We start from the raw sequence: 70,797 nt of genomic DNA on the forward strand, positions 1-70,797 counted from the left end.
ATGAGTGCAATTTGATTCATGTTCTATTACATAGTTGGTGGATTGATTCTGGTGTAACGGTTTATATTGAAAACTTTTTGCAGGCATTTCTAAACAAAAGGGAACCAATAGAGCATGAAAGAAGCATCTTCTTAGGAAATAAAATGTATTTGCATGTCAAGAATGTTGAGACTTGCAGGGTTGTGTTGGAATCAAGATTCATTTTGGATTTGGTTGATATATTTTATATTCCATCCTATAGTCAGAACCTGATTTTAATTTCGAAACTTGATAAGTTTGGTTTTATTTTTAAATTTGAAAACTCCAATCTTATTATTATTAAAAATTCTATTAATGTAAGTTTTGCATACGTGTGTGATGGTTTATATCGGTTAAAAACCAAATTTCAAATTCAGGAATCTCACTGTGTTGAGAACATAATGATTGGCAATAAACGTGCTTTAAAAGAAGATTAATCCTATTTGCTTTGGCATCGAAGGTTAGTACACATCTCAAAAGAAAGAGTCCAAAGACTTGTGAAAGAAGGAATTCTTGGATTCCTCGATTTCACGAATATAGAACCATGTGTTGATTGTATTAAGGCTAAGTAGTCTAACACGTATAAGAAAGATGCTAAACGGAATAATAGAAAGTTGAAGATAGTGCATATGGATGTTGGCGGCCTTTTTTCACCGTGTTATACGGGTAAAAAATATTTTGTCACCTTTATAGATAATTACTCACGATATATGTATCTCTACTTATTATTTGAAAAGTCAGAAGTCTTTCAGGCTTTTAAAGACTTCAAGAAAGAAGTAAAGAAACAAACCGATGAAGTTATTAAGGTGGTTAGGTCTGATAGAGATGACAAATATTATGATCATTTCATAGAGATGAGACAAAATAAAAGATCATTAGTGTGGTTTCTAAAATAAGAAGGTATTGTACCTCAATATACCATGTCTGGTAGTGCTTACTAGAATGGTACAACTGAAAGAAGAAATCGTATGCTTAAAGAAATGGTTTGAGCAATGTTGAATTACTCAAACATTTCCTTGACTTTGTAGGTTGAAGCTCTTAGAACAATAATGCATATTTTGAATAAGGTTCCTATGAAGGTTGTTCAAAAGACTCTTTATGAGTTCTGGATTGGGAGAAAACCTTATTTATCATATATGCGCATATGGGGATGTCCAGCAAAAGCTAAACGGTATAACCCACATATAAAAGCCTTTGATCTTGGGATGACTAGTGGAATTTTCATTGGTTATCCAGAAAGATCAAAGGGCTTTAGGTTTTATTGTCCATCTCATACACCATAGATAGTGGAAACAAATAAAACAAGATTTCTTGAAAATGATTCTATTAGGATAGATGCATCTCAAAGTATTAAATTTGAGGAAATACAAGATTCAGGTTCCATACCTGTGAAGGATAAAGACCTAGTTTTTCTATTATTGTTCCTTTAGATAATGTCAGGGAATGTTCGGTCAATAAACATCAATATTAAATAGAGCAAGTTGTTGATGAAGACATACAATAACAACAGGATACAAAAGTTCATTTTGAACCACCTGTGTGGAGGTCTACGAGGACCAAAAATTGCTATCCATCCGAACTATGTGGTGTATATGTAAGAGTCTAATAATTTCATAGATATTGATGATGATCCTTTCACCTTTGTAGAAGCCATTGAAAGTAAAAAAGATCAATACATTGGATCAATGCCATGAAGAAAGAGCTCGACTCTATGACAAAGAATCAAGTGTGAGATCTTGTACCTCGACCTGATGGAGTTAGACCTGTTGGTTATAAGTGGGTATTTAAGAGCAAGACATACTCTAAAGGTCAAGTGAAGAGGTACAAGACCAGGCTTATTGCAAAAGATTTTATACAGATAGATGACATTGATTATATTGAGACTTTTTCTCCAGTCTCAACTAAGGAATCGTTGAGGATAATCATGGCCCTCGTAGTTCATTTTGATTTAGAGCTACATCAAATGGATGTGAAAACTGCTTTCCTGAATAAGGATCTGAAAGAAAAGGTATATATACAACAACCTCCTGATTTCAGTGTAGATGATTCAAATCATTTAGTTTGAAAATTTAAGAAGTTAATTTATGGACTTAAACAAGCCTCCCGCCAATAGTATAAAAAGTTCAATCAGGTAATTATGAACTTTGGATTCAGTGAAAACATTGTTGATCAGTGTATATACCTTAAGATTAGTGGAAGTAAGTTCATAATTTTGGTTTTATATGTTGATGACATTCTTCTCGCAAATAATAATTTGAGTCTACTACATGAGACAAAAGATTTTCTTTCCTCTCATTTTAATATCAAGGACATGGGTGAGGCCACATATGTCATTAGAATTGAGATTTGTCGAGACAGAACTAAGGTTGTCCTTGGCCTTTCATAGAAATCCAATATCCTTAAGGTTTTTAAAAGATATGAGATGGAGAATTGTTCTCTTGATTTGTCACCTATAGTGAAAGAGGATAAATTGAGCTTAAAAGATTGTCCTCAGGATGATAATGAAAAGGCTCAAATAGCAATTATTCCATATGCTTCAGCAGTTAGGAGTTTGCAGCATGCGCAAACCTGCACACGACTTCATATCACATTTGTTGTAGGAATGTTTGGTAGATATCAGTCAAATTCAGACATTGTACACTGAAAGGCAACGAAGAAGGTCATGCACTATTTGCAAGGAATGAAGGATAGAAAAGTTGACCACCTAGAGATCATTGGATAGTCTGATGCAGACTTAGGAGGATGTCGCGACAGTACAAAGTCTACTACTAGATACATTTTCCTACTAGCAGATGGTGACATCTCATGGAGAAGTAGAAAGTAGTCTATAACTGTTGCTCATACCATGGAGGCAAGATTTATTTCTCTATATGAGACTTCGTCTCAGGTCATTTGGATAAAAAACTTTATTATGGGTCTTGGAATTGTGGACTCTATTGAGAGACCACTAAAGATCTTTTGTGATAATGAAGCAGTCATGTCCTTCTCAAATAACAACAAGAGCTCAACCTCATGTCGATATGTAGTTTACTTTATTGTTAAAGAAAAGACTAAGAATCATCTAGTATGCATTGATACAACTGGTATGAAGAAAATGATTGTGGATCCCCTTACTAAAGGCTAGTACCAAGATTGTATTTCCAACATGTAAAGATGATGGGTCTGTTTGATTCTTTCTGACATATGACAATACATTATGTGATCATATTTGTGAAAATAAATTAATTCTCTATGACTTTTTGTATTATTGATTTTGTATAAAAGATCTCTCATTTGGTTAGAGAGAATAGCAAAATAACAATATTAAAAGGACCAATAGAATGGATTAGAGACCAAGCTATTCATAAAGGTAATCTTAACATGTTAAAGTGTTGAAAATGAATTGTATTATAGTATATAAAAATATGACATCGCCATGACTCATATGATTCATTTTTGTGATATAAGATAGCATGTGAACTCACATGAAAAATTAAATCGAGATAACAATGTAAACCTCGATTTAATATCCTTTTAGTGTCAATGGGTCAAGTGAGAGAATGCTAGATATTTGGCTTGGGTCCAACCCATAGTGTGACCCGATTTGACACTAATGAGGGGTTAGTGGGCTGTTAGTGGGCAATTAGTGGGATTTAGTATGATAGGGGTTACAAGAATGTAAAGGGATTAACATTTTGATCCCCCCTATCCTCCACTATTAATATGAGGCTTCGCTGCATGATGAGAGCAGCTGAAGCCTGTTGCCTGTCCTCATAATTTTCATTTGGGTTCAGGGTCCTGCTTACCATCGACTTGAAGGCTTGAGCTCATCGTGGGCATCGATAGGTTGAGGAGAATGTTGAGCACCCACACGTCACACAAACCAGTCTACCATTATGTGTTGAATTAGCATTTTGGTTTTAATTTTGAAGCATACACCATCAATGGTTACCAATAACGTGCACCACTTGGCAGCCAAACCTTGTGTTTATATATGTCAGCTTAGTATAACCATTGAACCACCTTTCTCCATGACATTATATAAATAAATAAATAAATAATATATATATATAGATATAGATATAGATATAGATATCATCAAATGCTTGATCACGCGTGCTGAAACAGTGATGCTTTGTTATTTTTTTGTGTGCACTTACAAGATTTAGCAGCGGTCTTGACCACCGCTAAATCTTTGGGCGAAAAAATGAGAATTAGCAGTGATTCAAAACCACCGCTAATTCTCATTTTTTTTTTAAAAAAAAAGAGTGTGCAGCATTACACTACATGTTCGACCGAGTTCAAAGGAAAACCCGTTCAAACATAAGAGTTTTCCTATATATATATATGTATATATATATATATATGTATATATATATATATATATAAGTAATACGCTCATTCTGCCCCCATTAGGCTCATTAAAAAATCATAGTTTTTGATATTTTTTCTCACACCTAACACCGTATATGTGATCTATAAGTTTTGTTTAGTGGGAACCAACTTTTGTATCACTGGAATCTAACCGGTTTTTTCGGTGATCTAGGCATCAATTTTTTGCCCCTCATTAAAATATATTTTTTTGTCGAGCATGCTAAACACATCTAACGCAGTTCAGATCTATCATAAAACACTTCAAGCTATGGGGCCTACCGAGAAAAAAATGCCTAATATGTTCAGTTCTCTCTCTCTCTCTCTCTCTCTCTCTCTCTCTCTCTCTATATATATATATATATATATATATATATATATATATATATATATCGTGATCTGTTACTCCTAACGATAGAGGGGTGTAGGCAGTCTTAATTTTAACTTTGGTTTTGTTTTAGAATCTAACCTTATAGATGTGTTTTAGTAGTTAATAGGCTTATAACATGTAAGGGAACATTTTTTATAAATTTGTACTCACAAAATCTTATTTTTCATTGAAAGAACATGATCCAACGACTGGTCCCTAACAAGTGGAAGATGTTGGACACATTTATAAGGACAGCCTCAAACATCAAAATCCAACATTGTTCACACTTTATGTACAGTTAGGAGGAACTAATTTTCACACACACAAACACAGATATTTGATGACGCATAACCCTCACCCAGAACCAAGTCACTTAATGGGCTCTCCTACGAGATAAACTCAGGCTATGGTAATAGACACAAGACCTTACGAAGTCGCTATACCCTGTGAGAATCGAACATGAGATGAAGGGTTCAACAGCTTCTCCCGAGACCCACATGGACATCTGATATATATTATCTTGTCAACTCTTTGGCTCGTTTGGCTTAGCTCATTTTTATCCATTTATTGGCCTAATCTAATAAATAAAGTTAAAAACCCAACAAATCAGATAAAATTTGGAGAGTCAAATTAAGTTTTTGTTATATATATATATATATATATATATATATAAACACACAAAAGGACGTAACGTCAGATGCCGTTCTATCGAACAAACATCAGATGTGCTGGTCACGCTCGATTGTTTGATATAAAGGCTTTTAGCAGCAGTCTTTGAACCGTGAAATATCTTTTAGCGATGGCACCACTAAAAGCCAACATGTGTATATATATAGTCACTAGAATATAAGAGCTACTGTGTGAACCGTGATTTTCATGGAATTTGTGTTCTTTTCACTTAAATCTAACTGTAAGGATGGGATCTCCATGCTTGGTTTTTGAAACTTTAAAATCAATGGCTCATGATTTTCATAAATATTCAAGCATTCAAAAATCACATTTTTCATTAAAAATACACTATCCAACAAATTCACCATAGGAGACACATCCACATGGGTGGATTTGCAAAAAAAGTGTTGGAAATGCCCATATTTCTAGTTCTCATATTCTAGTGACTATATATATAGAGAGAGAGAGGTGGGCATAACATTGAACACCCGAACTAAATCAGACACATGCACGCATGTTCAGTGCAAAAAAGGCCTTTGTTGGCATCCGAAATGCATCAAAAAAGGTCTTGTGGCTTTAGCAATGCTTTAAGAACATCACTAAAGGGTTTTCTTTTTAACTACAACAAGAAGGCATGCGTTGTGCATGCATCCAACCTATGTTTGATGCATTGAATATATATATATATATATATGGGTATAGTGTTAAATGAAAACATGCTATTGGATTTTCGTTGTTTTTTTTAGATTTTAATCATACATATGTGATCTATATGCTTGTTTTTATAGAAATCAGTACTTGAAGCATTTGATTATGATGCATGAATAAGTTTATATAAGATTTCAAAATTAAGTGGCCTACAATTTTCATAAATTTTCAAGGCTCCAAATACCATATTTTTCATCCAAAATGCATTATCAAAGCGCCAATTTTTAGTAAATCAATTTTGTTGAGTACATCTATGTAATTGAAATTTCAAAAAAATACCAAAAATCCATTAGCATGTGTTTCATTTAGCATTGTGCCCATTGATCCCATGTTTATATATCTAACCTTTTAATCATTGAGTTTTTAAACACAACTTGACACTTCTATGGTTCTTTCTTTTCTGTTTGAACTTTTCATTGTTATCTTCTTCTTCTTCTTCTTCTTCTTCTTCTTCTTCTTCTTCCGTGAAATACTGTAAAACTCTCTCTCTCTCTCTCTCTCTCTCTCTCTCTCTCTCTCTCTCTCTAGAGAAGAAATTAAGGAAGGCAAAGAGCCGACGATCCGATAGTGATCATCATCCTCTTTCTGCTAGCAGTGGTCGTAATACTGTCCTCGTCCAGCGGACAACCGACTGCGGCGGCCCCTCCTCCGCCTTCGAGAGACACCTACAACAGAATCTTCCTCCAATACACCTACAACGGAGTCTTTCAAAGTATAATTCGTCTACCCTCTACGTCGGCAATACTTCCGATCAGGGTTATGCCTTCCAGGCCACCTTGATGTTGCTCAACACGGGCGTCAGGAATGGCACGTTCCTCTCCGGCCTTCCCATCACAGACCTCAAGACTGCCATTGGGATGGCTGGCAACTATAGCCTGATCACGACGAAGATTGTGCTCAAGGGAGCGGTGTTCAGCATTGCAATTTACGGAAATCGCGTAGCGCAAAAAAATGGCAAATTACAAAATCGAGTAGCGATTTATCAAAATTGCGTAGCAAAAAAAATAAATGGCAAATCGCTATGTGATTTTCGTAAATCGCTATATTCAGTAGCGATTTAGGAAAATTGCATAGCGAAAAAAATGTCAAATCGCTAAATCGATTAGCGATTTACGAAAATCACGTAGCGAAAAAAAATAGAAAATCGCTAAATCGATTAGCGATTTACGAAAATTGCGTAGCAAAAAAAGAAAAAAAAATCGCATAAAAGGGTGTTACAAAAACCTCAAGCAAGAAACAATCGAAGGAAATATATGAGCGTCACAATCAAACAAAAGAATTTATTGATCTTTTTCGATAGTTACAAGAGGGAAAGAAAAAAAAAGAATTTATACAAGGCCCAAAATTTTTTTTTTGTTCTGGGGTGTGTTGCCCCCCAGAAACCTCCTGTCAGGGGCGGCCCCCCACGTCGAGGGGAGCCCCTGGACCCCCCTCCTGTAAGGGCAAAAACTATGAATCAGGCTCCACAACTCATCAAGTTGAACCATGCTACAATTAGTGTGCAGGTCAGCCGGTACTTGATGGAGCAGTGTAGGATCGTTTGCTGGATGTGCACGGAGGCAAAAAGAGAAGGGGGAGAGAGAGAGGGTTGATGTTCATGGCCTTCTTCAGGAGAGATTCCTTTCTCGAATAATCCTGCAGTGCAGAGATTGAGTCTTAAATAACCATCTTTGAGGTACTTAAGTCTTTGCAACCGCTCCTTTTCTAGAATCGTCATTTTTATGACACCCATGGAGGAAAGGGTACTTAAGTCTTTGCAACCGCACAAGACTCCGACACTAATTGATGCTAACAAACATGAGAATACGAGCCCCACGTGCTTACATATGTGGTGCTCATTGGGCCCCCCAAACACGAGATGTAGCTAACGACCATCTTCAAGGGGGGGGACATATAACCTGCTTCGCATTAATGGGGATTCATGCATAGGGTCTTAAGCAATGTTGTCAGTATCGTATCCGCCCTGAATTATTTGGCCAATGATTCAGCTGTATCAGCCGATACTGATACTCAAATGATAAAAAGAACATTATTTATCAATCAAAACTATACGTGTTAAAATAATATTAAAATTTCCCTTTTTAGTATATTTTATATTTATTAAAAAATAACTCATTCAGGGGTAATGCATATCGATTTTTCGCTGACAATACGATACGAATCGGGAAATAGAGGCTAATACTCACCTATACTGAACATTAAGGAAGCTGAAGGTAACAACCCAAATTCCGAGCTCTTTCCTGTAATTGTAGTCAATTTCTCGGAAAACAATGTGACAGCGTAGAAATGGGGAAGGAAAGTGAAAACGAGGGCTTGAAAAGAAGGAACAGGGTAGGGTGGACCTTTTGAAAGGGTGGTGGAATTCAGAGGGCAGGCAGGCAAGTAACCCGTATTGGAGATAACAAGAGAACGTCGGGGCTGGGGCCCACGAGTTGGGTCCCACTCTTCAATGTCATCCCCCATCTTAAATCTTATGAAGCCAAGTTGTTTTCATAAACTCTGAAGAGGTTTGGTGTAGTGGGATGAGACCTTAGCCGCTATGCAAGTGGTATAAGTACAAATTACATAGATAGATTTAGTATGCTCGATTTAATAAAAAATGACCCTTGGATCATAATTTTTTATGAAAAAAGTGTTTTTTTAAATAATAAAATTTTGTTTTTTTTAAACCTTAATTTTTTGAATCATCAAATTGTCCTGCACAATGTTGTCAGTATCGGTGTGTGCCCTGAATGGGTGATATTGATACTCAAAGTAAATCATTCTGTATTGGCCAAAAATAATAAAAAAAATATTGTGTCAATCATAATAATGTAACACGTATTAGAATCATTAAAATAATAAAAAAATATTTTCAGTATTTTTATTTATTTAAAAAATAACTGGTTCAGGGTGAAGCATATCGATTTTCTGAGGATAAGATACTTGTGGGCCGATATGCACCAATGCTGATAACATTGGTCATGCACATAAGTTGGATACACTAAATGAAATGAATGATGTACATTAGGGGTGTCAACGGGTCAGGTTTGGTTCGGACCTAAGTGAAACCAGACTTTAACCTGATTTTTGGGTATGATATCGGGTCTAGATTCAGGTCTAATCATGCATGTCCACTATAAGAGAAACCATAGCCGGACCCGATAAGAACTACATAACCAGACCTGGCTCATACACGGTAAAATGATATTTTTTATCATTTTTATAATAAAAACTTACTGGTCTTAATCGAAACTCCGTCGAGCTGGGTCTGGTATAAAATTTCACAAGCTATACTCGTATCTATGTATTAATCAGACCTTCCAGTCTGAACTCGGGTCTTCTTATTTATCATCAAACCCGGACCCTATAGGGTTTGGTCGGGGTGAGGTCCGGGTAAACCAGACCCATTGATTTTAACCAGACCCATTGAAGACGGGCCGGGAAAAGGCATAAGTTCATCTCCGCCTTCATTCCTGCACAGGTTTTGATTTTAACCTTCATTCCTGCCTTTATCCCCGATCCATGACCTCCATCCTGGATCCAAATGAGGTAAGGCGGGGCGGGGCCCCTTTTTCCATCGGTCCACTGCCATCCCTACGCCCACTTACTGCAGGACAGACTATAGGGTCTGCTTGTTTTAGTGTGACACTGACTCTTTTGCCAAAACTGGGTCGGCAAATGTGACCCGGAGTGAGTCATGTCAGTTCGTTCCAAGTTGGTGAGAGGAGTAAAGATAGAGGCAGGTAAGTGAAAAGAACGATGGAAATGGATCATCTGACATGGAACCATGGGCACAAAAACTCTAGTATTTGTCGTGATCCGAATGGAAATCATTCCTTCCGTCCTTCCCCTTTGCACTGTTCCTTATTTTCCCCTTCCCGGCTTTTTTTTTTCTTTTTTCTTTTTCTAAGTGCGGATCAGGTCAGGGGTTACTCTGACGGTATTAACCATAGTTGTCGGGGACAAGCAAACTGTTCGGATTTGGATCGGATGTGGCCAATACCATAATTGACATCCGAATCTGAATCAAAGTTTGCGAAATGGATTTGAATTCCAAATCAGATTCCGACGGTGACAAGCTCATACCAGATCCGCTTTTTTACATGTAAATTGATTCAGATATCCGTCAAATTAGAATATTTTCCCACAATAGATAGCTAAAAATAAAAATCATGTCTGAATCTGATTATAATCGGATATTGTTTTAGCTTACCAAATGAAACTAAAAAGGAGTCGAATTCTATGAGATATTGGATAAAATCTGGTTCATTGACATCCCTAATAGTTTTATATAGCGGCCAGTTTTTTAAAATATGGGGAAATGATATAATCCTTAAAAAAGTGTGATATTTTCAAAACATCACTTATTTTAGTATATCAAGTTTTATTGTGATATTATTATGATAATAATGTGATATTTATATTTATTACATATTTTATATTTTTAATGTTTCATTTTATATTTTTATGTATTTGATTATATATCTTTAAATTTTAAATAGACCACTATCTTATCAAAAAAAATTCAAGATATTGCAAGGTTTTCCTTTGTAAAGAAAATTCTAATATCTAGATTTGTTACTAAACATCAGTACTTCTTCATATGTTGTTTGCTGGATCCAGTGTGGCCATAACGGTCTCTCAGCTAGAATTCCAAGAGCCACAATATAGTGGACACGTAAGTCATGAGAATGGAGGTGGGGGTGGAGGATAAAATCTTGAGGTGGGGCGGGGATGGAGACCTTGTCCCCCGCCCCGCCCCACTGCCATCCCTAGAGCCCGACATCGGAAGGGCTTGTCTGCTGGACAACTATGTATGACGGTTCTTGCTGCCAATTTGAGGCGGTGGAAAAAAATCAAAAGAGAGAGGGGCAAAGGAGAACCCCTCTACGGCAACGTCGTTGTCGGCGTTAGTACCAAAGTAGACCCCCGAAGATGACATCGTTGACGAAGTCAGTACCGACTGAGCCCTCATGATCACTCCAGCCTTCCTTGTCGCTGGCAATTGCCCATGGCACGTTGATCGCAACCTCGCTGAAAACATCTCTGTTGGTCCCTGTTGAGTAATGAGGGTAACAAAAATTCGTGCGAAAGTAATATAAGATTTAACAAAAGCACAATCAAATCACAACACAAGGGTTTATGTGGTTCGGTCAACATGACCTACATCCATGGGGGACAGAGAGAATAATCCACTATAATAAGAGTAGATAGTACAACATAGAGAGTACAACGTCCAATAGCTTGCCCAAAGCTAAAGAGAATAACAACAAAGAAATCACAGAAAGAAAGGGATACAAGATTACCTCTCGGATGCACAACCTGGGTTAAAACTCACACTACAACCAACACCTCTCTCTGAAGATCAACATGTGGTGACGAACCTTCTACCTTGGACACGTTGTGGGGTGTGGCGTACTGCGTATGGATGGGCAGAAGAAAAGGGTCATCCAGAAATGGGTTCCGCCAAGCAAAGTGCTAGAATTACGGTCATTCCTTGGTTTGGCAAACTATTATCAGCATTTTATCAAAGGTTATTCCCTCATTGTTGTGCCCCTCACAGATTTGTTAAAGAAGAATCGAGTATAGCTCTGGATAGGAGCATGTCAAGATGCCTTCGACGGCTTGAAGAAAGCCTTGGTAAAGGAGCCAGTGTTGCGACTGCTTGATCACTCAAAACCCTTTAAGGTCCACACAGACGCCTCAGACTTTGCTATCGGTAACGTTATTATGCAAAAGGGTCATCCGATTGTATATGAGAGTCACAAGCTGAAGGATGCAGAGAAGCGTTACACGGTGCATGAACTTGAGATGACCGCCATTGTGTATTGCCTCAGGACCTAGCGACACTACCTCTTGGGTGTCCAGTTTAGCGTCAAGATGGACAATGTGGCTATGAGCTATTTTCAGACACAAGAAACTGACGCCTAAGCAAGCCCGGTGACAGATATTTTTGGTTGAATTCGACTTTGCCTTGGAGTAGAAGGTTGGAAAGACCAATGTTGTTGCGAATGCCCTGAGCCGCATGGCTGAACTAGCAGCTGTATGTGTGGAGCCTTCTGAAGTGCATTTGGAGGGCACATTGTTGAGCCGCATACATGAAGGGATGCAACAGGATCCGACAACACAACACTTTATTTCTCTGACGCAGGCAGGGAGGACTCGACGATTTTGGCTACAGGATGGCCTCCTCGTGACAAATAGGGGATGCATCTTCGTGCCATGGTGGGGAAGCCTTCGTCGAGAATTGCTTAAGGAGTGACATGATACACTATGGGCTAACCATCCTGGTCAGGAGCAGACCTTAGAACTCCCTCTTCTTCTCTCTACTCTCTCTCACTTCTTCTCTCTCTACATGATGCACACAGCCACTCTGCTCTTCTCCCCAGCACTCTACCTCTGCACCCCTATTTATAGATGGTATAGAGCCTTCTAGACTCATTTCAGAAATTGAAGGGGTTTTGACCCTTTAACTTTCTGCATTAATGGGAAGTGGGTGGCTATTCCACTTCCCCACATCATTAATGGAGAGATAGGGTTGTCCCTTCAACTTCTCCTGCATTAATGGAAAGTAGTGGGTGTCTATTCCACTTCCCCACACCATTAATGAGGGATAGGGATGGACCCAATAGTCCCATGAACATTGTCACGTTCAACCAAAAGTTGGAGAAGAAGCCGAAGGAGAAAGCTCCAAAGGGCAGTGGAGCTACAAGCATCAGGTGGCATTGAGGATGCCATTGTCAATGACGTCGAAGCCGACCTTCTCGTTGGTGAAGTCAGTGATTGATGAAAACAGAGGTCCTTGGGACATAGCTGGAGGCTTGGAAGAGGGCAAAGCTTGTGGAGGAGGGCAAGAGACTGGTGGTTAGAGATGGCAGTGGACCGAGGGAAAGCAGGGCCCACCTCGCCTCGCCCCATTTGGACTGGGGATGGAGGGCATGAAACGAGGATGGAGGCGGGGATAAAGGTTAAAATTCATCCCCGTGCGGGGATGGACCGACACTTTCCCCCGCCCCATATTACTAAAAGACCCTGAATAAAAAAATAAACCCTAACCCTATGTTTTATCCATCAAAGCCATCGTTGTCGCCTCTTTCCCTTCCCCATCTGCATTCTCGCTAGAGTTGGGCTGTCGTCGACCACCGTTGGCCGACGCCATCTCTCCCTCCTTCCTTCCTTCCTTCTTCCCTCACTCCATCTTTGTCGACGTAGAGCAAGATCTCGTCGGTGAAGTCATGCTTGGGGAAGACGATGGACTTGAGGTTTTTGCGGTTGCGGTCAATAACGAATCTGAGGGGATTCGCGAAGTCGAGGATGATCTGGGTCGTTCTCTGGGGGAAGAACCTGCGGAAGAGGCACTCCCATGCGTAGAGGTCGAGCGAGGTCCAACAGAGAGGGTTGAGGGATGCGGCACTCCAGGGTCGACAAACCAGCGGCATGCTCAGCAACAGGTCCTCGACGTCGAGCTTCTGGAAGATGCCAAACAACAATGGAGCGGGGGCGGGGCTGACCCCCACGCCATCGCCCAGAACATAAGCTCTGCCATCGCCGAAATGGACTACAAGGGCCTTGTCTCCATCTCCGCTTACGGAGACACCAATCGCATCCCCGCCGCCGTCCAGCACCGGCATCGCCTTCAACCACGTACCCGCAGGTATCATTTTCTCTCTTCCTCGATTCTGATCGACGTCGTTGGTTTCCTTTGTTATTTCTATTTACTCTGCTCCCACTTTTGGTTCCTCTATTATCTTACTGATTGATCGGTCAAAACACCGAAAAACCCCAAACTAATGTTGCTTGGTTTTGCTTCACCCGCTTTTGTTCCATTCTTTGCGGATTAGATGCGCGAAGCCATGGTGTCTGGTGCATGGTCATTCTTGCGTGGGTAAAATTGCGGGGGACGAGGCAGAGGTGGGGCGGGGATGAGGATTAGTATTTTGAGACAGGGTGTGGAGGTCCAAAGTCTCCGCCGCCACGGGGGTGGACCGGGGATGAAAGTTAAATTTTAAAGATGGGGTGGGGTGGAGACCTTGTCCTCTGCCCCGCTCCGGTCTACTGCCATCCCTACTAGTGGTGGAGGTCGAGACATAGAGGCAGAAGACGAGAGGTTGGAACTGTTGTTGACAGGTGGTGGTTCTCGAAGGAGGAAGCACGACGATGGTGTCTCTCATTATGAGGCAGTTGAGCGCTGGCAAGCAGTGGTGCTATAGAGGGCAGAGGAGGTGGTGGAGACCCCTCCATTGAATGGGCATGCATTGCATCTGTCGAGCGATTGCCAGAACCCGTGGTGATAGAAATGGCAGAGGAAAAGGCGGCAGCTACCACCCACTCCCTCTTCACTATCGTAAAAGGGGGAAACCCTAATCGGGGCCCCTATTACGAGTGAAAGGGAAAGAAGATGGGTTGAGAAACCCTAATTTGTTTTGAGTAATTTTACAGTACTACCCTTGTTCTTCCCTGCTTATTACGCTTATGCCTTTCTGTTTTTTGAAATAAGGGCTTTGTTTATGGAAAATTTTAGAAACAAGTCTACTTTCTAAAAAATACCTAAGACAGGGTTGTAGTCTGTGGGTTTTTTTTCAAAACAAAGTCCTAATCTTTTAAAAATATTAGAAAACTCCCTGAGCTTTTCTCTTTAACTCAGTAAGTTCTAAAAATTTTCTTTTAGCATTTTGATTTATTGTTTTTTGCCCAGAAGTTTCCTAACTTTTCAGATTTTACAAAAAAGTTATTTTGATTTGTTGAAAACCTTTGGATATTTTATTTTCACATAAAAATTGGTTTGGATCTAGTTATTATCTGAATTGAGGTTTCTTAAGGAAGGTAAGTTTATATCTAAATTAGCATAATAGGATCCATAATTTATTTATATTGGCAGAAATTGATCAACATATATGTTTAATGCATGTGTGCATTGTAAGGTCTCTCTTTAGATCCTTTGATTATATGGATTCAATTTTGATCCACCTTTTATGATAGATCTAGATAATATCAAACTGGATATTTAGACCTAATAATATGTTTTTTTGGTATGTATCTAGTTTTTTACCCAATTTTATGGTGGATTCGGATAGTAGCATACTAAATATGTTTTGGATAAATATGGATAGACCTTTGTTTTTTTGGTGTGGTCATATTTTGGTCCTATTAATATATAGATCATGTAAGGCATAACATTGGTCCAAATTGGGCAAGATTGGATCTAGATCAATCAATTTGGATTGGATCAAGTTTTATCGTATATGATGATTGGATCAATAAAGTTGATATAAGAGTTGGTTGGATCAAAGTTGAATCAGGTTAAATGCTAAAAGATTTGGTTGGGTCCGATAAAACTATATTAGATCTGGTTGAACCTAAATGAATCTAAATAGATCCAGCTGAATTTTTTTTATCAAAACATTTTGAGGTTATTTAAATGTTGAGCAAATAACTCAACATGGATCAAGTATGGAGATCGAGTTTTGGAATTGGATTTTACTCAAAATTCATGGTGTGATATAAACCTAGTTAGAGTTCAAATAAAATTTGTATAGGTGAGTTGGGATCCAAATGAGATTTAAGAATGTTTTATGTGATTGCATATTGCTTTATTGCATGTGTTTATGAATAACCTTTGTTTGGTTCAATTATAGATCTATTTGGATTCTAAATTAGTATTATGGCATCCAAGTTTTTATAACATGGTTATGTGGGACTATACATGCTATTTATGCATGTATGTTTTGAGTAGTTCCTTGTTGAGTTCTCTTATTATATGAAACATGAGATGGACCTGGGAAAATATAATGTTAGATATATGGTTATTGATCCATTTTAATTTGGAACCTAAGAATGTGGATTTGGACCTTGGTCAAATTCTGTGACCCATGGTTTCACTTGAGCAATCTAAGCTTGCATGGAGATCCATTTTTCAATATGGATCATGTTGGATTTGATGATAGTATCTCAAGTCAGTTTTGGATATGAGCTTGTCATGTTTCACATATCTAAATAGTGATGAGACATGAAAAGGATAATTTTTGTTGATTATGGATATGTTACACATCCAAATTAAATAAAAATATGAGGATTTAAGCTTTATTTATAATGCATATTGTTTCTGGTTTGTGATATCTTAATATGCATATATTACTTAATTGCAATGCATTAGACAAGTGGGAGCTGAATTATAATTTTATACATCTTTGTGAATATTTATTTGCATATGGTCATAAAAAATTATCATAAATCATACGCTTTATAATTTGCTTATATGAATTGAATGAATGTTTTTCATTTTTTAGAAGCTTTATACATGATATGCAACATGATGTTATTCATATTTGTAAGTATAGTTATAAATATTTGGATATAGATATATGAATCCAAATTATTATATGATAATAAACATAATGAGAGAATTTAAGCATGTTGCATGTGATGATAATGCACATAAATAGTGAAAGTGTTAATTATGGTGAACTTTTGAATAATGAGAGTATTTGCTACACTTGGCAAATCATGATTTTACATAAAACCATAAATTAATAAAATTTATGGTATTTTTCTAGTATGCATATAGACATGATGTTCTATGATATGATTCTAAAAGAGCCATAAGAACCCTATGAATAACTAAGAAAGTGAAACCCAAATTATGATATATTAGAATAAATATAACATTGTATATTAAGGGTTATGGTTTAAATTTTAACATGATGAGAAACACATACAATCATGTGAAATGAGCGCATGAAAATGAATGCATGAAAGGATCATGATGAAAAATCAACCTAGTTTCTTAGTATCCTTATGATAAGGATATACCATGAAGAAAAAATTTAACTAGAGTATGTAAAACCTCAAGAAGTCGTGACTAAACCCATACGTGGAAAGAACCATAGTTCATATAATGGTGAAAAATCTACATGACTATGTGGGAAATACCCCATAACAAGTGTAAAGACCTCATACTTATTAATGATGAAAAAATTCACATGATTATGAGAAAAAATAACTCATAACATGTGAGAAAAATGTCAATGATATAACTGAAGAAATTATGCAAGTTTATTTGGTGCATGTTTTGTCATGAAGTGCTATATATGATACATGACACATTGATTATGATATAATATGGTTATTCACATGTATGCCAAGTGAAAGATGTTGGATCTTAGTATTGAATCCAGTGTGGCCATAATAGTCTCATAATTAAAATCCCAAGAGCCACAATATGGTGGACATGTAACTCATGAGAAACACATTAATGTATGTATTGAAAATGCATTATATAATATTTAATTCAGAATGTAAACGGCTACACCAAAGAAGGTTAAATTCATCCCTGCACATACGCTCTGGAAGAGAGACTTAGTATGAACGATCCCCTTGATGCAAGCCGTTTACGAGATCCCGCAATCTACGCACCCCCTGTCTGAATTCCAACATTGTTCAGCCCATGAATGAGTTGCTTATGTCAAGTATTATAAAAAAAAGAGTTGCTTATGTCGAGGATGGGTCCCACAAATTTCTTTTTGGACCCCTTCATGCTCTAAAACAATGCAGTGATTAGATACCACTCATTATATGGATGAACAATATCTGAGAGGACTTAATCAACCTCAGGAGTAACCCTAACTTGATCTGCACTCCTTTTTTCTTTGAGATGGGATCAAGTCAGAGTGTGATATCCCATCACTTCTGGATGTCGTTGATCTCAAGATGAACGACATCCAAAACCTGTACGAATGAGCTGCCTATCACTTCTATCAGTTGTTTGTGTTTCAGATGGATGGCATCATAATGGTTTAAATGAATCGCTCACAATGAGTTTACTCATTGTTCTGATGGGTGTAACGTGATACTCTCTTTTTCTTTTCTTTTCTGTTGGACTGAAATATACAAAATAGAGAAGAGGGCATCTTATACCATCAGGAGTCCCTGCTCTATTGTTTATCCATGGCCATGAATGCCATCCAACTACCACGACAACTCTTTTTGTTTTAGATGAGCCCCACAAATTTTTTGCAGCAGGTAATGCTTGTTATGAATACATCTACGGAACAACAAATAAATGAACGAGAACAAAAGCAAAGGCCACATACGTGTCTGACCAAAATGGACGTGCGATGAGAGTCCATCGCAAACGTGATGGATATTCAGCGTGGTGCAGTGGTAAAAAAAACTTTTAACAACGCTTTTGAAGCGTCACTAAAGGTAAAATTTCTGCCCAGGCCTTTACCGGTGCTTCAAAAGCACCGCTAAATGTATTTTTTTTAACATGGGCACATGTTGAGCGATGGATGCTATCGGTCAAGCACCAAAGTCGTCCGACAACTACCACTTTATATATATATATATATATATATATATATATATATATATATATATATATATATATATATATGTGTGTGTGTGTGTGTGTGTGTGTGTGTGTGTGTGTGTGTGTGTGTCAAACGAGGTCGGATGCGCTCAGTGTATTTGTATATGTTTTTTTTCTGTTTTTTGACATTTAAGGGTTGTCTAGGAGGTCCTAGATCACAGTTAAAGGTCTGGGTGAAAACACAACCTTTCAGCACACATCTGTCTGATTTAGCATCAGACTATTTAGGAGTTTGATGACACACTCATCTATATATATATATATATATAGAGAGAGAGAGAGAGAGGTTATATGCCCCCCCCCCCAAAGACGGCCATTAGCCATAGTGCGTGTTCGGGGGTCCCAATGAGCGCCACGTATATAAGCTCATGGGGCTCGTATCCCTGTGTGTGTCTGCATTACTTAGCATCGTAATCCGATGCGATTGCAAAGACATAAGTACTCTTTCTCGCCAGTCTTGCCATGAAACGACGGTTCTAGAAGATGACAAAAATGTCCTCCATTTAAAAAAAGGGAAACGACGGTTCGAGATCGTCCATCTAGAAAAGTGAAACGTCGGTTCGAGAATGATGTTAACTCTTTATAGTCCAAACGTTCCGTTTTCGCCCTAAGCAGTAAACTTTTGCACCATCTGTTGTAACAGGAGCTCCCTTCGTCTCCTACCACCGAAGTAGCAGTTGTACCATCTTCTGCTACCATTGGAGCATAATTTGTTGTCATTTGTTGCCACTAGAGCACCATTTTCCATCGTCTGCTGTCGTCGGAGCATCCTTTGCATCGTATGCGTCTACCTTCTGGGTGTTTCTCCTCCACTGTCGGATTAACAAGGTTTCTTTATGCAAACAAATCAATTTGTAAATATGAATGCTAAATCTTACAACTGGTTTTACTATTCATGCTAAATAACACCTATTTTCATACTGAAACAAATCGATTTGTACCTATCCACCTTCTGGGCATCAAAAAATAGTTAGCACGATTTGTTCTTATGAAGGCCAAACATTTCAATGATGTGTACTTATGAAGGCTATATTTCTATAACAATTTGTATGTTCAATGCAACAACGATTTATATGTTTGAAACAGTAACAATTTAATGAAACTACCATGATTTGTACTTAAGTTTGATAAATCATACAACAATGTTTACGTATGAAGCCAAACATTATAACGATATATACTTATGAAGGTTGTGATTTATACAACGATTTATAAGTTTGAAGCAGCAATGATTTATACATTTAAAGCACTAAAGATGTGTATTTATGAAGTTACCTCGATTTGTACTTATGTTTGCTAAATCTTACAATGATGTTTACTTATGAAGCCAAATATTATGATGATTTGTAATGTTGGTGATTGTGTAATGAATGGGATAATTTGTATTATTATATACTTGGGGAGGCAGTTGTAACATATAATGATGTGATTAAATTTATGTGTTGTGCAGGTTAGCAATGTCTAAAGCTCCTCAGACAAGAAATCCCCTGGCGTTCTATGGGATGAATATTAGAGAAGTTATCCGTCAGTCCTATCTATATGAGCGTTATGAAAGGTACCAAAATATAATGAAGATTGAGAATGATAAAGACAGAGACAAAGCGTTGGAATTGTATTATGTGGAGGATTATCCATCAAATATTGAGGCTGAAGACCAAAGGAAGAATGAGGAAGAACTAAAAATAAAGAAAAAGAAGAAGAAGGATGACGAAGAGAAGGAAAAGCAAAGGAAGAAGGAGGAAGAGAACGAAAAGCAAAGGCAAAGGAAAAATTCGGAGGAGAGAGAAAGGCAAAGGAAGAAGAAGGAGGAGGAGAATGAAAGGCAAAAAAAGAATAAGGAGGAGGAGAGAGAAAGGAAAAAAAGAATAAGGAGGAGAAGAGGGAAAGGCAATTGAAGAAGAAGAATGAGGAGAAAGAGAAGGAAAGGCAACTAATGAAGCAGGAATATTTTGAAAAGCAAAGGCGGATAAGGCAAATGAAGGAGGCGAAGGAGAGGGAAAGGCAAAAAAAGACTAAGGAGGAGGAGGAGAGGGAAAGACAATTGAAGAAGAAGAAGGCGGTGGAAGAGAAGGAAAGGCAAATGATGAAGATGGAAGAGGAAAGGCAAAGGAAGAAGCATCAGGATGAGGAAGAGAAGGAAAGGCAAAGGAAGGAGAAGGACGAGGAAGAGAAGGAAAGGCAAAGGAAGGAGAGGGAGGATAAGGAAGAGAAAGAAAGGCAAAGGAAGGAGAAGGGGGACGAGAAAAATAAGGAAAGAGAAAGGAAGAAGCAGGAGGCGGAAGAGAAGAAAAGAGAAAGGAAAAAGGAGGAAGAGAAAGAAAGGGAAAGAAAGAAAGAAATTGAGAAGCAGAGAAGGGAGGCGATGGAGTGAAGGACGTAAGAGATAGAAAAGCAATAGGAGGTGGCGGAGCAACAAAAAAGGCAGAAGATGGAGGGAGGGGATGAAGAGGAGAAAATTATGACCAAGGTACATAAATCGATCATGTCTGTCATGATTTACTATGATAGTGATTACTATGTATAGCGATTACTATGCATGATTTACTGTGATATGTATTACTATGTATAGTGATTACTGTGATATCAATTATTATGTATAGCGATTACTGTGATAGTGTGTGTGCAACGATTATTATTTATAGCGATTATTATCTACAGTAGGGTATAGAAGTACAAATGAGACTAATTTATAATTAATACAAATAATATGCTATTTTGTATTACAGGAAGGTCAAAAGAGAAGTAGAGCACCAAGTGAAAAGCTTGGAGGGCAGTGTCAGTGGCCTGTAGTTCTGTCATGGTATGGATAACTCAGTGAATATCAGAAGGACCGATTATGAAATATGCACTTCGACGGCCTTCTGGACCAGCATTATTTTGAAATATGCTGAAACACTATGACCCACCGGCTAAATAAGTGGAATCATTCAGACGAACACATTCCAGTTTGATTCTTTTGAGATCACCATGACCCTAGAAGATGTGGTGCGGATTACTGGCCTTAAGTGCCATGACAGTGTTGTCTTATTATGGTATTCAAACTATAATGCAAGGAAAAAGTGCACGGTCCTTCTAGGAATGTCGATGGATGATTAGAGGCAATGTATTTCTAGTGGAAGCAATTCTATATCGATGAAAGTTTCTTCTTTCTGTAATAAATGGTGTAATAAATGGGAAGGCCGGTCTGCTACATGTGCATCTTAAAGTGCTGACCAAGAGTTGTGTGACTTCCTTCTTTATTTTTTTAGTCTTACTTTATTTTCTGATTATTCTGGTTCGAGAATAAGTTACTTGTGGTTGCAGTTCCTAGAATACTTAGATGGAGTCAACAACTATGCATGGGGTGCTGCTATGCTCGCACACTTGTATAGTCAACTTTACCATGCGAGAAAGGGTACAAAAACCGTCAAGGGGTTTTTGTCATTTGTTCAGGTATTTATTTATTACATACTTAGTACTTATAAACTAAGCTCGTTGAATGTTATAGTCTTACTAATATATTATTTTTGTAGGCCTGGGCATGGGAGCATATTGTCGTGTTGTGTCCTCAGTGTGACTCTGCGATTTATGGTTTTTCAAAGATCGGTTGGTGGGCTAGAATAAATATCAAGGAGGATAATGCTAAGTTCATTTTAGATGGTCTGTAACTAAATGAGGTAAATGGTTTAAAATCATTTATAATTGGTTCATCAATTATCATTCAGTAGTATAAATCATTGAAATGTTTAGCGTTCTTAAGTAATCATCACTGCAGGAATTTGTCTTCGTTAGTACAAATCGTTATCGTTTTAGCATTTATCTTTTAGTACTGTAAATAGTAGTAATCGTTTGCATTCTTAGTAACAGTCGTTGTAATATATTTAGCACTCATTATTATAAATAATTTTAATATTTAGCATTCATTAGCATGAATAATCGTCTATACCTAAACCATAATCTCCAATGTACAGGTTGTGTGGAGACCGTATGGAGATAAGGAGGATGAGGACCAAGAGCTTGTTGTTGAGGGTGCGAGATTGTCTGACCACGATATTTGTCTGTTTAGCAATTATGAAGCCGAGTTGCAGCATGATAGTCGAGTTCTTCTACAATCTAGCTTGGGACAGTCTATCTCAAAGAAGCCTGTGGAGGTCAGAAGGAAGATGAATAGTGGTGGGGTGTTATCATCGCAAAATTTTACTTTTACAAGTTCAACTGACCTTTGAAAAAGATTTTGAAATAACTTGCCTCCAGTTTAAAATGCAGGATAATTATGAAGAATGGGACTCGTCTGTCAGTACGAGGTTCAACCATTCCTGGCACCTTTACCAGGGGTAATCGAACCAAAGATCAATCTGGTGCTTTGCTTTACTCAACTGGTCTAAATTGATGTTATATTTCCTAAATGCACAAAGAATCAGGCATGTGCTGTCAATTTCAAAAAAAATACAGATTGAAAACTTTATGTTTGCTTCAGAGTTATGAAATACTTGGAAGATTCTTGGAAAAGATGACCCTTTGAGAATTGTGAACCATGGTTGGGAAAGTATTTCTGAGAAAAAGGAAAACCGATTTCTGAAGAAATCTTTGATGCTTTGTGAAAATCGATTTCTGAGTAAAACTTGGATAATTCTAAGAAAAAGTTTATTTTCTATGAAGTTGAACTTTGGAATTGGGAATATAACTTGAAAAATCAATTTTTGAGCTTTAAAAAGCCTTTGAAAATCCTTTGAAAAACCAAGGGTTTTTTTGAGAAAATCGATTTTGAGGAAAATCAGAGGAAATTTAAGAAAAAATGATTTTTTTAAGGTAATGTTGAGAAATAAATCAAAAGAAAGGGGCGTGTAGCCCTGTGAAACACTTTCATGATGCAATCTAAACTTAGATGAATTAATGCAATTTTGAAGAAAATATTTTCTAAAGAACTTTTGAGAAAATTATTTGAAAAATAAAGTTTATGTGCCTTATAGAACTTTAATGAAGTAAATTTGCCTCATATCCCTGACTATGGCCACATATATGGATTGAATATATCCTATTTGATTCTAAAAGGAGAAAAACATTTATAAAAGATTGAAATATGCAATGGATTTTGAAGATAGCCTAAGAGTGTAGGCTGATTGTGGCTTAAAAGAAGATAAATCTGGATTTTGTTCGTATTCTCACTATGGCCATAAATATGAACTCAATCGAGTTTACCAACTCCCTAGAAGCTAGTGCACGTGCCATTCGTGTAGTCCATAGTGAATTTGAATATGTGTAAATCATCATTCATCACACATTGACATTATTATAAAATTAAACTATATGCACATGCAAACCCTAATCTAAACAGGAAAAGTAAATTTTTATTCCAAATTTATTTATAATTTACATCACTAATTGAATTTAAATAAATAAAATTGAAAAGAATACAGCCTTGAATATCCCTGCAAAACTAAAAAACTTGTTAGTGAAGATATGTTGGCTTTTCTGGATTTATCCAGTAATATCTGGAAATTACTGGATTTATCCAGATATAAGCCTTTTTCCATATTTTTTGAGATAAACATAATAAAATATGACCTCTCAAGAAATCATCAGGTTCTGGTCAGAGGGGCCGGTGAGGCGCCTGACCACATCTCGGAAGAACACCGGGTCCGCCTGTACGAACGTCGTTGGAGCCACGGTCTGGCCGGCCCGACCCCCTTGACAGTCCATTCTACACAGAAGATTACCACCACCGGGAGGTCGATTTCAGGCGGACAAGTCGGATGGAGGCAGAATTATAGTGACAATCCCCCTGGAACCGGTCGACAACGTCCCTAAACAACCACCGGTAAATGATGATTGTAGGCTATCGGTCATACCTGAGTAAGATGGTCAAAGATAAAGAGAATTAGGGAAGTACTATGAGCATTTTAGATATTTACATACGAAAGTTAAAAACGAAAAAATATCGACAGCCAAAAACTCACGAAAATTTGTTTTTTTTTAAATCTCGCATTTTTTTTGGCAAAACCTTAGCAAAAATAAATAAATAAAATATATTTTTTTAAGAAAATATAAATAAAAACTATTTAACAATAAAAACCACACGGTTTTTTCAAAATAATTAGCTGATAAAAACAAAAACAGCGTTTTTAAAATGCAATATTTATGTTTTTGATGAGAAACTCATGAAAATTTTAAAATATCTCTAGGAATAACCGATTTTTTAACTTTTAGGTAATTTCTCATGACATTTTTGTGAGATTTATGAATTTTCATAAATCTCGCAAGATTTGTCACTATGGGTGTACGTCAAGCCCCCTTTTAAACCTGGTTTCCACCTCGCCACAAAGAATATGCACTCATGTATTTCAAACTCCTTACATTCTATCAATTTGGTGGCGTTCACTAGTTACTTATGCTATATGGAAATCAGTTCCGCTCATCCCCAATGTCAACCCTATCTTCGAATTAGTCCGGATTAGGTGCCATCACATGGCATAGTTTTTGTGCCTTAGGAACCTGATCGCCCTCCATCAGGTCATGGCCCCCTATCCTCAAGATGGAGGGTGATGAGGTAAGACACAAAAAATTGTACCATACACCTGATCTTTTCACTCATCGTACCTTTCCATAAGTTGTTTTTGAACAAATTAGACTCCATAGATGTGATCTACGTTATTCATTTAGTGAAGATCGATATTTAGATGCCAAAATCCAGCTTGTGTGCAGTGTGTACAGGTTTTTTCAGTGATTCAAAAATTTGACAAAAATAAGTAAAATTTTGTGATTTAAAAGTTATATTTTACAAAAAAAAATATGATTTGAAGGTTGATTTTTTTTGGATAATGTAAGGAAAAACTCTCCATCACCAACCGCACATTGGCTGGTCTCCTGTTGGTAAAACCCTTAAGGTTGGAATCTAACGAAAAGACCAATTACATTCTTGAACCCATGACTTTTTATAACTATCAGAAAGGTGGGGTTCACTAAGTTGGTCATGCATGTCCCAAGAAACCCTTTTCATGAGAAAGTCATGTTCCATGAAACTGAGAAAGTAGTAAGTACCAAACACGTTCCCAACAGAGTTGATGTGACTTCACCAATGGGGGCTCAGCTTGTTTGGTAGGAGCAGCTAGTGCACGTCACCTTGTGTTGGAACTTTGCAGGTTCAAAACCCTAAGGTATAGATGTATTACTGGTAGGGGTCAGCCTAACCCCAGCTCGCCTTTAAAAAAAAAAAAATTTGACGTGACTTCAAGGTCCGTTTTGGTTGCTGAATAAAGAAGTGATCACTTAGTTCCCAAATTAGGTTATTACTTGGTCTCTACGTTAATCAATCTCAATAACCAACCTCATACTCTTCTGAGATCGGACCACATCAACCTGTTATTTTAAACCGTACTTTGAAAAATCTCGTTCTTGGGATTATCTTGGGAATATATTGGAAGTAAGCAAGATTTTGAAAAATCTCAAAATAACATCGGGATTTTCAGAAACAGTGAAAATCAAGGGACAATATCATGAACCTTAAAAACCATGATATTTGTGACACTGATGTCTGAAAAGCTATAGTATTGGACTCTTATGGTGCCATTGCTAACAAGATCATAGAGCCCTAAACGAACCAGTTGCATGTAGGCTCAGATCTGGATCCAGGTCCTGTGGGCCCTGAACTTTAAGGAATCCTTCTTTTTCAATTAGAAGACACTAAAAAGACTAGGATATAAACCCACTGAATAGAAGCCGAATTCAGTAATCTGACCATCCTATACTTAAATGGACCCTCAGACAGGGTCTGGTCAGATGTGGTACACACGAAGCTGGGTTGAGTCCCACTGGAAACCGTGTTTGGCATTATTTGTATCGCGACAAAGTTCACAAACTCTGAGTTTCCACCAGAAATGCTTTAGCCTGTGAAATTGGTCCCGTTTCACTCAATTCCAAATGAGTTTACACCGTCCAGACCGTGACCATAAGTATGGCAGGCATAGCTTGGTCTCTGATCCTGAGGGTGGTTTCTCTGTTTCTCATAGAAAAAACAAATAGAACATGACCAAGGTTCACGAACTCCAACTCTTTGCACTCACAATGCTCGATCGACATGACCAAGTTCACCAACTCCGGCATTTTAGTCTACGCATAGACCTACCTAATTCATGAACTCGGTCACATTTTCAGCTGACACCCAATAAAAAACAATCCGGAGTGCACCCAACTTTTCTGGTTTTTGGCAGACAATTAATCTTTTTTTCCGGCACCCATACCGAATTAAATACATATGGTTTTCTGGAATTGCACCCGGAGTACACCCAACTAGTCATAAGGGTTTGTTTGAGCTTTTTCTAGAGAGAGGATTAATCTTGGCAGAAACAAGTTACATATCAGATGGTCGACGAGGGATTGACAGACAGATTGAAACAAATCAGGCAAATGAGCAAAAGGGTGTCTGAGCCAATAAAGATTGGGCACACTTATCTAGAAAGCTATGATTTGTGGAGAATGTTGCATTTGTTGGAGTATGGAGCATGTTTCCTACCTTGATATAAATTCATAATTTTGGCAAATCTAATTTCACGGTAAGTTGGCTTGGGTGTCAGGGTCGGCCGCTGTCCTTAAGGTGGGAGTTCAGAGGCATTAGCTCCTGAAGCAATGTTTTTTTTATGGTAGTTATATATAACTTTATCCTAGACTCTTGTTATACTCAACAACACTAGTAGACTCATTGTAAAACTTGGAGGCTTCTTCTATTTAAAAGAGGCAATCGGGCATTTTTATCAATCAATAAAAAAAAACACTTGTACGGTGGAGGACGTAGGCAATTCTTGCTCAACCACATAAAATCTAGTTTTTTTCATGTGCAACTGATTTTTCTCTTTTTTATTTTTTTTTGTGTTTGTTTTCTTCAATCCATCGGTAGATTGAAAATTCATTCCCTAACAGCATTACGAAGCATTGTATAATATCCAACACATCCTAGTTTTTAGGTATCCAAACAACCCTTAAGAATAAAAACAAAAGTTAAAAGTGAGCTTGAAGGCCGATTTAAAGGCTTCTGAAAAGCTGAGATGTCTGAATATGGCAGGAAACATGTGCAGTGATTTTCTACGTTTTGTGTGTCTCGAGTGTTGGATTAACCAGCACGATTTACGTGGTGGTTATCCACGATGTGGATACATCCCTACATCAGGGATGATCCATTCTGATAAATCGGCATAGGATAAGGGGGAACAATTGCACAAACTGTTCCCACCCTATGCTCTATAAATACAGGGTATCATGAGTGACCGTGTGAAGGTGTGTGAAGTGAAAAGTGCAATGAATGTGCATCCAGCAGAGGGAATAGGTCTACTCACTGGCTGCCTAAGGAAGTCTGCGCTTGTGGTGGCTGCAGCCCGACTGAGCAGAGAACCCCCTTCGTCCTCAACTGCCATCACCTTCCTCTGCTCCAGCCGACCTCCATCTCTGGTAACCACAGCCTAGCAATGGCCAGATCAGGTATAAAGTGTCCCCTATATTTTTGTTCTGCTTAACAGAGTGGTGCTCTGTGTTTTCTTTGTCTTAGCGCAGGCCACAGGCAGACAGGGGAGGAGTCGGCGACACCCCTGGACGATCCCAACAATGGGTTATGGGCCCATATCCCGCATCCGCTGTGTGGGGTGTGCTCTGGTCGTCTGACCATGTAGGTCACCGTGGGGCGATTCTGCAGTTGGTCGCCGGCACCGGCGACTGTCGTTGTTGGGTGACAGAAAAAGGGGTCTTACCTCAATTTTGGGGGGGTTATTCTATCGGGTAGGGTGCGCCAGCTGCCCCAGGCCTCCTTCTTCTTCATTTGGTGTTGCAGAGCTGACGTTGCTGCCTCCAGCAACTATCGAGTCGCCGGAGCATGGCAGCATGCCTGACAGTGGTTGGTTTTGCCCCACCGCCGAAAGAAAGTGACCGTTGGGTCACTGACGGTGGTGGAACTCCATTTTTTTTTGCCTTCGGATTGCCGAACCGCCGGGGTCGACGACGGCGTTCTTCCTCTGCAGTCGAAGAAGAAAAACGAAATAGGGCTTGAAAACCCTATTTCGTGTTTCAATCTCTTTTAAAGGATTTTGGGTCGGGTTAAATCTCTGACTCGCCCCACCCGAATCCAATCCATAAAGTTAATAGGATCGGATCCAAGATTCGGGTGGGAGACCCGTTCTGTTTTGACCCATGATCCACAAACCTTTGGATCTGGATCGGGTCAATGTTATGGTCTGATCAATGTTATAATCTAATCCATATTACCCGATCTGATCCATAAAAGCTTCTTTGGATCAGATTCGGTTCTCGGGTAATGGATCCGAAGTTCATTTGACCCTGACCCAATATGATGATTGGATTCGGGTCGGGTCTAAGAGATCCATTTGGATCTCTCTGGAACTACAACCGATCTGTTGAGTCCTTTTGGATCGAATTGCGGTTCAGACCCGTATCGACCCATAATATCGATTCAGGTCGGATCCGAATTCAGATCTTCGGGTCTCAGAACTGTATAATCCGGGAGATCCAGAATCTGGTTAAAACCGAATTATACAGTTCTGGATCAGCTTGACAGAACCGATCCAATCGGCCTGTAACAGAGATCGAATCGGTTCAACCAGTTCGGCCTGTTTCTGAACCGATTCGGATCTCTCTAAAACTGGTTCTCAGACAACTCAGACTGGTTCACTGTTGTAGAGACTGATTTAGAGTGTTACAGACTCAGTTTGGTACATTTTGAATTGATTCAGAGCTTTATATGGTTGGTTCATCCAGTTTTCAGACCGGTTCGTGGGTCATATGGTCAGTTCATCCAGCTTTCAGACCGGTTTATGGGTCATATGACTCGTTCATCCAGTTTTTAGACGGGTTCATGGTTCATATGATTGGTTCATCTAGTTTTTGAACTGGTTCATGGGTCATATGACCGGTTCATCCAGTTTTCAAACTGGTTCATGGTTCATATGATTGATTCATCCAGTTTTGGACCATTTCAAGGCGTTGTTTCATATTGGCATTAAGGATAGTTAGATGACTTGGTATATTTATGTCGTTAAAGTGACTGAATACACGTATGTCATCGAAGAATTTCAACACTATCATTCAGTTTAAGTCGATATCAACATTGTACTTAGATTCGTGAAATGATAAATGACCCAAAGGTAGTTTTATCGTGTTTAGAATTTAAGTAGGGTATAAAAAGGTAAATGTGTTGAGATACATCGCACATGTGTATCCAAAGGTACCTTGTGTCGATGGTCTAACTTCACAAGAATCTTAGTTTTATCGAATATGGTCGGTAGGCGAAGTGGTTTCGCATGTCAGAACTCTTACCAAAGTAGAACTCCGATGACCCCCTTCGCTCGCCTGAAAATAAGCATATTAAGGGTCTTTATTCTTTTGCTTTTTTCATTAAAGTTTTAGTCACGTACAAATGCTTCTTAATACATGTCTTTTGTCGTGTAGTTTCTAGTTTTGTGATTTTAGATGGCTCTAGTTGTATACCTTTTCTGGATGGATCAAATTTTAGTGATTGGAAAGAGATTGTACTTTTTACATTAGGGTATATGGATCTAGATCTGGCTCTAAAGATAGAAGAACCTGCTGCTCTAACAGATCAAAGCACTACTGATTAAAAGACTAATTTTGAGAAGTGGGAGCGCTCGAATAGACTTAGCCTGTTGTTTTTGCAATCTAAGGTGACTAAGAATATTCGTAGTGTCATACCATAATGCAGGACAGTTAGAAAGTTTTTAAGTGTTATTGAAGCACAATTTGTGAGTTCAAACAAGGCTAGAGCCAGTACCCTGATGTCTAAACTCATATCTATGAAATATACTGGAGGAAGAAATATTCGCCAACACATTTTGGAAATGAGGAACATAGCGTCTCGGCTAAATGACATGAAGCTCACCGTCTCTGATTCTTTCCTAGTGCATTTAGTTCTAGCGTCCTTACCCTTAGAGTACGGACCTTTCAAAATCTCTTACAACACACATAATAATGAATGGACGTTCAATGAACTTATGTCCAAGTGTGTTGAAGAAGAAGAGAGGTTGAAAGAGGAGAAGGTGCAGAGTGCACATATAGCTTCTCATGCATCCAAGGTAGGACTATGGAAGAATGCATTTAAGAGAAATGCTAAGAAGAAGCCAACAGGGGATAAGACATCGCAAGCCAAGCAATCTGACTCTGATCCCATAAAGTACTTCTTTTGCAAGAAGAATGGACACAGGAAGAAAGATTGCATAAAGTATAAAAGATGGTTGGAAAAGAGAGATAATTTATCATTTGTTTCTCATGAATGTAATTTATTATAAATTTTTGAAAATAGCTAGTGGATTGATTCTGGTGCTACTGTTCATATTTCCAACTGTCTATAGTTGTTTCTTAGCATAAATGAATCAACAATGCATGAGAAGAGCATCTATTCGGGAAATAAGATGTGTTCACATATAAAGGGTGTTGGAACCTGCATGATTACTCTAGATATAGGCGTAGTTTTGGATCTTTATGATGTCTTTTATATTCTATCATATAGTAGAAACTTAATTTCAATTTTGAAATTGGATAAATTTGGATATTGTTTTAAGTTTGAAAATTTCAAATTGTTCATTTATAGAAATTCAATTGAAATGGGTTCTACATCAGTTTATGATAGTTTGTATAGATTGAACGTGAAGATCCAAACTCAGAAATCTCTGACTTCTGAATACGCATTGATTGGAAATAAACGTAGCTTGATAAATGATAAATCTTACATGCTTTGGCATCGAAAGTTGGGTCATATATCTGAAAAGACAATAAAAAGACTCATAAATGAAGGGATCTTGAAATCTCTAGATTTTATCGACAATGACCCATGTGTTGATTGCATAAAGGCTAAGCATACAAACACATATAAAAAGGGTATCAAACGCAGTAGTGAGATATTAGAGATAATTCACACAGATGTATATGGACCTTTTACCCCATGTTACACAAGCGAGAAATATTTTGTCACCTTTATTGCTGACTATTCATGGTATATGTATCTCGGCTTGATTTTTGAAAAATCTGATGTTTTCAGATGTTCAAAGAATTTAAGAAAGAAGTAGAGAAACAAACCGATAAAGTTATTAAAATAGACAAGTCTGATAGAAGTGACAAATATTATGGTAGGTTTACTGAAATGGGGGCAAAAGGAAGGACCATTAGCATGATTTCTCAAAGAGGAAGGCATTGTGCCTCAATATACCATGCTTGGTAGTGCCTATCAGAATGGTGTAGCTGAAAGAAGAAATCGTACGCTTAAAGAAATGGTCAGAGCCATATTGAATTATTCAACACTTCCCATGAAGTTTTAGGGTGAAGCCTTAAGGACAGGTGTGCATATTTTAAATAAGGTACCTACAAAATTTGTGCCTAAAACTGCTTACGAGTTATGGACAGGTAGAAAACCATCTTTGTCTTATATGCACAAATGGGGGTTGTATAACCCCCACATTAAAGCCTTTGATCCAAGAACAACTAGTGGATATTTCATTGGTTATCTGAAAAGATCAAAAGAGTACAGGTTTTATTGCCCATCTCACTCACCACAAATTGTTGAAACGGATAAGGATAAATTCCTAGAAGATGGTTCAATAGGATTAAGTGCACTTCAAGACCTTGGTTTTGAGGAAGTACACGATCCAGTTTCGTCACCTGTTAAGGAAAACACTGAAAGATACCGCATTATTATTTCTAATGATGATGTGGTTGATCATTCGGTTGTTGATGCATAAATTCAAAGTGAACCTATTGTGGACAATGCGGAAGAGCACAAACATGATGATCAGGTTCAATCTAAACCTGAAGAACGACCTGTTTGAAGATCCACAAGGATTAGGAGATCTATCATACATCCTGATTATGTGGTATACCTTCAGGAGCTTCGTATTATCATAGATATGGATGATGACCCGTTGACTTTTATGGAAGCTGTGGAAAGCAAACAATCTACACATTGGATAGAAGCCATAAAAGAAGAGTTAGACTCTATGGTTAAAAATCAAGTGTGAGATCTTGTCGAGTTACCTAATGAAGTAAAGCCCGTAGGGTGTAAATGGGTCTTTAAGACCAAGAAGGACTCCAAAGGTAACATAAAGAGACATAAAGTAAGATTGGTTGCTAAAGGATTCACCCAGATGGAGGGCATTGACTATAATGAGACATTTTCTCATATCTCAACTGAAGAGTCAATGAAGATAATCTTGGCCCTTGTAGCTCATTATGACTTAGAACTACACCAGATAGATGTGAAAATAGCGTTTTCCAACGGGGATCTGAATGAAGAGGTATATATGGATCAACCTCCTAGTTTCTCTGAAAATGATCGTCTAGTTTGTAAACTTAACAAATCAATATATGGACTTAAACAGGCCTCTCGACAATGGTATATTAAATTTTTCCAAGTCATTGTGACTTTCGGGTTTACAGAAAATATTATTGATCAATGTATATACCTTAGGAAAAGTAAGAGTAAGTTTATTATATTGATGTTATATGTGGATGACATTTTACTTGCAACCAACGATGTAAAATTGCTTTCAGAGACAAAACAGTTTATTGCATCACATTTTGATATGAAAGATATGGGTGAGGCTGCTTATGTTTTTGGCATTGAGATTCGTCGAGACCGAGCAAAAGGTTTTCTAGGCCTCTCAGATATCCTATATAGATAAGGTATTAAAGCTATATGGGATGGAGAATCGTTTTCATAGTTCAACACCCATATCAAAAGGTGACAAGCTGAGCCTAAAGGATTATCCACATGACGATATTAACAAAGCACAGATGAGTGTTTATTCATATGCAACAGTTGTTGGCAGCTTGTAGTACACGCAAACATGTTCTCGACCAGATATTTCTTTTGCAGTAGGGGTGCTTGGCAGATTTTAGTCTAACTCAGGTTTACCTTCATTGGAAGGCTGCTAAGAAAGCCTTGTGGTACTTTCAAGGGACAAAAGACTATATGTTGACGTATCATAAAGTTGATCACCTCGAGGTCATTGGCTACTCAGATGCAGACTTAAGAGGATGCCTTGATAGTAGAAAGTCTACTATTGGGTACGTCTTCTTATTTGTTGGGGGCACAATTTCTTGGAGGAGTGGGAAGCAGACGACCACTGCTGCCCACACCATGGAGGCAGAATTCATAGCATTGAACAAGACTACCTCGCAGGCTATATGGTTAAAGAATTTCATATCACAGTTAAATGTGATTGATTCCATTAGGAAGCCACTGAAGGTCTACTGTGATAATGAAGTTGCGGTATTGTTTTCGAACAACAACAAAAGTACTACGTCATGTAAGCATATGAAATTGAAGTATTCTGTTGTTAAAGAAAGAATGAAGAATAATTTAGTGCATTTTGTTAATATTGGTACCAAAGAGATGATCATTGATCCTCTTACTAAAGGGCTAGCACCGGGATTATATTCCGAACATGTAATGAGGATGGACTTGTTAAACTCTTTTTGACATATGCATATAAATAAAGTGATCACTTTCAGTTCTTGATTCTCATTATTTTTTTGTTGTTAATCTCATAAGGATTGGAGATTCAACTAAGGACCTATAGAATAGAATAAAAAGGTCATTCTATTCATTAAGTTATTCCCATAAAGTTTTTTGGTTAAAGGGTTTATCGTCGGATCAAGTGGGAGAATGTTGGATTAACCACCACACTTTACGTGGTGGTTATCCACAATGTGGATTCATCACCACATCTGGGATGATCTCTTCCGATAAACTAGCATAGGATCAAGGGAGAACGGTTACGCAAATCGTTCCCATCCTACGCACTGTATAAGGGTGTCATGAGCAACCCTTTCATGAAGGATCTGCTATCAAAACAATATGTGTACAAACTAAAGAGGGAAGAGGTCTACTCACCAGCTGCATTCGGAAGTTTGCGTTTGTGGTGGCTGCAGCCCGACTGAGCAGAGAAATCCCCTTTGTCCTGAACGACTATCACCCTCTGACAGCGATCTTCTCTGCTCCAATCGAACCCCACCATCGGCAACAACAGCCTGACAATGGTTGGATCAGGTACACAGCACCTCCCCTGTGCTTTTGTTGTTTACATAACAACCTTTGTTTGTTTGGCTGCCTCAATACAGGGTCACCGGAATCAACAGGGGGGCGATCCCGAATGACCCCTACATAGAGTGCTTTGTAATGTACTTGGGCCCGATCATTGGATATGCTCAGCTCCTAAGAAAAAGAAAAGTTGGATTCAAAGGTTTTAACAAAGCACCAACTTATCCAAAAATATGAGATTAGTTGTGATTCTTTTCCCCATGGAGCATACACAATATCCCAACTTATCTAGCACCATGTTACGTGCATCCAAACACTCTTGATTCAGACATTGAGAAAGGTACCAACTCCTCCAAGAAAAAATAGATAAGTGCGACATCCAAGACACATACCATGTAAAAAAGAAGATATTGGAAAACCCGTATTTAGGTAAAAACTGAGAAAAGCTCCAACTTACACGAGAAGAACCAGATGTCCGGATGGCAATCTGCCGAAGTTTTAGTTATTTCTTGCAAGTTGTAGCAAAGAAAGAAGGGAATGAAGCAGACTTGGTGAGCCGAACAACTGTTTCTCCGGCTAATTAACCTGAAAAAGGAGTGCAAATTAAAAGATGGCAGGTTTTGGAACAGCCGGAAAAATGGCCAACGACCGAAACTAAGAGGAGTGAAGAAACTGTGGTGGGGATATAAGAAGGGTAGGAGGAAGGGGGAAAGTCCGTTAGAGGGGGAATTGGTGGGGTCAAAGGAAGTACAGCCGGAAACCAGAAGGATACTCCCTTGGGATTCAATGCACCAGCTCGGACCAGGGCAGGAGAACAGAACAGATCCTGTCTTATTCAATATCACGACCAGTTCGACATATATAGTATGGACAATCCAGCTGTCGTGGTTAGGGCTGTCAATGGGTCGGGTTTGTAACGGGTACCCCCACCTGACCCGAACCCGACTTCTTGGGTATGGGCATGAAAAATGCTGGCCCGAATAATATTCTGGTCGACCCGAACTTGACCCGAGCAATATGCAGGCTGGGGGTTTGGGTCATGATTTTTTGCCGGGTACCTGACCCGATGTGACCTAGGTATTATATATATATATATATATATAATACTTTTTCTGAAATTATGCAGGTCTGGGTCTGGGATTCAATTTTCATGATCCGACAAAACGCAAACCCTAACCTGAAACCCGAATCCGGTGATTGGTTATTTGGGAGGGTTCAAATATACCCTAAATGGGTTGGGTACCCGACCCATTGACATCCCTACCCGTGACATCCCTGGGAAACAGACCTTTTAGGAGGAAAGGGAAGTAATGTCATGCCGTCCTGTCCACGTAGGGATGTCAATGCTTTGGAATCCGGTTGGACATTTGATGGGATTGAATCCATTTAGTCAGATACGGTAAGTTTAGTATCTAATTAATAATCAGAACCTGGTTAAGTATAGATTATTACATTCAAACCCTAATTCAATCCTCAATTGAATCTGAATCCGAGTCTGAATATATTTAGAACTTATATCCACTTAGCTAATTAAACCAGTTGGATCCATATTCGGTTTTAACTTTACCCACCAATGTGACTCTGAATCAGATTATATGCACAATCTGATTTGGTCAGGTAATACCTAGGGATGTAAATGGTTCAGATTCGGAACGGATGTTAGCTAAATGGATTCCAATTGAAATGGTGACAAGCTCATACCAGATCCACCTTATTACATACAAATGGATTCAAATATCCATCAAATTCGGTAGCAAAAAAATAACTTGGCAACCTGAAAATCAGAAGTTTTCTTTCCAGCCTTTTTTGGGGGGGGTAAGTCCTTCCAACTTTTCTCCACCCCCTTTCAGCCATTTTGGCTAATAACTTGGCAAAAAAATCAGAGTTACAAAAACTTTTCTGTATACAAATATGGGTAAATCTGTACAAAATGGATGTCATCAGTTTCACTTCACCCAGTTGACAAAACACAAAATTTTGTGATTTTAAAAATCATAGTTTTTTTCATTGAAAAAATAAGATACAAGGGTTGATTCTTACTAAATCGACCATGCTGAATCCATCTATATATGATCATATTTAACCAAACAACTTACACCATAAGATTTGAGATGGGTACGACATGGGTCATTTCCACCATCCCCTGCAGCATTTACTTGGAGCCACTTTAGATGGCGCTTGGTGATATGATCACGATATCACCCCTGGCCCACTGATGGACGGTGGTAACCTGATCTACCCTCACCAAGGCCCATCCGACTTTGCATTGCTACCAGGTCGGGTTAACTAGATCTGTGTAAACATGCGTGTAAGTGGGAGCAGAACCACATCTTTGTCCGGTTCCACCCTCTATCGTTCACAGCCTCACTCTATGAATGCATTGGAAAATGAAGGTTGAATCATAGCATTTTACGCCTCCACCGTGACATTCAGTAAAATAATGGCTGGACCTTGTAGAAGTTTGTTGTGATATCAAAATCATATTAGATGCAGATTGCAGATATTTAGCGTTAATAACCATACTTTCCCAATCTTTACTCACGCAATTGCTAGGGAAAACAATGGGGAATTTTGCATCTAATGTCACGTTGTACCATGAAAATCGTACTTGTTACATACAAGAACATAAGAAATTTTGGCCACTGTTAACCCAAGCTTTCTAATACGAACCTCAAAGAAACATTTCTATTGTGGTGCATGCATAATACGAAAATAAAAAAATTTGGACACTAGCCAGCACATATATATATATATATATATATATATATATATATAGAGAGAGAGAGAGAGAGAGAGAGAGATTCTGAATACGAAAAGATAGCCTTTGGCTCTTCACTCATTTGGCCAATCAACTAACATGCCAAAACTGAATGGCACGTAAATAGTCGAATATAACGGAGGGATTATTAAGCCAAAGAAAAACCTTCTTCTAGACATTGGTTTTGAATCTCATTCATCAAGTGCTGTAGCTTGGTGGGATGGCCCGTTATGATAGTATCAACATGCTCAAACAACATTCTCTTCATCGAGTCTGTGTCATCTACGGTCCAGGCATAAACTTTCTTGTTGGCCCTGAAGACAGTAACCTCATATGAGAGAGAGAGAGAGATCCTCCTTGAAGGCACTCCATTAGTTTCTTAATTCCCCAGTCCTCATATTACAATTAATCCATCATAAAGGGTCCCAACCTAAAGACTCCAACTAGGGGGTGGACAAGGGGGCGGCCTGGACCCACCTGTCAATTTGATGGGCTGGGCCTAGGCACGGTTCAGGCCAGCCCTGGGTAAAGATGCTGGCCCACAGACCACCCATGGCCCCAGTTGGCCGGGCCTGCCCTAACCCGGTTCAGGCCTGCCAGGAATCCAAAAAAACAGCCCAATCCCAGACTATGGCAGACCCGGACAGGCCCGTGAGTGGGCCAACCTGACCTGTTGCCCACCCCTAACTACAACCCTCATTAAAAACTCCTAACCCTGATCTCCATAATGGAAAGACTCATCTACAAATAAACCCATTTGGAAACTCTTTTTAACTCTAATTACCATAATGGAGTGACTCTTATCTAGACTGATCCCACTTGATCCACATAATCCAAGGACCGATTGAGTACATGACCCACTAAGAACAATCAAGACAATCAAGAAAATGTCACACAAACTACATGCCTGACACAAGACTATGCAGGCGATCAAGTTAGAGAACTTGATTCCAGTGGTTACTCAACTCCCAAACGGTTTACTTGTTCAGAGTCAATGTTACTCAGTTCTCCACCCTACTTTAACAATCCTGTTCTCCAGACCTCAAGTGGCCAACAGAATGAAAGGCTAATAGCGTAATACTGTGAACTCCGGGCAGGCACTGACAGAAGAAAAAAAAAGCTTTCACAGGGAAAAGCACAAACAAAGGATTCCAAAATATCAAACAGAACCACCAAATATTTCTTTTAAACAAAGATCTCTCAGCTGAACAAAAAGCAACTTATTGTTAACACACCTGTGCAGGATTCTCACAAGTCTTTCATCGATCAGAGGATGGTAGACACCAACAACCTGAGCACCTTTCATCCGCAACAAGTTGGTTCTAGCACCTGTGGATGGATCCCTCATGACAATATACCCAATCTGAAAGCAGATAATCGACATCAGCAGAACTCCCCCTCAGGATATAGACATACCGGAACAGACAGAAAACTTACCGGAACATCTTGAGATAATGTGATCATGTCCCTCACCAATGTGTCACTTTTAGACCAGATAAGACAATTGCGGCACTGCGTTTTGTTAATCTGACAGAGTTCATCATGAGAACCTCAGCTCGCAGCTTGAATTCATAGAATCAGATTTGATTGATAAACTTGAATCAATTAAGTACTTGGTCTAACCACCTCTCTCTCTCTCTCTCTCTCTCTCTCTCTCTCTCTCTCTCTCTCTCTCTGGGAAATGTATAACAAAGAAAATAAACCTTCTGTGCATTCAGACCTGTTTTCAAATTTCTACAGCATCACACCATGACACTGAAAGCAAAAGTACTCACATAGGAAAGTATATCGGCAGCAAGGCCTTCTTCAAACGATGGAGGACCAACTTTAGCATCTAGAATAACCTGGCGAACTGATTTTGACACCAGCTGGATCAAGGAGATTATACTCATATTAGCACATGATAGTGACTACACTCCTAAGAGAGTTGCGCCTGAGTCTGTCCCACAAGTTTTTGCATCAATTCATGCACAATTTCATTCAGACAATGACCAGAGGAGCACTCTAGATTACATTTTTCATGTTTAAAGGAGAAGTTTATTTAGAAATCAACAGCAGCTATAATTACCTCCAAGGCCTCTGTGACAGTTGGGATCCGTATATTTTTTTTGTTCATGGGGAATCCAAAGCCTGAATGTAGCTGTTGTATCTACAACCACAAACTAAAAAATATTTCCTTCAGTAAGATGCTCATTCGCAGCAATCAGAAGATGCTGTATCATATTTGCGCCTTCCAAGAAAACTAATCAGATGATGATGTTAAAACTTCAACTTATGACAAGAAGAGGCAAAATCATGAAACCACAAACACATAATGAAAATGAGACATAGTGGATGGTGTGAATAGGACCTGGAGTTCAGTACCCAAATGCAGCCTTATCTGAATAAGTCCTGGCCTTCATGGTGTGTAGAGTGGTGGTATTCTAGTATTACCAGGATGTGTACATCTAACAAGACAACTTGTACACGAGTTGAGCTGATGCACTTGCCATTTCATCAATACTGGCCTCTGATTTCTGGCACTTCACTCACTCAAAACACGTTACCTAGGGTGACCTATGCGGCTATGTTACATAGGTAGTGATGTTGGTATATGCCATATGATAGGTAAGGCTGACAGACAGCTATGTCACAAGGACACAGCTAAGTACATGGGATACACCTGTTAAATTGTAATTTATAAGACAATGTATTTTTCATATATATTTTATATATATAAAAGAAGATACATATACATATATTCATCTACTTGTATATATAAAATATATATTTCTTTATTGTATTTGGCTGTAGGGGTATTTTAATCATTTCTACATTTTACGCATATTCATGTTTTTTAATATGATTGTAATTCCTCCTTTTTATTTTTTTATTTTTGTATTTTTTTTTATTTTTATTTTTTTTGTTTTTTTATATAATGTTTTTGTACACAGTCAGTGGCTGACTACAGTGTACAACAGTCAGCCATTGACTGTGTACACAGTTTTAAAAATATAGGTAATAAGAGCTGTTGGGAATAGCCCAACGTCTCTTAAGTTTGCTTATAAATAAGGGTTATGTGAGCCCATTGTATGTATTAGAGCAAGGAGTTGTCTCCTTAAGCTTATAAACACTGTGCATTTATTGCACTTTCTTTGGTGTAAAGCTTATAAACACTTCATTTATTTTGAGTATTGAGTATTTGAAGTATCAAGTTATTTGAAAACTTGATTGTTTGCAAGGATTCTTCACATGGTATCAAAGCAAGGTTGGAGGAAAAAAAAAAGGATTGTGCGGATTCTCACTTTTTCGGGTGCCTCGAAAAGCGTGTCCTCGATTTTTTTGGTGATTGAAGTGGATTCGCCTGTTCATCCAATATTTTAGAAGACTCTTCTATCAAGAAAGGTCTAAAAATCCTTTGTGGTACGTATTCTTTTTCATCATCTCTCCTCTCTAATGGGTGAAAAATACTCTCATTTTTCTCTCAGCTTCAAACTCAATGGGTTCAACTATCACGTCTGGGCCGGAAACATGGAGGCTCATATTAAAGAAAAAGGGCTTTGGGGTTACGTTAAAGGCTCGATTCCCGAACCGGAGCCAAAGATAACCTTGATGGAGAAAGGAGAAATAAAAATCCTTGAAGGCGAAGAAAGAGCCAAGGCTCTTGAAGACCACCAAAAAGCATGAACAATGGGAGATGAGGAATTTTAAAATCCTCTCATGGATTTTCTCATCCGTAGAAACAAGAATTAACGCCAATATTATCAAGTTTAAGAAGGCTTCTCAAGCGTGGGAGTACCTTGAGAAGATGTACACCTCTAGGGACCTGTCTCATAAATATTACCTCAAAAAGAGAGTTCTAACTCTTCGTCAAGGAGAGATGACTATAAGGAAGTATTTTGCCGAACTCTCTTCTATTTGAGATGAACTTGCTATGCTCGAACCCAAGTGGAGTGGAGAAGCCATAAAGCTTCGTCATAAACAATTGAAAGAAGATAGATTTTTTAATTTTTTGAATGGGCTTAGGCCTGAATTCGAACAAATCCGATCTTCTCTTTTATCCGTCTTCACTTCCTTCTCTCTTGAAGATGTAATTACTAAACTAAGTGGGGAAGAGACTCGTATGGGTATAAGCAAGAACAACCCAAGTGTTCTAGCTATACCTTCCTATAATGAAGAAAATGAAGGAGTTAATGTCGTCTTAAGACCGGGGAGCAACTTAAGGACCTACAAGCCTCCTCACTTCAAGAATCAAAACTCAAGTGGTCAAGGAGGGAAGAAGGATTATAGCAAGCTTTTATGTCATTTTTGTAAGGAACCGGGGCATATCAAGCCTATTTGCCCAAAGTGGAAAAAGTTACTTGTCATGGCTACTACATCCCAACCTCAAAAGGAAGAGTGCTCGTCATCTTCAAATGGAGCTCTTTCATTGCAACAAATTGTGAATGCACTTCAACCTCTTTTAAAAGGGGCTATTTTCGGAGCCACCATGTCAACCTCTTCTCCTCCCGGTAAGACCTCTTGGCTTTTAGATTCGGGTGCTTCTTTTCACATGACCTCAAGTTTTAGTTCTTTTTCCGAATACTCAAAAAATCTCTCTCCATCTTTTGTTTCAACTGCGCATGGAACATCTCTTGAAGTAAAAGGAATAGGAAATTTTGAAAAACAAGGGTTCTTTATTCCAAAAATTAGATTTATACCCAAATTAAACTTAAATTTGCTTTTTATTTCTCAACTCTCAGATCATGTGTGTGATATAAAGTTTTCATCTAGCAAATGTTGGATACACGATCGCCGGTCCGGGAGATTGATTGGGGAAGGCTCTAGGAAGGGCGATTTATACTATGTCAATTTCCTTCAAATTCCAAAGAACCCGTTTTGTAATGTTGTCCAACAAAAGGATATTAATGTGTGGCACAAGAGACTTGGACATCCAAATATTGCAAAAATTTCTCATTTACCTTTTGTTAAAAGTCTATGTAAAAGTTATTTAACTTGTAATGACTGCATTCTTGGGAAAATGAAAAAATTGCCTTTTTGTGAAAGATCTATGTTTACAACAAGACCTTTTGAAATTATCCATTCAGATGTACGGGGACCGGCACCCGTCCTATCAAAAAAAAGCTTTGCATATTATGTCATTTTTGTTGACGACTACACGAGATATTGCCGGATTTATTTTCTTAAACACAAATATGAAGTTTTCTCAATTTTTAAAACCTATCATATGATGATTAAAAATCAATTTAATAAGAATCTAAAAATCTTTAGAACTGACTCTGGTGGAGAATACCTTTCAAGTGAATTCAAAAATTATCTTGAAAGTCATGGTATTCTTCACCAAAGATCTTGTCCCAAAACCCCTCAACAAAATGGATTAGCCGAAAGGAAGCATAGACATATAATAGAGACAACATTACTTGTTTCTCAAAACATCCCAAAAGGTTTTTGGGCTAAAGCGGCTTTAGCATCTGTCTATCTGATAAATCGGCTACCTTCTAAAAACTTGAACAATATCTCGCGTTTTGAAAAATTGTATACGAAAGAACCCGACTATATTTGGTTAAGAATTTTTGGTTGCAAATGTTTCGTTCTTACTGACAAGAATGACAAGCTTTCGTCAAAAGCCATTGCCTATGCTTTTCTTGGATATTCTGAAACTCAAAAAGGGTTTCGTTGTTATGATATTGAGAATGACAAGCTATATGTTTCCAGAAATGTGAGTTTTCTGAAAAATGTTAATGGTTTTGAAAGGAGTGAACCCTTTGAAGAAAATATGGATTACTCCTTTTTATTTGAAATGTTAGCACATGATGATGATAGTGATGACGATTTCATTCATAATAACGTCAATGATAAAGAAGATGGCTCTTCCCATCCACCTATCTCCCAACATAGAAGTGAAGGAGCATTGAAAGATCCTATAACATATACCCATAGAGATAAAAAACAGTTTTAAGAGTGCAATTGAAAAATTCAATGAACCTAGTGGGTCTAATTCAACAAATGATGAAAACCTACGAAGAACTGAGAGAAGTAAAAAGATGCCTTCTAGCTTTATTTCATATGATTCGTTTACTCCTAAACATAGAGTCTGCCTTAACGTCATTCATTCCTATATAAAACCCAAAAACTTCGAATAAGCCAAAATGAATGATGAATGGCTGAAAGCAATGGAATGTGAGCTTTCAGCTCTCAACAGGGCAAAGACTTGGGAGTTCCAAGATCTTCCTAAGGGTAAGAAAGCAATAGGGTTTAGATGGGTATTTAAGGTAAAAACTAAGAGCGATGGATCTCTTGAGAGATATAAGGCTTGATTAGTTGCAAAGGGATATAGTCAAGAATACGGGATTGACTATGAATAAACTTTTGCCCCTGTGGCCCGAATGGTCATTGTCTGATGTCTCATTATCGTTGCCTCAATCAACAAATGGAACATCTATCAAATGGATGTTAAAAACGTCTTCTTAAATGGTGATCTGAATAAAGAGGTATATATGGATGCTCCACCAGGAATGGAGACTCTCAAAAGGAAAGTGTTTCGTCTTCGAAAAGAACTTTATGGTTTAAAACAAGCCCCTAAGGCTTGGTATGATAGATTTAACTCTGTAATGTTAGAAAATGGTTTTTCTTCCTGTTTCACTAACACTGCCTTAATTGTTAGAAAAACCAATGCAGGGATTGTCATTCTGCTCTTATATGTGGATGATATGCTTATAACCGGAAGTGATTCTAAAGGGGATAGGTTTGAAATGTTTGATTTGGGATTTCCAACTTATTTTTTGGGTATTGAAGTAGCTTAGTCTCATAGAGGGTATTTTTTATCTCAAACTAAGCTTGCCTCTAAGATTATTGACCGGTCAGGTATTACAGATGATAAGGTTTGTGAAACTCCTGCTATAGTAGGAGCCAAAATGAAGATTGATGATGGTTTTTCTCTCTCCGATCTCACCCCCTACAGACAGCTTGTGGGATCTTTGATGTATCTGAGTATTACTAGACCAGATATCTCTCATGCAGTTCATACTGCAAGTCAGTTCCAACATGCACCAACATCAATTCACATGAGTGTCATCTTGCGGATTGTGAGATACATAATAAAAGGCACACTAAACAAGGGAGTATTCTTATCCTCTTCTTCTGAATTAAAATTAATTGTTTATACTGACTCTGACTGGGGAGGTGACCCAAATAACCGTCACTCCACCACCGGTTTTTGTGTGTTTTTAGGAGACTCACTGATTTCATGGAGATGTAAGAAACAACAAAAAGTGTCTCTATCCTCAACAGAAGCTAAATATCGTGTCATGGCAACTACTACCATGGAAATTATATGAATTCATCAGCTATTAGAAGACATGGTGATCTCAATAGAAGGGCCCACCAAGCTATGCTGTGATAACAATAGTGCAATATACATTGCCAAAAATCATACTTTTCATGTAAGGACTAAACACATTTAAATGGACTGTCACTATGTTCGGGAAGCGTATCTGAAAGGAGTTATAGGTCTTCCATATGTAACTTCAGAATATCAGTTGGCAGATTTCTTCACCAAAGCTTTGTGTGCTCCGCGTTTCAATTTCCTACTTTGCAAACTTTCGGTCATCTTGCCCTAAGTTTGAGGGGGGTGTTAAATTGTAATTTATAAGACAATGTATTTTCTATATATATTTTATATATATAAAAGAAGATACATATACATATATATATTTCATATATGTATATGTATTCATCTACTTGTATATATAAAATATATATTTCTTTATTGTATTGGTTGTAGGGGTATTTTAGTCATTTCTACATTTTACGCATATTCATGTTTTTTAATATGATTGTAATTCCTCCTTTTTATTTTTTTATTTTTGTAATTTTTTTCATTTCTTATTTTTGTTTTTTTTTATATATAATGCTTTTATCAACGTTTAAAAACTCGCCGAGTCAACTCGTTGACTCGGCTCGGCCCTCCAGCGGGTCAACCCGGTAAGGCATACTCGGGTGACCAAGACTCGGGCATGACTCTGCTAGACTCAGCTTGACTCGGCGGAGTCACGAGTCACGTAGAACTCGGGCGAGGTCTGTCGTTTTCCTTCTTACAAAACTCGCTGGAGGACTCGCGCGACTCGGGACGAGTCATGGGTCAAAAAAAATCAGACAACTCGGAGGGTTTGTTTTAATGGCAGTTTCGCAATATTAATTATTTTACCCTTTAAATGGTTAACGAAATGTGAAAACCTAAAGGGTTTTCACTGTTCATTGCGTTTAACCCTCAACTGAAGAGGGGAAAAGTCGAGAAGGTGCGGCTGCAACTCCAGCCATCCGGCGAGAAAAGCGACGCCGGAAAGGAGTTTCCGGCGTGAGCAGTGACGCCGACGTGAGCAGTGACGCCGGCGTGAGCAGTGGGATTTTTCTTCGTTTTGTATTTGCATCGCGAACATTAACTCCGGCGTGAACAGTGACGCCAAGTCACCGACGAAGGCACATCGACGGCGAAGGCACATCGTCGCAGCTCCGACGTGTCTTCTCCAGCAAAAATAGTCCATCGGCGACATTTTTCGACGCCACCAGGTATGTTTTCAAATTTTCCCCTTTTGTGTTTTTTTCTGCCTCTGCGATAATTTCCAGCAAGATTTTCCGGCGAGTTTTTAAACGTTGGATTCAAGGTGGTCCTTCGGCTGCTGCGACATCGCCTGCGAGGCGTACGCCTCCCAGGCGAGGCGTACGCCTTAGTATTTGAAGCGTACGCCTCACAGGTGAGGCGTACGCCTCACCTCAGTATTTGAATCGTACTCCTCACAGGTGAGGCGTACGCCTCAGTACTTGAAGCGTACGCCTCAGTTCTTGAAATGCTAAGATGGATGGTTGTGGAGCCAAGCTACATACGATGTGAAGTCTTTACATTTAGGAGGAAAGATGTGACTTTTTCATGGCTTTGTTTTCCCCCTCAAGAGTTCCCTTAGTTTCATGGCCGTTATTAATGGAGTCCAATTGGCAAGGTCAAGGTTTAGCCTCCAGTTGTTTAAAAAATAGTTTGCAGCTGCCATTTTATTCTAGCTATTTTCTGTGGCATATTTGCAAGCGTTATTTTAAAATTAATGGAGAAAGAAAAGGTCAAACGTTATTGTTCGTGGATTCCACTTATCCTACATCTCTCTATTTGCCTTCAAATCTTCATAAAAGATTTGAAACCTTATGAATGAGAAAATCCATTTCCACTAGAACAATTGGCTCCTTTGTTAAATAGCACTAATCTCCCCTGGATCGCCAGTTTGGCTCACAGGCGAGGCGTATGCCTCACAGGCAGCACCAAGTTTCCATCCAATCAAACTGTTAAATTTTGACACTGGACCTAATGGTGCTCATTTTTACAGCACGTTCTTGTTTTCTCCACACCAAATTCTGATGACTTCAGGAGCTGAATTGTTATCCTTGCACACTGAAATACACATTGAAAACTAGGCACAGACACACAAATACTGCAAGTCAAATTCCTCAGCCTTTAATAAATATATGACAAGTTCACTGGATTTTTGCTTTGAGAACTTCCACATGGTTACTAGGGGTACTTTTTTCCATTTTGAATAGCAGCCTGTCAAATATATAAATATCGTTGTGAACATTTCTATTATCTATGCTTGTATAAGAGATGTAGTTCTATTTTTTCTGCTTGTGTGTATGTCAATGTTGTAGACCTCTTCTTTTTCTGTGGACACTTTCTTTGAAGGCTTTTGTTTATTTTTTTCACCATCATATTCTGGAGAAATTCAATGTGGCTATTTGGTAGTTTGTAAATAAATCAATAGCATTGCATATTTCTTGTTATTATCCTTGATAAATGCAGCCAAGATTGGGTTTGCTTTATTCTCACTGTTGAAGATGTAGGTTGCTGAAGTTGTGAAATAATATGCCATCATTTCTTTCGCTATTTTAAACAAACAAATTTGACAAAAAAAATTAGCATGGATCCATTATTTATTTTTTTTGGCAACGAAGCATGCACTAATGGTTTTTTTTTTGTTGATAACTTGATCGTACTAGTGTTAATAGTAAAAAAAAATGATAACTTGCTTATGCTGATGAGCATATACAGTGTTCATTTTGTGTGCATTATGTAGTGTACCATGTATAGTTTTAGTTTTATACTTGTATGACACTATGTTTTTAAGTTTTTAACTTTCCTTGGTGGGTTTGTGCATAATCTACTAACCGTGCGTTATAGATTTATCAAATCAGCAAAGAAATGTCAGAAGAAGGATCTTCAAGGACTCCAATAGCATTCACTAAAGGAAAGGACCTTGTGTGGGATTTTGGTTTACCACTTGATAAGAAAAAGAAGAGGGTACAATGTACTTGGTGTACAAAACAAATGAGTGGTGGCATTAATAGACTTAAGTATCATCTTGCTGGTATTAAAGGAGAGGTGGAACCATGTGACAAAGTCGAAGAATCTGTAAGAAAAAAAAATCGTAAGAATTTAGAGTCATTTAAGGAACACAAATTATATAAGAGAAATATTGTAAATGAGATTGGTTCCTTTGCTGAAGTAAATGATAATGATATGGACTTGTCAGATGAAAGTGATGAGTCTTCTGAGAAAAGATATATAAAGGGGAAAAAATTGATGAACGATGCCCCAAAGCATAATCTTGATGCTTTTGTTAAAGTGAAGGCAGGGTCTCCATCAATGAAACAACTTGGAATAAAAGCAGCTTTGGATAAAAAAGCTAGAGATAGGTTATGTTCAGCTATTGCGAGATTTTTTTATCATTCAGCCATTCCTTTCAACGCAGCCAATTCTCCTTTACGAAGATGATTGAAGTTTGTTCCTCAGTAGGAATGGGATTGAAGCCGCCTTCTTCATCTGAGATTTCTGGAAGATTGTTACAAGAAGAAATTAAAAAAATTGATGATTATTTCAAAGAATACAAGGAGTCTTGGGCTGAAATGGGTTGTTCTATTATGGTTGATGGTTGGAAAGATGCAACACAAAGGACATTGATAAATTTTTTGGTTCATTGTCCAAGGGGCATTTACTTCTTGAAATCAGTTGATGCAACAAGTATCGTGAAGAATCGAGAAAATTTATTAAAATTATTTGATGAAGTGGTGGAAACAGTAGGTGCAGAGAATGTTGTTCAGGTATATTATTTTGTTCTTTTGTAATTTTCTATTAAACATTGATATTTATAATTTGTCTAGTATGTTAATAATGTTTTGAAATTTAAAAATGACAGATAATCACAAATAATGCAGCCAACTATCAAGCAGCTGGAAAGATGTTGGAGGATAGGAGGAAAACCATATTTTGGACTCCTTGTGCAGCTCATTGCATAGATCTCATGCTTGAAGATTTTTCTAAGATAAAAAGCATAGCTGGATGTGTGGAAAAAGGAAAAAGGATCACGAAGTTCATCTACAATCATACTTTTGTTTTGAACCTAATGAGGACTCAATTTTCTAATAAGAAAGAAATTCTAAGACCGGTTACTACAAGATTTGCCACTAATTTTATCATGCTTCAATCTTTGCTAGAACATTGAAGTGGTCTTAGAAAAATGATGGCATCAGATGAATGGAACAATTCAAAATATTCATCATTTGCTGAGGGAAAAGAGATGGAGGATATTATATTGAATAGTAATTTTTGAAGAGTCGTAGAATCAACTGTTAAAACTATAGAACCTCTGGTCAAAGTTTTGAGAATGGTCGATGGTGAAGAAAATCCTACAATGGGTTATCTTTATGAAGCTATGGATAGAGCCAAAGAGGCTATAAAAGAAATTCATGAGAATGACGAGAAAAAGTATAAACCTTATTGGAAAATAATTGACAATCGTTGGGAAAATCAACTTCATCATCCTCTTCATGCAGCAGCATACTATCTCAATCCCAAATACCACTATAGTCCACAATTTTCTAAGGTATGTATTTGTTTATATCTTTTTATTAATTGTTTTAAATTTTGAATATGAACTTTCTTTTATCAATTACCAATTTAATGTATTTGACTATTTGCACTATTTCATGTAATTCACAAAGCATCCTGAAGTAAGGCGTGGTTTAATTCAATGTATTGAGAAGTTGGAGCCAAATATTTCAGCTAGAGTAAGAGCATGCAAGCAACTTGAGTTATTTGAAGACGCAAGTGCAGATTTTGGTACTTCTATAGCTGTTATGACTAGAGATGAGCATAACCCAGGTGATTTATCTTTAACATTATTGTTGTGTTGTGCAAAAGAATATTTCTTTAATCAACTTTTCATTTTTGTGTGTTTTGGCTTTATGCAGCAATGTGGTGGAAAATGCATGGAATATGTGCCCCCGATCTTCAAAAAATTGCTATTCGTATACTTAGTCAAACATGTTCTTCATCTGGATGTGAACGAAATTGGAGTACCTTTGATCAAATTCACACTAAGAGAAGAAATAGATTAGCTAAAAAGAAACTTAATGAATTAGTGTTTGTCCATTATAATTTACGTCTGAGAGAAAAGCAATTAAAGAGAACACGTCTTGACCCAATTTCTTTGGACAATATATATTTGCAAACACCAATGGATGAATGGGTCATGCAAGAAGGAGTTTTAGATGGAGATGAGGTAAAATCGTAAAGGTTTGTTTGATATTTTAACTTGATTAAAATTGTTTTAATTTAGTTTTTTGTCTTTCTCTATTGCATGTTAACTCAAATGTGTCATATTTTATTGAATGAAGGATTTCTTAAGAGACTTAGAGATGGAAGTTGAAAACATTGAAGAAGCTAATCTTATTGATGACGAAGGTGGTGATGGAGTTGAAGATGAAGATGCAAGGGAAAATGCAACCACTAGTACTCCAATTCAGCCATTAATTTCTACTTCAAACTCAAGAATTGATTCAAATGAAGTTCCAAATAATAGCACTTCGCCTCTATTTGAGATTTGAGTAATTGACTCTTGACTTGAGAATTGAGATATCATATTTTGTAAAAGTGGATGAATTTTGGATGAATGAAATTTGATTTTGTCATTGTGTTATGATCATTAACTTTATATTTATGAACTTTGTAACTTAACTTTACTTTAGGGCTTATTTCTATTGGCATATTTGAATTATTGTTTTGCTTGGTTGTTCGATTTCTTGCTATTAGATGAGTAATTATAAGTTAGATATAGTTTTACTTGATGTTATTTTACTTATTAATCAATTACACTAGTAATTAAGTCATTCTACAAACTTTTATATGTTTAAATGATAATTTATATATTGTTTTTCTTTTAAAATCAAAAGTTAACAAAACCCGGTCCGAGTCACCGAGTTGACCCGCCGAGTCACGAGTCCATAAAGAACGAGTCGAGTTCCGAGTCACGGGTTTTAAAACCTTGGTTTTTATACACAGTCAGTGGTTGACTGTGTACAGTGTACAACAGTAAGCCATTGACTGTGTACACAGTTTTAAAAATATAGACGTTGGGCTGATTCCCAACGTCTCTAATAAGAGACGTTGGGAATAGCCCAACGTCTCTTAAGTTTGCTTATAAATAAGGGCTATGTGAGTCCATTGTATGTATGTATTAGAGTAAGGAGTTGTCTCCTTAAGCTTATAAACATTGTGCATTTATTGCACTTTCTTTGGTGTAAAGCTTATAAACATTGTGCATTTATTGCACTTCTTTTGTGGTGTAAAGCTTATAAACATTGTGCATTTATTTTGTGTATTGAGTATTTTAAGTATCAAGTTATTTGAAAACTTGATTGTTTGCAAGGATTCTTCACAACACCATCATTGTGTATTTTCCCATTAAGAATAGTATTTAAGTTGACACAACACGAGGGTAAGTTGGAATACCCTTGTGACATGGCTTATCAATTGTTTTACAATATAAGGTCCAAGGGTGTCATTTGGGTTGTGTGAAATAAATATATATATTTATATAAGCACAAAAAATTTAAAGTAAATAATGCAAAGCATAATATATGTTTAGATAAATGTAAAGTTGTGGTCACCGTGTTCCTCAACATGATTGACAAGGTCACCAGCAGGATGTCGGTGAGTTTGCATTGGTTTTTTTATCTCTTAAATTCATCAATCATTCAACGTATGCATAGCCTACACATTTTGCAAGTACCATTTTCCCTCTTGCCCAACAGTTGATAAAGAAAATAACTATGTAGTCAAAAGCCCCGACTAGGCACCGACTAGTCCACCTAGTCGGTCTAGGCGTAAGTAAAATGCCTAGGCTTTGCAATTCCTAGGTGGGCACCTTAAAAGGTACTAATTTTAACGACTAGTCGGCGACTAAGGTGCCTAGTCGGCGACTAAGCTGCCCCGCCTAGGCACGAAAGCATTTTAGTTATTTATTATTCTTATATATTCTGTTATTTTATATATATATATATATATGTGTGTGTGTGTGTGTGTTACTTTGCTTTTGGGTTTTTTCCTGTAAAACATTGAAAGCATGCACAGTTAATTTTAATTGATTATGTTTTTTATATATGTGTATGTTACTTTGTTTCTGATGTATATATGTTATTTATATATGTATGTGTTATTGTGCTTCTATGAAAGATTGAAAGCATATTTTGTTGATTATACTGAATATGTTATGAATAACTGAATATATATATATATATGTGTGTGTGTGTGTGTGTGTGTGTGTGTGAAACTATATAAATGTATATTCTGGTTATGTATATTAATATATTTTGTGAAAGCATGTGTAATTTTGTATTTGTGTAATGAAAACATCTTATTAGTAAAAGAACTAAACATATTTTTATGTATATTTTGTGTACTTTTTTATATTTTAATTGAGGTACCGACTAGTCCCGCCTAGTCCTCGACTAATCTTTTTAGGGGTCGACCGACTAGGCACCGCCTAGTGCTTTTGACTACATAGGCAAATAGCAAAAGCAATAATACTGAACTGGAAAAGGTCACACCCAAATTCGAAATGCTTTAACAGTAAATAGTTAATCTAGCTGTTTATTGTGCATTAAATTAGTTAAAACAGAAAAAGTCTCTTTAGGTCAATGGAAATCACCTCGCTCATGCTGAAATGCCCAACTTTTGTAGTAGAGTTACCAGATAAAAGCTGCAACTCCCTGCCTGTGTCATATACTAGTCATTGCTCAGGCAGTGTAGAGGAAAACTCAATCATAAGTTGATAACACTAAAGATACACCACAGATTCCAGAAAGGTAACAAGTATGATTCTTCTAAATGGTCTTATTAGCTGAATTGGCTTAGGTACCAATATCTCAAGCATTACAAGATGGATATTATAGATGTCAGGCATAGCAGCCAAATAAGTACGGATAGAAAATAGTCAACATTTAAAGCATTAAAAGGATCGTAACATACCTGTCATGGAGTGCAACCAAAGTGCCATCTGAAGTGCGAGAAACATCAATCTCAACACAATCTACATTAGAAAGAAGAGCTATGCGATATGCCTCCATCTGGAAATAAAATGAAACTGTACACATTATAATCTTCTATATCGTAACTATCAAAACCAGGCAGAACACCAATAAGTAGTACAAAAGATTTATGCAACAATCAATGCTTTTACCTAAATCAGCATTTTCTTGAATTTGATAGATCAGATACATCTTAGCTTGCGGTTTCGCGTACTAAATTATTATAGGTGTGCTTACTATTGGTTTCCCTCCTAGAGGATAGCTCGCTTATTTGTTCAGTGTTCATATTTCAGCCTCTATTGCATTGAGCAAAGCATCAATAATTTATTTCAAACTAACATTTGAACTTGAATTTTTCAATATTAAACTTATCAGACACGGCCCTGTGTGATAATGAGTGACAGAAACAAAAGACAAAAACTTGTACACAGTTTACCCAACTTACAATAACAAACAAATTTTTTAAGATCTATTGAGAGTTCAACATCCGTGTGGCTAAATGCTACAACTCATGCAAATCTAAATCTAAATTTAAAAGGACTCATGGCTTAAATGACAAGTCCACTAAAAAAATTGTGACATTAACCAACATTTTCATACAGCCTAAGAGTAGACCCCTGATAAGGAAAGCCAATTATATCCATAATAAATGAATGCATAATTAACTAGAAGAAATAGTTGACGAAATACATACAGTGTTGGGGAATGCATTGCTGGAATCACCACCATGGGCACATACGAGAGGATGTTTTTCTAGCCAACCACACCTTCTCGATTTCATCTAAAAGAGAAAACAACAAGCATGAATCAATATGAGGGATCATCTCAATCGACACACAACCCAACCAAAACACCAAACAATTACATGGATCAGTATATCTCTTCTTTCATGAAACTATTCCTAGGTGGTATTATAAAAGATGTTAACAAACAATACTATTTAACGACTTATTTTCCATTATTATCCAGTTATTTTGATTTTGATTTTCCACTCATAACCGGCCATTTTGATGCCTAACTAATGATACACCAAACAGCCTGAAATCACGTCATCAATTTCTCCGCTCTCTGCCCCTCATCTCCATCGATCTCATACTATACAATTCGTTCACCAGCTCAGTGATATAGAGAGCTGCTAATAACCGAGATTGCTTACCGTGATGTCGTTACTTACCCGTTGTTTTTGCTTTTAAATGAAACAAATATACATCAAGAATGCTTAATTCCTCGACGCTATTACAAAAGCTAAATCAGATCACAATTTTCTTATGTCCTTATAATTCCATCAGCCTCATATTCGACAATTCGTCCATTTGGTGTCCTTTTCTTCTCGTCTTTATAACGTTACAAAAGCAACCGATTTCAAGCTCCAGACTTCCCTCAACACCTCCGGGAAATCCAAAACAGCCCTAAAACGTCATCGATGCCTAAAGTTCGAGAGGCAAAACCACGATTTCCTCTTTCCTCTAGATCTAGGGTTTCCCTTGGGTGAAAAAAAGGACGAAGTTCAGAGGGAGGGAGGGGAGGAGAAGGAGACGCACCTCGGAGATTCTTCGCAACCGGAAATGGAAGAAAACGGGAGGAACAACGGCGAGGAAGGCGAGGATTAGAAGGAAACTGAGGAGCCTCCGGGGAAAGAACCTCTGATATCGCCTCCCGGGAGGGCGCGGATGCCTCCCCAACGCTCTCGCAATCGCCACTCTTCTCCCCCCTTCGCCACTGAAGAAGAGAGGGCACACAGTCTGGCGACCTTCCGTCTCGTTTATGTATTTATAGGGCCGATGACGGTTCGGGTATTAGAATATGGGGCAGTCAGCGGGTCGGACCTCACTTGGACCCGGAGTCTCTAAGGATGCAAATAGGGGATGTGAACCGACCAGATCTAGGCATTACCAAGTCCAACTTAATCTGGTTTGACCTAATTGGATTCTTATTTGATTCAGATTCAGATGAAAAAAGATAAAACCAAACCCATATCTAACTAGCTTCAAACCCGGTATTTACATTTAATCCATTGGGTTTTGTAGTGGGATTCGGTTTTGAATGCAAAATTTAACACTAAACCTAGATTCATGTTTGTCTTATCCGGGTTACATCTGACACATAACTCTTCTTGTGCTGGTAGAATAAAGTGGCTTGGGGTTTGAATGAGTCAAGCTGGGGTTAGTCCGACCTCTACCAGTTATACAACTATACCATTGGGTTTTGAACTTGCAACGTCCCAACACAAGGTGATGTGCACTAACTGCTCTTATCAGACAAACAGAGCCTCAATTGGTGGTTGGAAAGCGCTGCAAGATGAATTTGCAAAAGGGAACACTATCAATAATTTTGTATATATGAAACCACTATCAGTTATATATTTACGTATGTCATGGGTATATATGTTAACAATCTCATATTTGTTGCAAATAGCCTATATCAAATTTCGTTATATATATAAAATGTAACACAACAAGCAATACTAGACGCATCGTCACCTCTTATTTCATGGTATATCAGTGCTCTTATTTGTTTATTTTCTTTTTTGATTTACTCTTGTTGCTTCGTGTTTTAACCTTACTATTATCACTCTTTCGTTCAACAGACTTACGTCCGCTGAAAGGCATACACCATTGGATTTTAAGAGTACTTACAAGGCAACAAACAACGCGACCCCCCCCCCTAGGATTAATATGATGTACAGAGATTTCTAACAGATTTTGTAGACTGTGTATACCAAATTTTGTAAGACTGTATACAAATTATGTAAATCTCTCTCGGTTGAAATAAAATTTTAATTTTACTAAACACGCGAATAAGTTGGACCATGTATCTCTACTTACAATTAGAGAAATATGAAGTATTTCAGGCCATTAGTGTGGTTTCTAAAAGAAGAAGGCATTATGCCTCATTATATCATGTGTATGTTGGCTCCGACATAGACGTCATTTTGCAAATTGTATTTATCCTTTCATGATTTGCTTTTTGCAATGTTTGTCTATGTGAACAAATCGTTGTAATGTTCTTCTTTTGTAAATGAAAATCGAAAAAGGGATTAGTGATGTATACGGTGAACAAATCAGTGTAATGTTCGGCCCTCGTAAATTTAAATCTAACAAGCATTTATATAAGTCTGAAAAGATTTGCACAAACCTTCATAAACGGCTGAAATGATTTGCACAAACATTGACCGTGCACTTTTACAGCGTTTTGTACTCATGCAACAACTTTTATAAGCGGTTTAGGGTTTAGGGTTTTGGGTTTGGGGTTTAGGGTTTTGGGTTTAGGGTTTTGGGTTTTGGTTTTGGGGTTTAGGATTTAGGTTTTAGGATTTAGATAGTAGGGTTTAGGTTTTGGATTTAGGGTTTAGGTAGCAGGGTTTAATGTTTAGGGTTTAGGTAGTAGGGTTTATGGTTTATGGTTTATGGTTTAGGGTTTAGGGTTCAGTGTTTAGGGTTTAGGGTTTAGGGTTTAGTGTTTAGGGTTTAGGGTTTAGGCTTTAGGCTTTTGGGATTAGGGTTTATGTTTTAAGAAGCTACCGCAACAATGATATATCTTTGTTTATCTTTGTGAACGATAGTGATATATAATATCGCGATTTGACGAGCTTTGTGTTTAGGTTTTTGGGTTTTGGGTTTAGGTATTTGGGATTAGTGTTTAGGGTGACGAGATTTGTCTATGTAAATGATATATCATATCATAATTTATAACTTTGTGTCGATTTAAGTCATAGTTGCAAATCGATTTCGATGCAATAATTTGTCTTATCATGATTTGTTTTGATAAGACAATGACATATAAAAGATGAAAAAGAGTTTGAAAAACAAATCCACACAAGATGTGCTATCGTGATTTGATTGATACGTCCTATCGCAATGATTAGTTTTTTAAAAGCTAGATGAAATGACATTATTTAATTTAATTAATGCGCAATGCAATTGATTTGCTCATGCTTTTTGAAAACTAGCATTATTTTTTTTGAAAACTAACGGTTTGTGAAACGATGTTTCCTTTATATATGAATGACACGTCTCACAAGTTCTGGTTGGTGTGGCTAAGCTTTGCTTCATGAACAAGGAACAGATAAACTGACGTTTTATTTATAAATGACGTGTTTGTGAATTCAACATATAACTTGCTTCATCGCAAAGGGGGTATCGATATCGATGATGGAGACGAGTAAGAAGAAGACAACAGCTACACGACCAATGATGGTGAATCAAGCGTATATTGTCTAAACATCATGTCGATTTTCTTCAAAATTTGCCTCTTTTATGGCATATATGTGATTTGTGTTGTGTACTGTATAACGGAATTTCAATATCGTTTCTTAAATATTATGCTAGTGTTAGTGGAACATCCACAAAAGGCAATACCCGAAAACTCAACAAAGACCTCCAAGATAACATCAAACAGATGCAAAACAAATATACAAAAGGGAACACTTAGTAATTTTGTATGTATGAAACCACTATCAGTTTTATGTATGCCATGGGTATATATGTTAACAAGTTCAGATTTGTTGCAAACAGACTATATTCGATTTCGTCAAGTGTATTCAAAGCAATGCAAGAAACAATACTAGATGCATCATCAACCCTTATTTTATGGTATATCAGTTTTATTTTATGTTTATTTTGTTTTTTTAATTACTCTTATTGCTTCGTGTTTTAATATTACTATTATCACTATTTTGTTGAACAGAGTATCATCCATCGATAGCCATACTCCATTGGATTTCAAGATGAACTACCATACTGGGGTAACGATGATCATTGCAGAGACTTTTGGTCAAGTGAAAAGGTAAGTGAATAAACCTCTTGTGCAAGGTTTAGGCATAACAATCCTAACATGATTTATCCTATCGATTTGCAGATATTGATTCGAACACTCTAGCAAACCGAAGCGCATTGGTTCTTATACGTGATGGATTTACATGGAAAATAACTATGGTGCTACAATTCATTGGAGTTACACAGTGGTGCACGTCATGACATTTTGCATTTCGTAAGTTTTCATCTATAAGATATTGTATCTTGTACGGTGGCCAAGAATTTACTTTCTTATGCATTAACCACAAATGGAATTTGTCAAAGATGCTTTAGGTGTCGACATTGGCGAGTGGATCTTGCGCTTAGCACACGATGCTCATTTACAAAATAATGGCCTCGATTGTGGCGTATTTGTAATAAAGTATATTGAAGCAATATACAATAGACGAGAACTTGTTTTTAACGTTATATGCTATTTATTGCCCTCTATTATTGGGGACTCAAATGTATATATTGGTGTCACATTACATTTTTGTTGCAGGTTGATATGACTGGATTCCGCACAGAACTATGCAAAAAAATGAAGGAGTTTCTAATTATAGAAGAGAAAAAAACTCAACCGGCATGAATACCTAGAAGGCAACAAATGACGCGACCTCCCAGAAGTAATATGATATACATCGACTTCTAATAGATTTTATAGACTGTACAACCAAATTTTGTATAAAAAAATTTGTAAGACTATGTACACAAAATATGTAAATATTTATAGGTTGAAATAAATAAAATTTCAATTTCACTAAACACGACAAATAAGTTGGATTGTTATATAGTAAAAGCAAATTGTTGTTATGTTCGACCTTAGTAATTGAAATTCATAAAAGCGATTAGCATTATACAAGTGGAAATGAGCTATTTTCTTTAATGTGACTTTCTATAAGTGTATAAATCTATTTTAATCAGTATAGCACACAAATGTCACTGAATAAATAGTTGAAATGATCGGCCTTCATAAATTAAAATTGAACAAGCGTTTATATAAGACTTAAATGATTTGCAAAAACAGTCATAAATGGCAATCACGATTTGCACAAGCATTGACAGTGCACTTTTACCACTATTTCTACTCATGCACAATGCGATTTTTATCGAGTTGTGACTGACATAGACGTCATTGTGTAAATTGTTAAAGCATCGTGATTTACACAATGAAGTCTGTCTTTAAGACAATGTGCTTTGTCTAAGTGAACCATAAGTACCATCGTGGTTTACACAATGACGTATGAAGGATACATGCTATCGCGATTTGCTTTTACAGACAATGTCTATGTCAACAAAATTTCCTAATCGCTTTTACGGGCGATTGGGGTTGAGGGTTTAAGGATTTTGGGTTTTACTTCAACGATACAAAATGAGTTAAATTCTTAAATATAAATTGATTTCATTCGCAAATATAAGAAAAGACATATTGTTCTCACCGTAACTTCATAACTACAAATCCACATGATTTCCAACCATATTCATATAGAAAAATTATTAGTATTTAGTTACAATGTCTATGGGAGGATAATTCCATCGAACGCATGTCTATCTTTTATAGACTCAAATTTTTACAAAAGAGATCACCAAAACATCTGTATCATTCATCGTCATATCCGTATATGCTGAGGATACAACCTCTCCAAGCAAACAAGCTCGTTAGTAATGGCAGCCCACTGCACCATTTTTCTTTGACTGAAGCTGATTCTTAGGGACTCTAGCATTGGTGCGCTCTTGACAATAACCTTCAAAGGTCAGGAATTGTTCTCTTGAAGGAGCCGAGGAGCTACATGAAAAATCGCTTTTACGTATTTATGATGAAGTATATCGAAGATTAGGCAGATATTTTTTCAACTATGAAGTATGGTTTGTGAACAATGTAGGGTCTGACAGTAGAAATAGATCAAATAGATAAACATCTGCATCACCCCCTGTCTATCATGCAGATAACCACCATAATCATCATCGAAGATTATACAAATCTTTCCTCACAATGTGAAACAATTACGCTATCAACATCCAAACCCCATCCATCAAGCACAGGTAGAAGGAACACAAAAGAGCAAAGAAGAAAGAAAAATACAAGGAAGAAGAAGAAGAAGGAGGAGGAGAAAGAAGAAGAAGAAGCTGCACTGCCATAAAAAAGAAAGAAAAAGAGAGGTTAAATAGATTAGGGTTTTAGACCTGGACAACGGGTCGGGTAGAGTTTTATATATAGATCTATATTTGGGTTTTACATTTTGCAGGGTTTTACACATGTGTACAGGCATCAACAAGATGTGTAGTCTTAGTAAAGTACAAATCCAATTAAGTAACAGTTGCAAAACGTTATGTGTAAATCGCTATATTACATATCAATTTCGTTCACATAGACAAACAAAGACATATCTATTTTTTTTATATAATTAGACATCCTGTTAATTACCAACTGCTGATGATATCTGTTTTTTTATAACGATGGTCATGTATTTTATCTAAGCCAAACTATTCTGGTCACGTACAAAAGACTAGGTTTTTTCGTAAATGAGTGTGGTTGTAAATGATATTGATTTATAGTTTTAAAGTTACCGCCACAATGATATGTCCATGTTAGTCCTAGGGCTGAAAAATTGATTTCTATTTATGAAGTTACTGTGACAACGATATTCTTTGTTAGTCTTTGTGAACGAAATTGATTTGTATTTATAAAGTTACATCGATTTGTATCATTGAATTATTGTAAAACCCACGTAAAAAAAATTTTTATATCAGACCCGGGTCGGGTCGGGTTCGGACCCGACCCAGGCCCGTGATCGATAGGGTTTTTAAAACCCGACTCAGGAAGAGGATTTTAAGAAATCCTATTCCCGAGCGCCGCACCCCCACCCGTGCCTTCGACCCGATAAGGGAAACCTATCGGGGTTTCCCCGATTTTTCGCCCCCTCGAGCTCTTTAAGAGCACTGCAGGAGGGCGAGGGGAGGCACACCTCCCTTTCAAATCTCTTTGCACTCCTCGTGCTTGCCCTCTCCTCCTTCTTTGCGCACGCCGCCAACGATGATCGCCGCCGCCGCTGCAACCACTCCCGACGATGCCGACGATCCTTTTCCCACGTACGCCCTCTTCTCCCTTCACCTCCCTCTCTGTCATCTCGCCGGAAGGCACGACAGGAAGTCGATGGTCCCTACCGTGCCCTCCCTCTTCACCTCCCTCTTTCTCCCCTTCTTAAGGGTTTTGTCGTGAGGTCGACAGGCGACGCACGACCCCTGTCATCTCCTTCTCTCTCTAGGGGTTCGTCGGAGTGTTGGCAGGGGGCCAATGGCCCCTACGACACCCCCTCTCCCCTGTGGGTGATCGGGCGACCGACAGGAGGTCAGTTGTCCCCATGTCACACACCCCCTCCCCTGTGACCTACGAAGGGGTCGGCAGGAGGTTGGTGACTCCTGCCGCCCCGATCTCTCTCTCTCTCTCTCTCTCCGGCAGGGGTTGTTCCCCTTCTATTGCTCGATCACCGGTTAGTAGGGGCTTGCCCTGCCACCTGGGTGTTCCCGGCAGGCAGGGGCTCGCCCCTCTGCCACCTCACTGTTGTCGGCAGGAGCACGCCCCTTGCCGCCTCGCTGCTGTCAGTAGAGGCAGGCCCCCTGCCGCCTTGCTGCTGTCGGCAAGGGTTGGCTCCCTGTCGCCTCGTTGCTGTCGGCAGAGGCTGGCCCCCTGCCGCCTCGCTGTTGTCGGCAAGGGCTCGCCCCTTGCCGCCTTGCTGTTCGACAGGGGCTCGTCCCCTGTTGCCTCACTGTCGTCGGTAGCTAGGGGCTCACTCCCGGTTGCTTTCTTGATTTTTGCAAGCAGGGGCAAACCTTGCCGCCTCTCATTTATTTTTGATCGACAGGCAAGGAGTGATGCCCTGTCTCACTCTCTTTTCTTGACATAATAAATAATATAGCGCTGAATGCCCACAATTTTGCAGACTTCGCATCGAACCCCGCTCTGGCTCCGCGGCCTGAGCCTCGTATCATCTACACTTGTAGACGCACACAGCTGCACGACATCCCGAGGTAGGGGGGAAGTCGCAGAGAGAGTTTATATGAATGAAATAAAATATAAGGATTTTGTGATAGAATAGTTTTATTTGGCATACCCGCTTACCTGTAGGATTACTTAACTTGTGATTGTCTGTTTTGCGTTTCCTTATCCTTATTCTTTTGAAATTGCATGCTTAATGTAAAACTCTATGAGTAAACTCATTTCTAGAGAGAAACCCATGACAATTGTTTTTGTAACCGGACCTTAAGACAAGTACGGTATAAATTTTACGAGAGGTAATGAAGTACCTTAAAGTGGGCAATCAACACTTTATAGATATCAATGAGATAATATCGGCCTCCACAGGCCAATTGCTTAAAGAGCAATACATGTCATGTATGAACCAAAAGAATCACAAGACATTGATTGTTGTCCTCTCATCGTAGTCATACCTCTAGGAAATGTACGATCGTACTTTTGGACAAGTACACACCATGTGGGTTATGATGTTTGGATGGTGAAGTTGTAGCAACCTCAGAGCGTGCATTTAGCACAATGTTGAAATCACATAAATAGTGACAACTCGCCTTCACAGGCAAGATGCTCGAGTGGGTCTATTAGACCAGAGCATGCAGAATGGGGCGACGGTTAAAAAACCTCTGCCGTACCCATTCGACCTTTACAGTTCATCAAGGGAGAGGATGTATGGTACAAAAACTCCGATGGACAAGTTGTTAACAACTACCCCACGGGCAAAAGACTCGCCATCCCCAGTCATCGGAGTTAGGGGAATTGGGATTACCATAAATTATCCTAGGTGGTAACTCCCAGGTACTTCTGCAGAAACTGGATTCATCCATGGGCCACAAATGCCTTTAGGGATTTACTCTCTTGGTTACTGACCGTCCCCTTAGTAGCGGACTCAGTTAGTCATCCGGGTTAATGAAAACACCTGACATAATAAACCCCAGGATCAGTCTCAGTTGTTTCTACGTTTCGCGTTTGTGCGTACCCACAGGCCAGTTAATATCAGAACTTAAAGAATATCCTTTTAAATAGTTGTAGATGATTGAGACTTATACTGCTTGAAATGTTTCAAATAATAACTCCTTGCATATGTTACACTTGTTAGAATATATTACAATTGTATTTGTTGTTTTAATACAATAAAATGTTTATCTTATAAATGTCTTGCCTTATTTTATTCTACTTATCTATCCGTGCACCCACTGGTTTGTTGTGAAACTGACCCATTTCATGGGCAGGTGATGAGTAAGACTTCACAAGCGGCCGATGGCGTGGTGCAACATGACTCAAGATTTCTCTTCTTTCTGCTGGTGTCTTGGCTCTGAGTTTTTGAGTTTTTCTTTAGATTATTGAACTTTGAGAAATTGCTCATCTTGTAATAAACTGCAGATTTTATTAATAATCTATTGCATTATTTCCTCAATTCCTTTTAAGTAGTTGTTCATGTGAATTACGGTTTTTCAGTTAACGTACTTAGGATTGTTCACTTGTGCTCCTTTCTAAATGTCATTCGCTTTCGCTTTTAAAAGTGAAAACTTTAAATAGTTTTTCGATAATGTTTTCAAAATCACAAGTCAAAATTTTGGGACGTTACAACTTGGTATTAGAGCCATATCAGAAATAGGTGAATCTTGACCATTGAGCATCCCATCGCGCTATAAGTAAGTCTTTATTATTTTATACCATGTTTAGACTAAATTATCTTCTCGTTTCTATTCGTAGTACCGTTCGAAAGATGAATCCATTTGTTGGTTCTAGTGGTAGTTACAATGGGGGCACTCGTAGGGTGAGTGGTCATTCCGTAAGGGAGAGGGGCGTACATGGGATGTTCAAAGCTGGTTACTGGGCTAACCGACTTCCTCTACCCATTTTTACGGATGATCAGGGCTTCCCACTACCGATCGCCTACCAAATACCCTTGGCAACAACGTGGACTGAGGTGCATGCTCGAGAAGGTGGTTTCGCGCCTTCGCATGTTCTGGTGCACCAGCAGGCACCACAAGAGTCATCGGGAGATTATGTTCCCCCTGGGTTAGCAGAGGAGTGTATATTATGCGGAGAATCAGGGCACAACATGGATGCCTGCCTTTGCAAGGCCGAGCACGATGACAAGATCATAATTTTGACTACAGGCGAGCAACCACCACCTCCAGCAGACCCACTGGGCGGTGTATCACCCACATACACGTCTGCGACTGATTCTTCAAGTTATAGTCTTGGCTCACCAGAATATACTCCGGCGACGCCCCTCTACGGGCAAGAGAACTCCTATGGGGAACCACCTCTCTTCACCCCTAAGCGCATATTCAGGCGCACAGGCAATAAAAGAAAATATCTTAGGCAATACTCTAGTCATCCCTAAGGGGAGGTAGCATCTACCAAGTTTTGTTGGAAACTGTGAACTCATTTATCATTACAGAATAGAACTTTTTGCTTGTGTACCAACACAGCTGGATTCGAAATAAATGACTTTCGTAATAAAGACCTATATTTTTGCCTTTGCTCCTACACTTATGTCTTCTAGTGCTTCTTTAGTATTTTTGACTCTTAACCTTGGTTACTTTTTAAGGATGACGAGGAACTCAAGCAACAACAAAGCTGATGAGTTGCGTGAGCATAGGGGATTCATGATGGATACCCTCAACTCCTTGGTAGAGGCGATTCGTAGCCAGAGTCGTCAATAGCAGGATCCAGGTTTCCTTGTTGGGAATACGCCAACTGCTATATATGAAAAATTCCTGAAGCTTGACCTTCCTACCTTCTCTAGCAAGGTTGACCCTGACTTGGTGGAGAGTTGGGTCAAAGAGGTGGAACGGGTGTTCCAAGTGTTGTTCGTTCCTGACGATAAGAAGACGATGTTGGGGTCCTTTCGATTGAAGAACGATGTTCGCGAGTGATGGGACACTACCCGAGAAGTGCAGTTACCGGGTGCTGAGGTGATTCATTGGGAGGCCTTCCGGAGGGCTTTCCTCAGAAACTACTCCCTTCCTCATGCTAGGGGAAAGAAGAAGGTGGAATTTTTGGAGTTGTGCCAAGGCAACTTAAGTTTAAACGAGTACATCGCCAAAATTCAACGGTTGGAGCGCTACTGTCCCCACCGGTTCGAGGATGATGATGAGCGGGCTGGAAAGTTCATTCGTGGATTGAAGGAAGGACTCAAACATAGGGTTCTCACCAGTATGCCCGTGACTTTTTCTGCGGCTGTAGCATCAGCCACCCTACTGAACAAGGATTAGGAGCGTTCAAAGAGTGTACAGGCGAAAAAGCCACATGTGACAGGTGGTGATCAAAAGATGACCTATTCTGGCGGCCCAGAGCAACAACCACCACTACATGTGAAGACCGAGGGAGGGAAGAAACAGTTCCCTCCGGCAAAGCGCCAACGACTGCAGGGCCATCAACCGCCGAGACAGTCGTCTAGAGATAGCTGTCCCAAGTGCAAGAGGCTTCACGTAGGACAATCTTATCCGCGGGACACTAGCGGATGTATGTACTGTGGCAAGATGGGTCACTTCATACGTGGTTGCCGAAAGAAAGCAACAGATGACCTCAAGCGCACCAGCAACGTATCTCAGCATCCTCGACCACCTCATCAGCAACAGTGAGCACAACCAAGTAGTGTTAAGGAGCAAAATCGAGTTTATGCAGCCACGGTCGAACAATTGACAAAAGAGAATCTCGTTAAGAAGCTTTTGCACTCTTTGATTGTGGTGCCACCCACTCATTTGTTTCAGAAAAATTTGTAGAACAATTGCACATAACTCTAAAATCTCTTGACAATGCTTTAGACGTGTATAACCCCGTTGGGAAGAATATGGTTTGCACCACTTACATACCTGAATTGGACGTAGTTGTGGCAGAGTGACACTTGCCTGCTTGTGCCATCCTACTTGAGATGACAGAATTTGATGTCATCCTAGGCATGGATTGGTTGAACAAGTATCATGCCAAGATATTTTGCTGTGATGGCAAGATCGTTTTATCATCTCCAGGCTCTCCGAGAATAGAATTCAGAATTCCCAAACCTGTGCGAGCAAGCCAGATGATCTTTTGGGTTCAAAACTTCTTGCGGAAGGGATGCACGACCTTTTGGGTTAGTGTTATTCAATCAGATCCAATGCTTATTCTCATCAGTGAGCTCGATGTTGTTCACGATTATCCCGACATTTTTCCTAAAGAACTATCAGGACTTTCGCCATCTCGTGAGGTAGAATTCAATATTGAATTGCTATCAGGTACGACGTCAATCTCTAAAGCACCTTACAGGATGACACCAGTTGAGCTTGAGGAACTCAAAAAACAGTTGCAAGAGTTGTTGGATCAGGGATTCATTCGCCCCAGCGTATCTCCTTGGGGAGCTCCTGTGCTTTTCGTGAAGAAGAAGGATGAGACCTTGCGTTTGTGCATCAACTATCGAATGCTCAACCAGGTCACGATAAAAAACAAGTACCCATTGTCGTGTATCGAAGATTTGTTCGATCAGTTACAAAAGGCTAAAGTTTTCTCAAAAATTTATCTTAGGTCTGAATACCATAACTCAGAATTAAGAATGATGATATTCCTAAGACGGCCTTTCGGACAAGATACGGATATTACGAGTTCACGGTCATGTCGTTTAGACTGACCAATGCTCCTGCAGCTTTTATGGACTTAATGAATAGGGTGTTCAAGCCATTTTTGGACACCTTCGTGATCATGTTCATTGACGACATCTTGGTGTACTTAGAAAGTCGAAAACAACATCAGGAACACCTAATCATCGTGTTGGAGACCCTGCGAAAGGAATATTTGTATGCCAAGTTCTCTAAATGTGAATTCTGGCTCGAAGAAGTTATATTTTTGGGACACGTTATTTCTAATGAAGGAGTGTCCATGGACCCTGCAAAGGTTGAGGTTGTACTCAGTTGGCAGCAACCAAAGAACACACGTGATATCAGGAGTTTTCTGGGATTAGCTAGTTACTACAAACAATTCATTCACGATTTTTTAAAAATTGTGTTACCCCTGACGAAGTTGCTGAAGAAAGAGGCAAGATTCTTATGGGACGAGAAGTGCGAGGCAAGTTTTCAGTTATTGAATGAGCGACTTACCAGTGCTCCTATTTTGACCTTACCTTCTGGTAAAAGAGAATTCGTGATTTATACTGATGCCGCTGAGTCAGACCTAGGGGCCGTGCTGATGCAGAATGGGAAAGTGATCGCTTACGTCTCTCGGCAACTTAAAATTCACGAGAAAAACTACCCAACTCATGATTTAGAGTTATTTGTAGTTGTGTTCGCACTAAAGATATGGCGACACTACTTGTATGAGGAGCAGTTTGAAGAATTCACCGATCATAAGAGCCTCAAGTATCTATTTTCGCAAAAAGAATTGAACATGAAGCAACGACGTTGACTTGAATTCCTCAAGGATTACGACTTCACCCTCTCCTACCACCCAGGAAAGGCGAATGTCGTGGCTGACGCCCTCAGCCATAAAGCACCGAAAGTTTCGATTAATGCCTTATTTGCTGGATGGAGGTTGGTGAAAGACCTAGCCTCTTGAGAACCTTTCACAATCACTAAAGGTTCAATCGGGTTATCCCATCTTGTTGTTCAACCGAAGCTACTAGCAAGGATCATCAATGGGTAGAAGACAAATGCACACTATAAGAAGTTGAAGGCTCAAGCGATACAAGTAGATACACTTTTTTGTCTGAAGGAGGATGAAAGTATATGGTTGAAGGAGCGCCTTTAGGTTCCTGATGACCCGGTCTTACGAGATGAAATTCTTGCGGAAACCAACAAGTCTAGATACACCATTCACCCTAGCAACACGAAGATGTTCAAGGACCTACAACGAAGTTATTGGTGGAATGGTATGAAGCGAGATGTGGCTGAGTATGTCTCGAAGTGTTTGACGTGTCAGCAGATCAAGATCGAACACCAGAGACCCGGTGGGGTCGTGCAGCAGATAGAGTTCCCTCTATGGAAGTGGGAGGATATCACCATGGACTTCATAGTCGGTCTATCAAGGACACAGAGGAAGCATGACGCGATTTGGGTTATTGTCGATAGACTCACCAAGTCTACTCACTTCCTACCTATCTGTCTCAATCAGTCATTAGATAGTCTCGCTGATCTCTATGTTAGAGAGATTGTGAGACTGCACGATGTTCCGATCTTGATCATCTCTGGTCGTGATCCTAGATTCACTTCAAGGTTTTGGGGGCAACTTCAGCTGGCTTTGGGCACAAAATTGAAGTTCAGTACTGCGTTTCACCCTCAGACTGACGGGCAATCGGATCGTACGATTCAGACCTTAGAAGACATGCTTCAAGCTTGTATGATGGATTAGAAGGGAGAGTGGGATTCCCACATCAGTTTGGTGGAATTCACATATAACAACAGCTATCATTAGAGCATCGGGACGGCCCCATACGAAGCTTTATATGAGAGGCCATGCTGATCACCTGTCTACTGGGATGAGGTTGGCGAACGAAGATTGGAGGCACCTATAGTTTTGCAACACTATACTCAACAAGTGCAAATGATTCAGGAACGACTCCGTACCGCTCAGAGTTGGCAGAAAAGCTAAGCAGATAGACACCGACGAGTGCTTACCTTCGAAATTGGCGAGATGGTTTTTGTTAAGGTATCTTCGACGAAGAGCGTATTTCAGTTCGAGAAGAAGGGAAAGCTAAGTCCTAGATATGTTGGACCATTCAAAATCCTGGCGCGGATTATAGAAGCAGCTTATCGCGTGGCGTTACCTCCTCAGTACGCTCAGATCCATAATGTTTTTCACGTATCCATGTTGAGGAAATACGTTCACGATCCATCGCACATCATTCATTACGACGATGTGAACATTAGAGGGGACTTGACATTCGAAGAAAGACCAGTGGAGATCGTAGATCATCGTGACCAAGAGCTAAGATCAAAGACCATTTCCTTTGTAAAGTTTCGGTGGCAACATCATGGAATTGACGAATGTACTTGGGAATCTGAGAACGATATCAGGGAAAAATATCTTGACCTGTATTTTGATTCTTGAAGGCAATAATTATTTCGCGATCGAAATTCTTTTAAGAGGGGTAGGATGTAAAAATCCACGTAAAAAATCGGACTCGGACTCGGGCCGGGTTGGGTCCGGACCCAACCCGGGCCCGTGCTCGATAGGGTTTTTAAAACCCGACTCAGGAAGAGGATTTTAAGAAATGCTCTTCCCGAGCGGCGCAACCCCCACCCGTGCCTTCGATCCGATAAGAGAAACCTATCGGGGTTTCCCCGATTTTTTGCCCCCTCGAGCTCTTTAAGAGCACTGCAAAAGGGCGAGGGGAGGCACACCTCCCTCTCGAATCTCTTCGCTCCCCTCATGTCGGCCCTCTCCTCCTTCCCTGCGCACGCCGCCAATGTCGATCATTGTCGCCGTTGTGACCACTGCCGACGATGCTAGTGATCCTTTTCTCATGTACGCCCTCTTCTCCCTTCACCTCTCTCTCTCTGTCATCTCGCCAGAAGGCACGATAGGAGGACAATGGCCCCCGGCGTGCCCTCCCTCTTCACCTCCGTCTTTTCCCCCTTCTTAAGGGTTTTGTCAGGGGGTCGACAGGCGGCGCACAACCCCTGTCATCTCCTTCTCTCTCTAGGGGTTAGTCTAAGTGCCGGCAGGGGGCCAATGGGCCCTACGACACTCCTTCTCCTCTGTGGGTGATCGAGCGACCGTCAAGAGGTCGGTTGTCCCTCTGTCCCCCCCCCCCCCCCCTCCCCTCTGTGACCTGTGAAGGGGTTGGCAGGAGGTTGGTGGCTCCTGCCACCCCGATCCCTCTCTCTCTCTCTCTCTCTCTCTCTTTGGCAGGGGTTGTTCCCCTACCATCGCTCGATTACCGTCTGGTAGGGGCTCGCCCTGCCACCTGGGTGTTCCCGACAGGTAGGGGCTCGCCCCCCTGCCCCTCATTGCTGTCGGCAGGGGCAGCCCCCCTGCCGCCTCACTACCGTCGGCATAGGCAGACCATCTGCCACCTCGTTGTTGTCGGCAGGGGTTGGCACCCTGCCGCCTCGATGTTGTTGGCAGGGGCTCGCCTCCTGCCGCCTTGCTGTTCGGTAGGGGCTAATCCCCTGTTGCCTCACTGTCGTCGGCAGCGGGGGGCTCACTCCCGGTTGTTTCCTTGATTTTTGCAAGCAGGGGCAAACCCTGCCGCCTCTCATTTATTTTTGATCGACATGCAAAAAGTGATGCCCTGTCACACTCTCTTTTCTTGACATAATAATAATATAGCGCTGAATGCCCACACTTTTGCAGACTTCGCATCGAACCCCGCTCTGGCTCCTCGACCTGAGCCTCGTATCATCTACACTTGTAGACACACACAGCTGCACGACATCCCGAGGTAGGGGGAAGTCGCAGAGAGAGTTTATATGAATGAAATAAAATATAAGGATTTTGTGATAGAATAGTTTTATTTGGCATACCTGCTTACCTGTAGGATTACTTAACTTGTGATTGTCTGTTTTGCGTTTCCTTATCCTTATTCTTTTGAAATTGCATGCTTAATGTAAAACTCTATGAGTAAACTCATTTCTAGAGAGAAACCCATGACAATTGTTTTTGTAACCGGACCTTAAGACAAGTACGGTATAAATTTTACGAGGGGTAATGAAGTACCTTAAAGTGGGCAATCAACACTTTATAGATATTAATGAGATAATATCGGCCTCCACAGACCAATTGCTTAAAGAGCAATACATGTCATGTATGAACCAAAAGAATCACAAGACATTAATTGTTGTCCTCTTATCGTAGTCATACCTCTAGGAAATGTACGATCGTACTTTTGGACAAGTACACCCCATGTGGGTTATGATGTTTGGATGGTGAAGTTGTAGCAACCTCGGAGCGTGCATTTAGCACAATGTTGAGATCACATAAATAGTGACAACTCGCCTTCACAGGCAAGATGCTCGAGTGGGTCTATTAGACCAGAGCATGTAGAATGGGGCGACGGTTAAAAAACCTCCGCCGTACCCATTCGACCTTTACAGTTCATCAAGGGAGAGGATGTATGGTACAAAAACTCCGATGGACAAGTTGTTAACAACTACCCCACGGGCAAAAGACTCGCCATCCCCAGTCATCGGAGTTAGGGGAATTGGGATTACCATAAATTATCCTAGGTGGTAACTCCCAGGTACTTCTGCAGAAACTGGATGCATCCATGGGCCACGAATGCCTTTAGGGATTTACTCTCTTGATTACTGACCATCCCCTTAGTAGCGGACTCAGTTAGTCATCCGAGTTAATGAAAACACCTGACATAATAAACCCCCGGATCAGTCTCAGTTGTTTCTACGTTTCGCGTCTGTGCGTAC

General features: G+C 38.9%; 1 protein-coding gene across 1 annotated transcript; it reads right to left on the reverse strand.

Moving 5' to 3' along the window:
- Positions 1-37,298: 37,298 nt before the first annotated feature.
- LOC149816649 (glycerophosphodiester phosphodiesterase GDPD4-like) lies at positions 37,299-60,550 on the reverse strand. Its single transcript, XM_089986940.1, has 10 exons — positions 60,390-60,550; positions 54,172-54,349; positions 53,325-53,411; positions 52,572-52,669; positions 52,252-52,312; positions 39,315-39,395; positions 39,022-39,114; positions 38,684-38,773; positions 38,482-38,609; positions 37,299-37,560 (listed from the first exon to the last, which is right to left on the reverse strand). The coding sequence occupies exons 1-10, from the start codon at positions 60,548-60,550 to the stop codon at positions 37,395-37,397; spliced, it is 1,143 nt and encodes a 380-aa protein (XP_089843066.1). The 3' UTR covers positions 37,299-37,394.
- Positions 60,551-70,797: the final 10,247 nt, after the last annotated feature.

The sequence above is a fragment of the Nuphar pumila genome, chromosome 14 (genome assembly GCF_984573655.1).
Source record: "Nuphar pumila chromosome 14, dmNupPumi1.hap1.1, whole genome shotgun sequence".
NCBI lineage: Eukaryota > Viridiplantae > Streptophyta > Magnoliopsida > Nymphaeales > Nymphaeaceae > Nuphar > Nuphar pumila.

What these genes read in the sequence shown, in the direction of transcription:
- LOC149816649 (XM_089986940.1), bottom strand. Translation starts at nt 60,550, where the DNA reads ATGACAGAGAGGGAGGTGAAGGGAGAAGAGGGCGTACGTGGGAAAAGG. An exon ending in GCAATGCATTCCCCAACACT is followed by an intron (nt 52,670 to 53,324) that starts GTATGTATTTCG and finishes TTTTATTTCCAG; the next exon opens with ATGGAGGCATATCGCATAGC. An exon ending in TTGGTTGCACTCCATGACAG is followed by an intron (nt 52,313 to 52,571) that starts GTATGTTACGAT and finishes TGACACAGGCAG; the next exon opens with GGAGTTGCAGCTTTTATCTG.